This window comes from Cibotium barometz, chromosome 24 (assembly GCF_041138505.1).
Source record: "Cibotium barometz isolate CiBa-2024 chromosome 24, ASM4113850v1, whole genome shotgun sequence".
NCBI lineage: Eukaryota > Viridiplantae > Streptophyta > Polypodiopsida > Cyatheales > Cibotiaceae > Cibotium > Cibotium barometz.
The window spans coordinates 20,482,587-20,554,675 of NC_141069.1; the positions used below are offsets into that span (position 1 = coordinate 20,482,587).

A 72,089-nucleotide genomic window follows, 5' to 3' on the forward strand; every position below is an offset into this window, starting at 1 on the left:
ATGATACTCTCATCATAGGGAAACAAGTGGTGTTGAATATATGTTTTGTTTGTGCCTATTAATGTATCATATTCGGATTAATTGTACACTAGGCAATTAATTGGGATATGTTTACAAAAATAGGTGATGAGTAATGTGTGTGTGTCACACATAAGGGATCTTGTCTATATCATATTATTGTATATTATTATTTGTGATTTGATGATGGTGCGAGGATTACCAATTTAGGTGTCGCACAATATTTTGTTGTTGTAGCATTTTCTTTACACAACTGAGAGGACAGTTGCTTCCTCAAACGGGAGGAATGTTACAGGTATATATTTTATCATATTTTTGACGAATTAATAATCAAAGAAAAATATGCTTGATTTAATGTGTGCAGGAATTGGCTTAATGGAATGTGCAAATGTGCACAAGATTATGTGTGCAAATGTGCACAAAGTTATTTTATGTAACAAGGCCCATTAGTAATTATATTTGGGCAAATGTTTTTATTTTATATTTGGGCAAAGGTTTTTATTTATACAAACCTTAGGAGACTTCATATGGTTAAAAATATGTAAAGCAATACCCCAAAAGTGGGATAAGCAAGCCCAATTTGTATGCTCATCTATTCTTAGCTCCTTGGGCTATTTTTATGAATAAAATTCTCTAAATACTCAAGTCGTGAAAGTGGAGCTACACACTTGAGGAGGGAGATTGCACCCAATCTTGTCTTGATGGTGATGTTATTCTAGTTCCCTTGCCTTGTGTTATGCTATGTTATTTCATTTCAATTTAATTCAAGTCTTTGTTTTTATTTTTGATATATTTTATGAGATTTTAATTAATTCTTCAAGAGGTACAAGAGGGTCCCGTGATAAAACCAATCCTAGCACTAAGATAGATGCCTTCGGATTGACATTAGAAGGCTTCAAATGCTAGAAGAATCATAAAGAGGGACCATGGAGGACCCCTCAGTTGTCATTTACCATGGGTTTCTCTAAGACGAGTGGCAAGCATAGATCAATCACGCCATCATATCAATTCAAGCATAGCTCAATCACGCAGTCATATCAATTCAAGCATCTTGAACACAAGTCAATGAGAGATTACATCGACCATCTTAAGAACTGGAATAGCAAATGTCTTATTGAGGAAAAACTTAGCCAAACAAGGCTAATCTCCTTGTTGTCCTTAGAAGGATTAAGGAGAAAAGAATTGCATGATGCATTGTATGTAAGAAGACATAGGATATTAGTGGAGTGTTACCTACATGTGACTTTGACGATAACTTTATAGAAATCCCTTCAGTTCAAGCAGATTGAACACAAGTCAGTGAGAGACCGCAGCATCTTAAGAACTTGAACAACAAACGTTCTATTGAGGAAAAACCAAGCCAAACAAGGCTAATATCCTTGTTGTCCTTAGAATGATTAAGAAGCAAAGAATTACACAATGCATTTCATATAATAAGGCATAGGATATTAATGGAGTGTTACCTAGATGTGACTTTGACGAGAACTTTGTAGGAATCCCATCCACAGAAACCAGAGGACTCAATTCATTAGTTAAGATAGAACCAAGTGTGAAAAGCCAAAACACAAGGAAAACCAAAGAGACCAAAAGCACAGAAGACACTACCAAGGTAGTGATCAAAGGGCTAGAAGAAGTGTGGATAGCCTCTCCAAGGGAGGCCTGCACACATTAAATCAAGCATATTTTTCTCTGATTAGTATACATCAAAAATATGATAAAATATATACTTGTAACAGTCCTCTCGTTTGAGGAAACAACAGTTCTCAATTGTGTAGAAGAAAATGCTACAACAACAACATAAGGCTCGTTGTTTGTTATCAATGTCATAACTTGCAAGGTAAGCTCAGAGGTCCGAACATATGGCTCAGAGGCTAATTAGGCATAGCTCAGAGGTTCTTATGGACATGGAATACCACAAACAAGCTCAAAGGTTCATTGACCAAACATGGCTCAGAGGCTTGGGTGAACATGAACTGCAATAATAAAACTCGTGTGCGACACCTGAGTTGGTGACCCTCGCACTCATCATCAAATCACAATTAATAATATGAAATAATATGATATAGACACGATCCCTTATGTGCGACACACACACTGCTCATCACTTATTTCTGTAAACATATCCCAATTAATTACCCTTCTCTATAATTAATCCCAATATCAAACATTAATAAGCACAATCACAACATATATTCACCACTTGTTTTACTATGATGAGAGTATCATTATACACATCATCTAGCATGGTGTGATTTACAACTTGTTACACTCCAATGACCACTCCAATGACCATGGCACATCAGTTGCATAAACCACTTGTTACACTTCGATTGTGGGCAATTGTCTAGCATAGTCCACTTGTTTCACTTTGGCCACAATACAATTGTCAAGCATGGTACTACTTGTTACACCTCAACAACATACACCCGTCAAGCATGGTATCAGTATTTAATGTGGAGTCACCCACGATACTGATTCACTAGGATGGCACACTAGTGTTCGGGCGTCCCCGTACAACTAAAGGGTGGACATTATGTAACTTTTCTCCTACTTAGATAAGCAATTGACCTTAGATGCGTGTTTTCTTGTTGCAAGCAAGGGAGATCAATTATCATATACTATATAAATTCAAGTATCTTCTCTAATTTATAGCAAAAGACATTGTATCAAGGACTTCTATGTGTAATAAATTCTAATGTCCCATACCACCAGAAATTATCCCACATAAATCTAGAGGTAAGTATGTTTTAGAGTAAGTGGCTATATAAGTCACTTAGTAGACACCTATTGTACTTTTTGACCATTTTGACATATACATTGTTATCTTTCTCGAAGCTTGTGGCCCAAGTTTTCATGGATGTGTCATGGCATACTTCCCATGTTTAGGTGTGCTACTTCCTATGATGAGTGGATCTATATGGTGGTACTCCCTTCATAAGTGTATCCTACATAGCCTCATTGCATTGGTATCAAAGCTCTTGGCTTTGATCTTGGTATTTTGATGAGAGAGCGATTAACATTTAAATAGCTACTTTGCATAAGTGGGCCCTACAAAATAGAGCAGATCTGTCACCCACAAAAACAATAGGAGGGTGGTGGCCACACTACCACTATATAATGTCTAAACTGGGAATTGTGCTGGGTGTGGCCGGGTGCTGCTCACCATGATGGCTACTTCTCATAAAGGGGGCCTTACAAAATAAAGCACATCCGTCACCCATAGAAGCAATACGAGGGTGGAGCATTGAGCAAATGCTTTTCCAAGACCAATCTCAATGATTGAGGTTACATGTGATCTCTTGGAGGACCTTACCATGTATAAACGCCTAGTAGAGGTAGTTTAATTTATACCACTATCACCAGGCTAGATTTGAGCTATTTACCTGGATTCGTGAGCTAGTTTATGTAGGCTAGATTTGAGCTATTTAGTTGGATCGGTGGTGGTGGTGAGTTAGTTTATGCAAGTCCCGAGAAAGCCACATTTAGATGTGGCTAGGAAAATACATAGGCACATAAAGTCCACATTATGCTATAAACTTTTATATGAGACTCGCATACAAGTATAGGTGCATGGGTACATGAATATAGATTAGGTTGGTAGAGGTTGAGTACACGGGTGCTACATATAAGGTAGCTTGGTTACAGAAGGCACTTGTAGATATGGGTGAGCCCATGGATAGGGAAGTTGTCATTTATTATGATAACATGAACAGCATATAGTTAGCTAGTAACTCGATGTATCATGAGGTGCATTATCATTTTGTGAGAGAGAAGGTTCTAAGAGGTGATGTAGATTTGGTTTATGCAGCACTAAGGATTGGGTAGCTGACATCTTTATGAAGGCATTAGATAGTACAAAGAAGCTTCACACATTTAGAAGCTTACTTGGAGTGCACGATATGGAGTTGAGCTTAAGGGGGAGTGTTGAGATATCAAGTTTAACTACTAGTTTGGATATGGATGACATGCCAGAATGACACCATTGCACTTATGCCACTAGCATGGTTGGTGAGATTATGGTTGATATGCCAGGAGAGGTTTATAGGTTGTTTAAAAGCCACTTTGGTTTACTAGAGTTATGGCATAGTTATAGTGCTAGCTCATATAGTCAGGTCCGCACTATGGACCTTACATGTTTTAGTAGTAGTGTACTTTCCCTTATAGTATGTACTCTTACCTTTATGTTATGGCTATAGAGAAGTGAAGAAAAAAGAAGAAAATTTAGCCATCATTGTCTCTCTCTTGTGTGCTTGTCTACTCTTATGTGTGTGGATGAAGAAGTTTGCTTGTAAGGAGATCAAGCTCACCCTCATCCCAAGTGATAGTGAAGCCAATTGCACTTCAAGACACTTGTAAATGGAATAGAGAACTCATCCTTATGTTGTAGTAGAGAGGCAAGATAATAAATATAGAAACCGAGGAATTTTTCTCTAGTTTGCAGGCTCCTTCTATGCAAGAACACCTCTTGCATATGGCCTCCCGCACTGAAAAGACTCTTTTTAGGTTTTACACACATTAAAATGGCCCCTTTTAAAGTAGGCAAAAGATACAAAGCTTAATCCGTAAGCTGAATCCCTCTTTTGGTGATTAGAAAAAAGTAATCCCACTAAGAACAATGAAAACAGTGCATATTGCTTAGAGATGGGATGTGTGTTTTTCTCACTAAAACCTACTATTTGGCATATATGGATTGCCCAAGCCATTGGGTGAATGCACCTATGTAATATGTTCTAGAAGAGGTGAAGAAATCAAGTTTAAGTTTGCCGTTCCATATGTAGAAGGAGGGTGTTGTTTTCTTGAAGAGAAATCCCATTATGTTGTTAGATTTGCCTCCTTCCATAAGCTAAGGTTGCAGTTATGCTATTTGTTTTGAGGGTCCTCCCTTTTGCTTTTTCTTTGCCCAATGACGTAAGCCTAGCTGCCTAGATGTACTTTTCTCTTCACGATTTGTGTTGTATTTTCCTTTCCCTTTCTATTTAATTTTCTCTCCAAGCACCAAACATATGGCCTTCTCTTTGTTATTTCCAATTCCTTAAAGCTTATTTTTTATCTTCCCAAGCACCATACGTATGGCCTTCTCTTTGTTATTTCCAATTCCTTAAAGCTCGATTTTTATCTTCCCTATGTGAGCGTACAAAAGCTCAGATACCATTGGAACATTAGGATTGGAAGAGTGAAATCTCCCTCCCCTAATGTGAGTGACTCCATCTCCCTCGTGGGTATTTAAATATTGTATTTCTAAATTCGACCCTTGGAGCTAATAATAATAGTTTGAACTTCCGAAAGTAGACCCTTGGAGCTAATAATAATAGTTTGAACTTCCGAAATTAGATTTGTGCTTTTACAAAAATAACCTCCTTAATAAGCAAACTTACTTAAGTACTTGAAAATAAATACACATGGTCTATCGATGCAATACACATCACTTACATAAACACCTGACTAAAACCAAAATAAAGCGTCAAACTAATCACTAAGACTAACATACGACCAACTAAAAAATATAATGCTCAGCTAAAACCAAAATAGGACATCAAGCCAAACCACTCATTGACATTAGCATACGACCAACTTAAAAATAATGCTATGCTCGACACCATAGTGTATAAACCAGCATCAATGCCGCACGTAAGTTGACGCCATTGCACTACTCACTAACACCAACCATGTCAGTCAAAATAATTAATTGGAATCCACATAATCAATTTGGATATGATGAGGTAAAATAGACACAAACACATACAAGTAGCTTAGTATTTAACATGGTGATCACCCACAATACCAATAACACCAGCATGGTTCCAAATGTATATATCAACAACACTAGACCATCTCAATATTAATGTGGTATCACCCATGATACCAACTACCAACATAGTACAATGGGTATGGCAAGCGTCCCTGATCAACCATAGAGTGGGCTTCCTTGATGTTAACTATAGCAATGCAAGCTTGGAGGGTTGAGTTGATGAACTATATGGCATCAAAGGAGACATGCATTATCATTCTATGCTTCACTTTTGCCAACTGGTTGTGGCTGGTGAATTACTAGTGCTTTTGCAATAGAATCCTTGGGTGAACCTACCCACACCTTGTGCACAATAAATTGTGTGAGAAGGCCCACTTACAGATTTTTTCAATCTTGAGGCTCCTGAATGCGGAGATTAATTCTTGAACCCTAGTAGTCTGTTTTCGCGCTTCTCTTTGAGTTCTTTCCTGTTTGAAGCAAGCAGTGGAGGGCGATGGCGCTGGCCTTCGACGAGTTCGGGCGGCCCTTCATCATCATCAGAGAGCAGGAACAGAAGTCGCGGGTGCGCGGCCTGGACGCCCAGAAGGCCAACATCAGTGCTGCCAAGTCTGTAGCGAGAATATTGCGCACCTCTCTAGGTCCCAAGGGCATGGACAAAATGCTGCAGAGCCCCGACGGCGATGTGACCATCAGTAGGTTCCTCAACATCTGACCTGCAAAGCACTCGCTTTTCTGATGAAGTTATCCCAAGTTTGTTTAAGCTACCTTAATCGGGATTTGTAGGTGTTTTGAAGTTACCTAATTTTGATTAAGATACCCGAAGTTGCTCTTTTAGCCTATGTTGCATGTGAAGTTTCTTGTATGTTTACCTGCCCAAGATGGGCGCGTTTTTTCCCCTAAGGGAAGTTATGCTCACGCACCCAATTACCTCAAGGTTTTCCACCCTAGTGAGCCGCTTGGTTGCGGTTGGTGTAATAAGCACCCTGCCCAGAAGAACCACCTGTCGGACACTCTTCGATGTCTCCATGGCACGAGTCGAGTCTTTGAGGAGCCTGGCTGCAGGCTGTTGTTAGATGACGAAGGCACAGAGTGCCTGGCAGAGTGTTGGTGGTGGCCGGTGTGGCTACCGTACCTGCCTGCATGGTATACACATTAGCATGTAAATCTCCTCTTGCGAGTGGGTGTTTCAAACCCACCACCTCCCAGTGAGGGCTGTGGGCTCTCACCACTAGGCTATGCCTTGGGGATCAGCAGACTATTTTATATAGTCTTGATCTCAGAAGAGAAAAAAGATGTCATAGCCTCTCTCCAGCGTGTTTACCAAGGAAAACCGCAATTTTCAAGGATGTACCTCTTTCTAATATGTAAAGATCAGAGCACATTTTACATAGAGTGGTTAGCTTACAAACAAAATTGCCAGATCAAAAGCAGTTCAAGACTCCCATACTTGTCTGTTGTGACGGCGCATAGGTGGTTTTTAACTTTTAAGGCCTGCCTTGGTTTGAACTTTGGACCCTTCGATGACGCAGAGGTGTCGGAAAAACCTCTCTTTCCCCTCCTTCCACTGCCTGCGTCCTCCTTCCTTCTCCATGACAATAGATGCTGCTTGACTGGTGGCTGGAAGTTGAGAAGCCTTAGATGGGAGGAGGCAACATGTTTGTTGTGATCTAGTGACTTTGTCTAGTATGCCAACTACACAACCTAGAGTTGTCAAATGTAGTAATCATGAACAGGCTCTTATTCTGTGTTCACAACACAGTTGTGGAGATGTTGCTCAATTGCGGCATTTGAGTATTATCTATACTGTTCTCATACATCATGTATATTTGATTATGTGCAGTTCCTCAAATTGTCATCTCTTTCTTTTGGTTCCTTATTTTTCTTTTCCTGCTTCGCCGCATGCATGTCATTTTTGTTTCCCCAAACTGGTAACAAGGCAGAGCACAGGTAGATACTTTGGTATCCAGGCAAAGGATGACAATGACTGGTTGCAGGGCCAAAGGTTTAGATTAAAAAATAGATTCAATGAGCTGTAAATAGTCTAATGTCAGTTATTGACATGCACAAACATACTGATATATGGGCATGATCCGGAACAGTTAGGCACTCCTTGAGGAACTGGTCATGAGTCAAGCCTAAAAGGACTAGAGAGCTACGTGGAAGACTTTCCCCAAATTGGTAACAAGGCAGAGACAATTATATACTATGTCTCCCACTTTAAACCCCAAGGCGGCATGTGTCCGGGCAAGAGATGCAACCTTGAATTGGTTCTCAAGGGCCAAAAGTGTGCAATCAGTCCGATATATGGGCTTGACTCGGAACATTTAGGCACTCCTTGAGAAGTTGATCATGAGTCAAGTCGCCTGTTACATGGAAGTCTTTGAGTAATGAGAGACACATGAAGCTTGCCCTCACTGGTGTAGACTAGTCATGTATGTTGTGTGGATACTATGCTATATGGATTGGTGGATGGGCTTGCAGCCCATTAATAGGGTAATTTGTAGCTTCAGGTTATCATAGAGATCCTTAGTGTCTCACATTTAGGCCATGGTACAGCAGGATCCTTCAATGTGCAGAACTGTTTGCTTATGCATGTGTGCATATTGTTGTATACTTTCCTTTGCAGTCTATGTCTTGGTTTATAATCTTCAATTGTTCTTCTTCACAATGGTCACTTTCACAGCCAACGATGGAGCCACTATTTTGGAGCAAATGGATGTGGAGAATCAAATAGGCAAGTTAATGGTGGAACTGTCGAGGAGTCAGGATTATGAGATAGGTGATGGAACAACAGGAGTAGTGGTAACAGCTGGTGCATTGCTTGAGCAGGCAGAGCTGCTCTTAGACCGAGGCATCCACCCTATTCGAATTGCAGAGGGCTACGAGATGGCTTCAAAGATGGCTGTTGATCATCTTTCCAATATTGCCCAAAAGTTTGAGTTCAGTTCATCAAACATTGAACCTCTAGTGCAGACATGCATGGCTACACTATCCTCAAAAATGTAAGGTTCTTCTCCTTGTTCTCTTGGCTATGTGTATGGCATTAGTTTCAGGTTCTTAAGGTATGCTCTAGTGTATGGCTCTTTCATGCATGTATGTATACAAGTGTTGGGGCAGGCTTTATCTTTATCCTGATGCCATTGCATGCAGGGGAATGCTGACCATCTGTCTCTCATGTTGCAGTGTAAATCGGTGCAAGCGCAGGCTTGCTGAAATTGCCGTTAAAGCGGTGCTAGCCGTGGCTGATCTTGAAAGAAAGGATGTAAATCTTGACCTTATCAAGGTTGAAGGCAAGGTTGGAGGCAAGCTCGAGGATACAGAACTTGTGGATGGGATTACTGTGGACAAGGACATGAGCCATCCTCAAATGCCAAAGAGAATTGAAAATGCAAAGATTGCCATCTTGACCGGTCCCTTTGAACCCCCTAAGCCTAAAACCAAACATAAGGTGGACATTGATACTGTTGAAAAGTTTGAGTCTTTAAGAGAACAAGAGAAGAAGTATTTTGACGACATGGTGCAGCTGTGTAAGGTGTGGGCTCCCCTATCACCTAGTTATTCATGTGTTTTGATTAGCGTTAAGGGTTTGTTGCCTTTTTTTTGCACATAGATTTGTTTTTCTATCCAAATAAGAGGTCTGAGTCATGCAGAAGAGGACAACAATTTGGACATGGGCACAAAAGGTCCAGCTGGAAGGTCAAGTGGATTTTTGGTCACATGCACTAGCGACACACCAAGTGCTTCAGACAATGATATGTCTTGCATTGCATCTGACAGACAGGATGTATCATGGTATTTTGATAGTGGTGCTTCGAGCCACATCACTTCATGCAAAGATGTATTTTAGCACTTGGTTTATGCTTCAAATGGCCACACTGTATAATGTGCAGATCGTACCACATATCCAGTAAAGGGAATTGGCAATGTCGTACTTATTGCAGCCAATGGTGCCAATATAGGTATGAAAAATGTATTGTATGTTCCAGGGATAAAGAAAAATCTGCTCTCTGTCTCAACCATAAACGACCAAGGTTTAAAGGTTGAATTTGAAGATGGGAAGTGTTTGGTAAAAGACCCATCAAAGGGTTATGAAATAGTCACTTCTGGAACACGATACAAAGGCTTGTATAAGCTGGACAGCTATGACAAGCATACTTATGATGCAAATACAGTGGCTGTCCACACTCCTGCTATGCATGAAGCAGAGCTATGGCATGCTCGTTTTGGGCATGTAAATTTTCAGAGTTTGATGCTTTTGCAGAAGCATCATATGGTTGATAATATGCCGCCTCTTGAGTCTCCAACAAGACATGTATGTGGGGTGTATTTTGGGAAAGATGCAACGAAAACCATTTCCCAAAGATGGAGCTGTTAGAGCTGAAAGTAAATTACAGCTCATACATAGTGATGTATGTGGTCCAATGCGGACACCATCCATAGGGGGGCATCTTTACTTCGTCACATTCATCGATGACTACTCCAGGTTTGCTTGGGTTTACCCTTTGAAAGCGAAAGCAGAGGTGTTTACATGCTTTCGACACTTTGTAGCAATGGCTTAAAATATGTGTGGATGTAAAGTCCAAACACTGGTTAATTGTCAGGTGTCGTAGTCTCCAGCCCAGTCAGAGTCACTACAAACATATAACAGGCCCCCCTCCCCCGCACGGCGCCGCGTGCAAGATAAAACAAGCCAAGATCGTGGGTGCCTTAAAGATAGCGGATGATATGCTTAATTCCTTGCCAATGCATGATACTTGGGCTTTGCATAAATTTGTTGGTTTGGGAAACAGCTAATTGAATATCTAGTCTCATTCTTGATGTACATGATTCTAGAGTATCTTAAAAGCACTCAAAGCATAAAAAAGACAAGACTACAATATATGAAGGTGTTCTTTTACATATGATTGTGGATTTCTCAAGTTAACTAAAGCACTTAACATACTTCCCTTCTTGATAAATCACTTACGATTGAAGATGTTGATGATCACAGGGAGGTGATGAGGTTAGCACACTTGTAGTTAAGAGTACAATAGTTGGAAGATGTGGCATCATTGCTTTGTTGTCCCTCCAGAAGAGATGGGGCATTACTATGATGAAAAGAAATTTGTAGAAAGACCGTGACTTATTTGTATGCATTGTTGATTTTTATAGCTTTTTTCTTTTATTTTCTTTTTTGGATATTTGTTATGTTTTTGGTGGCATTTCCATCCTCTTTCAAGGCGTTACCAAAATCCATATGAAACAATGAATATAATGAAGAAGGTTAGCTAAGTGGGGGGTCAATAAAGAAATAGGGGAGGGGAGTCCAAGAAATGAGGACACAACCATCATATTAGAGTGCTTGCGACTTCTCTTGTGGTTTTTGTACTATTGCTTTCATTAAATGCCAAGGGTTGAGATGATAAGCATTTGCACTTGTTGAAGATACCATTATTTGTATCTTCGACCTACTCCTAGTTGGATGCTTTCACCAACAAAGTATTAGTCTTCTCTTTTTTCTCAAGGGCTTCATGTTTCACATAGTTGTAGTGCTCTTGTGCCACCCTGCATTTGTTTGATGTTCTAGATGCATGGACAAATAATGATGTAGGATTCTTTGATGGGCATTGTGTTATGAATCACCCTAGCCCTTTTTGAAACACATTTGAAAGGCCACAGTGCTTCCTCACCCTACCCCAGTTGGGCATATCCTGCGATCAGTGCATTCCAAGAGACTATAATCCAAACGAGAAGCTTTTCAAGCACCCGTCTTCCTTTTATGGGTGCACCACACTTTGCATACATATCCACCAAAGCATTGCCAAACACAATATCATTTCCCACTAGCCCCTGTCTGACAAGCTGCCACAGGCTTTCAAGATGCAGGAAAAGGTGACTAAGTCAAGAGGGACCACACTCGTTTTGCATCCGTTTGAAACACTTAAGTGCTTCCTCACCCTGCCCTGATGGGCATATCCTATGATCAATGCATTCCAAGAGACTCCGAACGAGAAGCTCGTCAAGCACCCGTTGTGCTCTCTAGTGCACCACATTTAGCAGTACGTACCATTGTCAAGCACAATATCATTTTCTAACAGCCCAACTCGATGATCTCATTATGAATTTGTTGGCCCTTCTCGACTGCTATTATGCTGCCATACAAGCTTTCCACGACCCCTATATCACAATCTCGTCATGATTTTGTTGGCCCTTCTCAGCTACTCCTATGCTGCCACAGGCTTTCAAGATGCAGGTAAAGGTGACTGATTTAGGAGGGACGCCCTCGTTTTGCATCTACTTGAAACACTAGAGTGCTCCCTCACCCTGCCCCAGTCTGGCATATCCTGCTATCAGTGCATTCCAAGAGACTACATTCCGACCGAGAAGCTCGTCAAGCACCCGTCGTGCTTTCTCTAGTGCACCACACTTTGCATACATATCCATCAAAGCATTGCTAAGCACAATATCACTTCCCAGCAGACCAAGTCTGACAATCTTGTCATGAATTTGTTGGCCCTTCTTGGCTGCTCCTATGCTGCCATAGGCTTTCAAGATGCAGGTAAAGGTGACTGCTTTAGGAGGGAGGCCCTGGTTTTAAATCCGCTCGAAACACTTTAGTGCTTTCGGACCTGTCCCAGTTGGGCATTTCTTGCAAACATTGCATGCCAAGAGAATACAATTCCAAGAGACTACATTCGTTAGGCTTTGTCGAGTGCACCGCAATTTGCATACATATCCAATGTCCAAAGCCCAGCAACCCATGTGTGACAATCTCGTCACGAATTTGTTGGCCCTTCTCGGCTGCTCCTATGCTACGCGACAGGCTTTCAAGTTGCAGGTAAAGGTGACTGCATCAGGAGGGATGCCCAGGTTTTGCATCCAGTCGAAACACTTTAGTGCTTCCGCAACCTGCCCCAGTTGGGCGAATCCTCCGAACAGTGCATTCCAAGAGAACAGGAAGCTCGTCAAGCGCTGGTCGTAGTACTTTCTCGAGTGCACCACACTTTGCATACATATCCACCAAACTTCAAAGCATTGCCAAGAATTTTTTTTCGACGAACTATCCTGTCATGAATTTGTTGGCCCTTTTTGGCTGCTCCTATGCTACCATAGGCTTTGAAGGTGCAGGAGAAGGTGATTGAGTCAGGAGGGACGCCCTCGTCTTGCATCCGTTCGAAACAATTCACTGCTTCCTCACCCTGCCACTGTTGGGCATATCCTGCAATGCATTCCAAGAGACTACATCCTGAACGAAAAGCTCGTCCAGCACTTGTCGTGCTTTCACGAGTGCACCACACTTTGCATACATATCCACCAGGGGCATTGCCAAGCACAATATCATTTCCCACCAACCCGTGTTTGGCAATCCCATCAAGAATTTGCTCCTATGCTGCCAGAGGGACGGCCTTGTTTTGCATCTGCTGTTCGAAACACGTCAGTGCTTTCTCACCCACCCCCCCAGTTGGGCATATCCTGCTATCAATGTATTCCAAGACACTACATTCCGAAGCAGAAGCTTGTCGAGCACCCGTTGTGCTTTCTCCAGTGCACCACACTTTGCATACAGCATTGCCAAGCACAATATCAGCCAATCTCGTCATCAATTTGTGGGCCCTTCTCGACTGCTCTTATGCTACCACAGGCTTTCAAGATGCAGGAAAAGGAAAAGGTGGTTGAGTCAAGGAGGGCTTCCTCACCTTGCCCGCATTGGGCATATCCTATGAATAGGGCATTTCAAGAGACTACATTCCGAACGGGGCACCACACGTTGCATATATGTCCAGCAAAGCATTGCCAAGCACAATATTTTTCCTTCAACGACACCTGTCTGACAATCTCGTCATGGATTTGTGGGCCCTTCTCGGCCGCTCCTATGCTGCCACAGGCTTTCAAGATGAAGGAGAAGGTGATTGAGTCTGGAAGGGCGCCCCCGTTTTACATCCACTCAAAACAGTTCAATGCTTCCTCACCCTACAGAAGGTCGTTTTGCATATGTTCGAAGCAGTTCAGAGCTTCCTCACCCCGCCCGTGGTGGGCAGATGCGCCTCCTTCATCCTCTGCTCTGCCCCTGCTTCGAAAATTCAAATTGCTCCCCCTTTTTGCATCGCGCCCTTGCCAGCTGGGTTTACCTCTTCGTCCTAGTTTAGCATTGGGCCACGTGGAAGGCTGGATCTCCTTCACGACGCCCCAGCCGCCGTCGATCCCCTCTCCCCCTTCATTGAATGCCCGTGGGAGATAGTCCTGAGGGAGTCCAGCCCAGCTCGCTCTTTGCAGGTCTCTCTCTGTTTCTCACTGGACTTTCCGGAAAGTTTCCAGCCTCAGAGACTCATACGTAGACACGCCTCTTGATTCCACACACATAATAATCATAACACGTGGCTTAACCACGAGCCAAAATCTCACATAGCTGCCTGCCTAAAAAGTCATCCCAATGTCCATCTCAGTAATCCCACAACAAAATAATTCTAGAATATTTCATTCAATATTAGCCATTACTTAATGAATCTCATAACACCACCCCAATCAATTTCTCTCCAAGCAATAAAGAGTCAAGACTTGTTTTTCAAAACCTTTCATTCAAATAACATATCAAATCCACCATACCATATACCATATTGATGGCATCAAGTATCTTTTGATAACACCAAATTTTATCCTGATACGCAACGTTGTCCAACCATCACAAAGCCAACATACAAACTATTAACCACTTTGCGAACAAATCATGAGATATCCTAAATGAACGTGAATTGATTCGCTCACACCAAGTAGAAAAGTAATCAAAACCTTAATATTTCCAAAACAGTCAACAACATCTCTATGCCCGCGAAATGTCTTAACAATTGACAAGCATTTTTTCCAGATGAATTTTTCCGAATAGCCATGTATTGAAGTAAAAATGAGATTGGGTTTCTAGCATGATCTGTAAAGAAACCAACTTGTGAGAAAGCTGAACTGGGCCAACAGATACGAAGCATGAGTATTTTCCAAATAATGTTGTGATTAGTTCTATTTTGTCGACTTTCAGCTACACAATATGGTTCAGCAAAAAACAGAAGTTATGCAGATTGATAAAGCGACTCAGGGATTTCACGATGGGCTCAACATATATTTGACATTCTCTCATGGCTTAAAGACACCCGTCCTAACCAGAACACCCCTCCAAAGATGCTGGATATCACATATATAACTACCAGAACGTAGGGAAGCTATCGTGGGATAGGTTGCTGCATGGGGGTGCTGAATACCTTCAACCACAGCAGAAACCGCGACTTTGGCATGTGGGATTTGAGCCGGGACTTGAGGAGCAAGTACAGGACGTGGGATAAGTGGCAAGCCGCCCACAAACGCATTAATATGCAAGCCTGCATAATGTTGAACGATGCTGTTGGCCTCCTGGATGAGGAGCCACACCACCCCCGGGCTTGGCATCAGCGCTGTGCCAATGACTGCAGCAGAGGGCAGGAATACTGCTTGCACGAGAGGATCCACTTCGCCACACTCGGCCGCCCAAGCTTCGTATAACCCCCACGCGCGGGAGGTCGTGCTCTCGATGAACACAGCACGTAGGTCCTCCCCTTCCACATCCGTTATTTCTGCACCAGCAAGGACCATCTGCCGGAGCAGACATGGTGGCAGATCTGTGCCGACAGTAGACATTCTCTTCAATCTGTGACGCACAGAAAGATCCAAGAAAAGGGTTCTCCTGTGCAGTGCTCACCTGACGTAATCTAAAATAAGAGACTTGGGTGGTCACATAACATAGTAGGCTCAGGATGCCCACGCATCGAGAAATAGGAGGTCTTTACACACGCCACGACAACCCACCGGTTAACGTTTGCACTTTGTAACTTTTTTATTTTTCAAAAAATAACGCCTTCGTCGTTTTGCAGGTGTCCGCGCATTCGCAGCTTGGACGGGGAGTGGCTCCCGGACGCACTCGTCCGCCATTAATGCGCTAGGACTTTTTAATGTAACGAGCTCTCTGTGTGTAACAAGCCTCATTAATGCACTAGGATTTTTTAATTTGGGGGACTTGGCTATTTATGGATAGATACATGTATGGTGGGGATTGTATAATTCAAAACTACAACATGTAAACATACAAAGAGGGGTTATCATTTTCATTTGTCAAGAGTTTTATGGCAAAAGGAGCACTACCATCTTTCATCACTAATCTTTGAACATCATTTTACATCGAGAATAAAGCCGCCCGTTTTGCATGCTTTGGGTGATTTACAACACCTCTAGGTATTTGTATAGCGGCCCGTTTTGCACGCTTTGACTATTCCATATCATTAAATGTTTAACATGGGCGTTTCATACCACCCTTAGGCTTTTCAAGAGCGCAAAAGCTCGCCACGAGTGGCATGCGCTTCATTCCGGCACGACGGCATCGGCGGGCTGCTCTTGTCTCGCCGTGCCAGCCCACATTGACCAGTGCCCCACGACGAGCGGCGAACTAGCTCGCACTAGTCCGCATCCGCGCACCCGCGACCTCCATTCGCTTCCCTCCCAGCAATTTCAAGCACTTTTTAACTCTCTTTTCAAAGTCCTTTTCATCTTTCCCTCGCGATACTTCGCTATCGGTCTCTTGCTCGTATTTAGCCTTGGATGGAATCTACCACCCACTTAGGGCTGCATTCCCAAACAACCCAGTTCATCGCGACGGTGCCTCGTGGAGCGACGGGGTCCGAGCTTGACGGGGCTCTCACCCTCTCTAACGCTCCTTTCCAGGGGACTTGGGCCTGGTCCGTCGCGTAGAGGACGTCTCTCTAGACTACAATTCGCACGGCGAGGCCGCATAATTTTCATACTAGGCTCTTTCCGGTTCGCTCGCTCTACTAGGGAAATCCTTGTTAGTTTCTTTTCCTCCGCTTAGTGATATGCTTAAACTCAGCGGAGAGCCTTGCCTGATCTGCGGTCTGTGCCTTATACAGTAGGCTCGCCGCTCGGCGGTGCGAGTATGTCAAGAACGGGCTTTGCGAGAGGGGAGTGCCCCTCCCCGATCGGCATTGAACGCACAGACCGCAGATCAGGCAAGGCTCTCCGCTGAGTTTAAGCATATCACTAAGCGGAGGAAAAGAAACTAACAAGGATTTCCCTAGTAGAGCGAGCGAACCGGAAAGAGCCCAGTATGAAAATTATGCGGCCTCGCCGTGCGAATTGTAGTCTAGAGAGACGTCCTCTACGCGACGGACCAGGCCCAAGTCCCCTGGAAAGGAGCGTTAGAGAGGGTGAGAGCCCCGTCAAGCTCGGACCCTGTCGCTCCACGAGGCACCGTCGCAACGAACTGGGTTGTTTGGGAATGCAGCCCTAAGTGGGTGGTAGATTCCATCCAAGGCTAAATACGAACAAGAGACCGATAGCGAACAAGTATCGCGAGGGAAAGATGAAAAGGACTTTGAAAAGAGAGTTAAAAAGTGCTTGAAATTGCTGGGAGGGAAGCGAATGGAGGTCGCGGGTGCGCGGATGTGGACTAGTGCGAGCTAGTTCGCCGCTCGTCGTGGGGCGCTGGTCAATGTGGGCTGGCACGGCGGGACAAGAGCAGCCCGCCGATGCCGTCGTGCCGACCAAGCAATGAAGCGCACGCCACTCGTGGCGAGCTTTTGCGCTCTTGAAAAGCCTAAGGGTGGTATGAAACGCCCATGTTAAACATTTAATGATATGGAATAGTCAAAGCGTGCAAAACGGGCCGCTATACAAATACCTAGAGGTGTTGTAAATCACCCAAAGCATGCAAAACGAGCGGCTTTATTCTCGATGTAAAATGATGTTCAAAGATTGGTGATGAAAGATGGTAGTGCTCCTTTTGCCATAAAACTCTTGACAAATGAAAATGATAATCCCTCTTTGTATGTTTACATGTTGTAGTTTTGAATTATACAATCCCCACCATACATGTATCTATCCATAAATAGCCAAGTCCCCCAAATTAAAAAATCCTAGTGCATTAATGAGGCTTGTTACACACAGAGAGCTCGTTACATTAAAAAGTCCTAGCGCATTAATGGCGGACGAGTACGTCCGGGAGCCACTCCCCGTCCAAGCTGCGAATGCGCGGACACCTGCAAAACGACGAAGGCGTTATTTTTCTAAAAATCAAAAAGTTGCAAAGTGCAAACGTTAACCGGTGGGTTGTCGTGGCGTGTGTAAAGACCTCCTATTTCTCGATGCGTGGGCACCCTGAGCCTACTATGTTATGTGACCGCCCAAGTCTCTTATTTTAGATTACGTCAGATGAGCACGCAGATGAGGACTGCACAGGAGAACCCTTTTCTTGGATCTTTCTGTGCGTCACAGATTGAAGAGAATGTCTACTGTCGGCACAGATCTGCCACCATGTCTGCTCCGGCAGATGGTCCTTGCTGGTGCAGAAATAACGGATGTGGAAGGGGAGGACCTACGTGCTGTGTTCATCGAGAGCACGACCTCCCGCACTTGGGGGTTCTACGAAGCTTGGGCGGCCGAGTGTGGCGAAGTGGATCCTCTCGTGCAAGCAGTATTCCTGCCCTCTGCTGCAGTCATTGGCACAGCGCTGATGCCAAGCCCGGGGGTGGTGTGGCCCCTCATCCAGGAGGCCAACAGCATCGTTCAACATTATGCAGGCTTGCATATTAATGCGTTTGTGGGCAGCTTGCCACTTATCCCACGTCCTGTACTTGCTCCTCAAGTCCCGGCTCAAATCCCACACGCCAAAGTCGCGGTTTCTGCTGTGGTTGAAGGTATTCAGCACCCCCCTGCAGCAGCCTATCCCACGATAGCTTCCCTACGTTCTGGTAGTTATATATGTGATATCCAGCATCTTTGGAGGGGTGTTCTGGTTAGAACGGGTGTCTTCAAGCCATGAGAGAATGTCAAATGTATGTTGAGCCCATCGTGAAATCCCTGAGTCGCTTTATCAATCTGCATAACTTCTGTTTTTTGCTGAACCATATTGTGTAGCTGAAAGTCGACAAAATAGAACTAATCACAACATTATTTGGAAAATACTCATGCTTCATATCTGTTGGCCCAGTTCAGCTTTCTCACAAGTTGGTTCCTTTACAGATCATGCTAGAAACCCAATCTCATTTTTACTTCAATACATGGCTATTGTTTCGAAAAAATTCATCTGGAAAAAATGCTTGTCAATTGTTAAGACATTTCGCGGGCATACAGATGTTGTTGACTGTTTTGGAAATATTAAGGTTTTGATTACTTTTCTACTTAGTGTGAGCGAATCAATTCACGTTCATTTAGGATATCTCATGATTTGTTCGCAAAGTGGTTAATAGTTTGTATCTTGGCTTTGTGATGTTTGGACAACGTTGCGTATCAGGATAAAATTTGGTGTTATCAAAAGATACTTGATGCCATCAATATGGTATATGGTATGGTGGATTTGATATGTTATTTGAATGAAAGGTTTTGAAAAACAAGTCTTGACTCTTTATTGCTTGGAGAGAAATTGGTTGGGGTGGTGATATGAGATTCATTAAGTAATGGCTAATATTGAATGAAATATTCTAGAATTATTCTGTTGTGGGATTGCTGAGATGGGCATTGGGATGACTTTTTAGGCAGGCAGCTATGTGAGATTTTGGCTCGTGGTTAAGCCACGTGTTATGATTATTATGTGTGTGGAATCAAGAGGCGTGTCTACGTATGAGTCTATGAGGCTGGAAACTTTCCGGAAAGTCCAGTGAGAAACAGAGAGAGACCTGCAAAGAGCGAGCTGGGCTGGACTCCCTCAGGACTATCTCCCACGGGCATTCAATGAAGGGGGAGAGGGGATCGACGGCGGCTGGGGCGTCGTGAAGGAGATCCAACCTTCCACGTGGCCCAATGCTAAACTAGGACGAAGAGGTAAACCCAGCTGGCAAGGGCGCGATGCAAAAAGGGGGAGCAATTTGAATTTTCGAAGCAGGGGCAGAGCAGAGGATGAAGGAGGCGCATCTGCCCACCACGGGTGGGGTGAGGAAGCTCTGAACTGCTTCGAACAGATGCAAAACGACCTTCTGCAGGGTGAGGAAGCATTGAACTGTTTTGAATGGATGTAAAACAGGGGCGCCCCTCCAGACTCAATCACCTTCTCCTTCATCTTGAAAGCCTGTGGCAGCATAGGAGCGGCCGAGAAGGGCCCACAAATCCATGACGAGATTGTCAGACAGGTGTCGTTGAAGGAAAAATATTGTGCTTGGCAATGCTTTGCTGGACATATATGCAACGTGTGGTGCCCCGTTCGGAATGTAGTCTCTTGAAATGCCCTATTCATAGGATATGCCCAACGCGGGCAAGGTGAGGAAGCCCTCCTTGACTCAACCACCTTTTCCTTTTCCTGCATCTTGAAAGCCTGTGGTAGCATAAGAGCAGCCGAGAAGGGCCCACAAATTGATGACGAGATTGGCTGATATTGTGCTTGGCAATGCTGTATGCAAAGTGTGGTGCACTGGAGAAAGCACAACGGGTGCTCGACAAGCTTCTCCTTCGGAATGTAGTCTCTTGGAATACATTGATAGCAGGATATGCCCAATTGGGGAGGACATGCACCTTCATAATAACCCTTGAGACATGACACAACCTTTGAATAGTAACTCTTCACTAATAATCAAGATTAGGCAGTAATTAGAAGAAATTAAGAGAGATTAGTCACAAAAGTGACATTTCCTCTCTTTTAAAATAAGATCCAAGTGAGAAAAATGATTGTTGATGTATCTTCTTGCACTAAATGTGAAGTCCCATGTAGTAGAATTATTTCTTCAGTCTCTGATCAAAATCCACTATTCCTTTGTTGAACTTTGTATTGTATAGAAAAAACTGATTATATCCATCTTTTGAAGTTACCTCTAGCATGGCAGATTGTTCGTGAACCATGGAAGTAATAGTTGTAGCTTGTGCATGTAGAGGTTGCACCATGGCACGCTTGCCTTTGAAAGGATCTTGAGATCTTTCTTTTGAAGTAGAAGTTTCTACGACAATTGCGACAGATTGTGGCTAGCGACTCACCACTCAACCGTAGGTTTGGTGCATCCAACCACCCTCGAGCCTCAAGTCTCATTGCCGTGAGCCTGCTTGGTACCAATGGCCCCAACGTCGTCACCCATCCACTAGGCCGAACCACCCACCTTGCAACTTTATGGCCATGAGGTTTTGCACGCCCCTGGTAGCCCTTCTATCTACCACGTGGATACCTCAATAACTCGTAAGTGCCCCCAAGGTCACTTACATAGCAATAACTTGACTATTATTGACCCTTGCTTTATTTATAAGCTTTCCTACTTTACTTATAAGCTTTTAGCCACTTTTAGCCCTAGGCTATTAATTATAAGCTCTTTGCCAATCTAGACCTCATCTTGCTAATGCCCTTAGCCCACATTTGTACCCTCCTAATCCCCATGCTCCAACTAAGCCTTAACCCTAATCTTGGGTTAACATACGTCCCTAGTCCATAGTCACAGGGGACGGACCCTTGGAACGGGGGACAGCGTCCCAGGAACACTTTGTGACAGGGACGGACGGACATCCCCAGCTGGTCGTCCCTCACAAGGGACGACGTTCCGGGGACGGATCCAAGAGGGGACGGTTGTGAGGGACGACTGCATGGGAACACCCCACGTTAATGTTTGGGCAATGGTCACATTTTGACCCTTTTTTCCTGGTCGTGGGGGGGGGGGGGGGGGGGGGGGCTTTTCGTGGGCCTTTAGCCTTGGCCCATAGGCCTTGAGCCTTTGAGGCTTTGGGCCTTGGCCTCTCTCTTGCCTCCCTCCCTATAAGAAGACACACACACACACACTCCCTCTCACCAAGCTTAAGCTTCACACACACACTCTCTCTCCCTCAAGCGGCAAGCCTCAAGGGCCAAGGTCTCAAGTTTCAAGCTCTCACACAAGCAAGCTCTAGCCTCTCAAGACTCACACACTCTCCCTCACGCACACACTCTCTCCAGCTTTTCACACACACACACACACACACACCCTCACACTCAAGTTCTCCCTCAACTTTCAAGGCTCAAGCCTCACTCACTCACTCTCTCTCTCTCTCTCTCTCTCTCTCTCTCTCTCTCAAGCTATAAAGTGAGAAGGAGGCAATGGGCATCCATCATCCATGGCATCCTCCTCACGTGGCGGCGGGCCGCGGCACTTCAAGTTCCAACTTCCCGTAGAAGGATGACGGGATGGACATGGTGGGATGAGATCAATCACATCCCATCCCCTCATGGAGGCGGTGCACAGCCATGGGCATGCAAGCTTTGCCTGTATCGGTGAGTGGGTGGTGCCGACAAAGTAATTTTTAAGTGCTGTTCCTATCCCCGTCCACGTTCCCCTACATACGGCCGTCCCCTGTCCCGTTCTTGTCCCCGTCCCCCATCCCTTGTGACTATGCCCTAGTCCCAAGTTAACCTAACCCTAGCCCGGTCGAGACACATAACACACTTCCCTCCTCAAGTTCAATTCACGTCCTTGTGAATGCATAACAAGACAAGCCTATGTAAGCAAGTCCCTAGATCCAAACATCCGTCCATAGCATCTACTCAAGTCTACTGACTCTTACCTAGTCAGTATAAGACTCCTCTTGTAGACCCAACAACAAAGATCTAATTGCTTACAGTCAATCCAACTCTCATCCAAGAGCTGAATCCCAACAAGACATCTAATCTTAAAGTGCAACAAGCTCTACCATAACAAACCTAGCAGAAGCACCACAACACAACTCAATTGTCATACCAAATGGCATCCTGCATTAGTTGTCAAAAAAAAGTCCTAGTGCCATGTACTTCCAGTACAATATTCCAACCACAAGATCTCCCATCTCCACCAATCCTCATCTAAGACTGAACTGAGATGTGTTTTTCACACATAACCAATAGATACTGGTATCAGAGCATTAGGTTCACTCTGAAACAGCTAGGCTCAAGGCGAGACCAATGTTAATATTGGTATCACAAGCTTTAGCTTTAAGAAGGCGAAAAATATATATTTTGAATGGTGTTTATTGAGCTCTGAGGGATACCGATAATAGCCGCCCACGCACTTAGTTGATGGTTAGTACACTCTCTAGAAGGATTATTGAGCTGCTTATTATAAGAAATACAAAAGAGACACCCACTATGGACGAGGAGTCACAAGAAATCCAAGTAACCTCACCAAAATCATCACAGCCAAATGCAACTAACATTCCTACCATCTAAGCGATGAGAGCCATGTTGTTGTTAGCAGTCATCTCCTGTCTGCATATTTACACCAGGGCCTCTGTTGTGCGTGTGCCCGACCGATTTAGGTGTTTTCTCATTTTTCCCCACTTTCCATATTTTTCCCATTTCATTCTGGGTGTGGGAGGGCTGTCGGCTACCTCTGTGTGGATTCTCTCCCGACTGCTGTCCAGCACTTGGCCGACTGCCCTTGTACTGGCCGACTGCACCCTATGCTGGTCGTGGGCATTTATTGCTCCGGTCGGCTGTTTATTGCTGGCCGACCAGCAGCATGGGGCCATATATAATGGCCCCTTGCCCCCCCCACTCTATATATTGTATTGCAGGATTTTCATGTGTATATAGCAGAGTTATACGCTTCTCTCTCTCTCTCAGTTCTGCGTTTTTCTGCTGTGCACTTGCTCTTGGTGTTTTCAGATCTTGTCTTCATTTCCGCTGCATATTCTGACATGGTATCAAAGCGCTAGGCTCTTGGAAGATCGTGGGAACTGTGTGAGCAAGAGGGGGGCTGTTTGTAGTGCTGATTGGAGGACTGTTTTGGGCCGTACATGAAGAGGAGACGCAAGCGAAAGGCGGGCCGTGTTGCTGGACAGCCACTTTCAGGTTTAGTTCTTCATTTTTTCCCACCCACCCTCCCTTTTCAGTTACACCCCCGCAATGGCAAATTTACTTGAGATGGCAGAGAAGCCAATGAAGATCCCGACACTCCCCACGTTCCCGGTGGACTGTCAGTTGGACGGAAACAACTACGGCATATATAAGGTAATGATGGAACCTGTTTTGGAGTCTTACGACTTGGCTGATTTCATTGTTGTTGGGGTTCCACGGCCGGAGTTAAGAGGAAGGGGAGTTACCCTCTATTCAGAAGGAACGGGAGGCACAGGCACAGTTATGGGATCGTGTCAATGCCAAACTCTGTTCTTTCATATTCCTCAATTGCACACCACAGGTAATCAATCATATAAAGCATATGACGCTGGCCAAAGGTATTTGGCAGCATTTGGCTTCTCTCTACAACAGGGTATCACCCATGAAGAGAATCTCCTTGGAAGTTCAGATGCGGGTGATGAATGCTGCAAAGTCCTCCACGATGCGGAAGCACATCAACAAGCTGCAAGCTCTTCAGCAGAAAGTTCTCCAAGCAGGGAAAGAGATATCGTCAAAGAATATGGCCATAACGTTGCTATCACATTTGCCCTCTCAATACTCAGCCTTTTACTCTTCATTGATTACCAGTGGCAGGCTCAGCACCATCACATGGGAGGAGCTTGTGCCCATGGTCTTGGACCACGAAGAGCGATTCACGAATCCTCCACAGGGCGGAGGTTCTGAGGCCTTAACTGGCCAACGGTCGAAAGGCCATAATAATAACAACAAGGGCAAAGGGAAGGCTTCATCGGAGAAGTCTTCTGAGAAGAAGCCCGACTCAGACGGAGAGAAACTGAAGGCTGAGAGGACCTGTAATGATTGTGGTGAGAAAGGCCACTATTGGAGGAAGTGTCCCAAGCGGACTGGGAAGAGTGCTGATTCGTTAGCTTCAGCTGCAAAGACTCCAACCTTTGTGCACTTAGAGATGATGGACACAGATGCTTCATCTTCTTTGAGCGAGGAGGCAGTTGGCTTCACCGCAAAGGATACTCAGGAATGGATTCTTGATAGTGGTGCTTCCAGGCACATGACTCCCTCCCGTGACTTCTTTTAGGATCTTAAACGACAGTCAGGTCGCATTTTCATTGGCGATAATTCCACCATACCGATACACAGTGAAGGCCAGATGGAGATCATTCCCGATGGCAAAGGGGATAAGCATTCCTCTTGTGTTCTTTACGTCCCCACACTTGGTTTTCATCTATTGTCAATGCATGAGGTGTGCAAGACTAACTTCCAGGTGGAGTTTGAGGAACATTCTGTTGCTCTACGGGACCGCGAGACTAGCCAGGTTGTTTGGGAAGGCGGCGTGGATAATGGTATAAACAAACTCTCCGCACTCTCCTCTTTGACAGGTTCTCAGGTTGGTGACTTGTGGCACTTTCGGTTTGGCCACTTGAATGTGGATGCGTTGAGGCGAGCTTTCCGGGACCAGATGGTGGTTGGCTTGCCAGATGTTGGCAGCAGGCAAGGACGCTGCAGTTCTTGCATTCGTGGTAAGCTGCACAGGAAATCTTTTCTGAAGCAGGCTTCCAGGCGGGCTTCGAAACCTTTGGAGTTGGTACACACTGACTTGTGTGGACCTATGTAGACACCATCCTCGGGAGGTTCTTTGTACTTCATGCTGCTAGTTGATGATTGTTCCAGATTCACATGGGTTTATTTCCTTTCATAGAAGGACCAAGCTTTTGCTCGGTTCAAGGAGTGGCATGTAATGGTGGAGAAAGAGTCTAGCTTGCAGGTGAAGACTCTTCGGGCTGACAAAGGAGGTGAATTTTCTTCCAATGCTTTCGTGAGATTTTGTGCGGAACATGGCATCAAGAGGGAGCTGGCCAATACAGGTTCGCCGTCAAAGAATGGAGTAGTTGAACGTAAGAACAGGACTGTGGTGGAGATGGCAAGGACAATGCTGGAGCATTGTGATCTTCCTCGTCCACTTAGGGGAGAGGCTATGGCTACGGCTGTCCATATCCTAAACCGGTCTCCGACGACTTCAGTACCGAACATGACTCCCTTTGAGGCATATTTTGGCAGGAAACTTGATGTCTCCCATTTCCGTGTGTTTGGGAGCGATGCATATGTTCACATTCCGAAGAAGCAGAGGGGGAAGCTCGACTCAAAGTCCCAAAAGCTTGTCTTTGTGGGATATATAACTCTCTTTCCAAAGGATACAAGTTATATGATCCAGAGAGGAACGAGGTTGTTGTCAACAGGGATGTGGTTTTTGATGAGCATGTTCTAATTTCCACTGTTGATGAGCCGCCACTTCTTGCAGACCCAGAGGATTCTAATGACGATTCCCAATCGATTGTTCCAGCTGGACAACCTCAATCAGTTCAGGAGGTTGAGCCCACAGCTGGAGATGGGCCTCCGCAGCAACAAAAGGCTCCGCGTTCTGTTTTGGTTGGTGGACACCCTTCGGGAGTCAGGTGTTACGGAGCTTCCCTCCGAATGGACCACAGAGGACAGATCTCAAAGATCACACAAAATCCATGATAAAAGTCATTCAACAGAGCTTTTACAGGTAAACTATGCTTTGATGTCTCGTATCATGTGGGACAAAGACCCCACTTCCGTCAAGGAGGCCCTTGCACAGGATACTTGGAGGAAAGCCATGCAGGTGGAACTGGATGCCATTGAGAAGAATAACACTTGGGAGTTGGTACCGAGGCCGTCGAAACGGTCTGTCATTGGTGTCAAGTGGGTCTTTAAGACCAAGTACACGTCAAATGGATCGGTGGACAAACACAAAGCCAAACTTGTGGCTAAGGGTTATCCTCAGCGGCCTGGCATCGACTATGAGGATACCTTTGCACTGACAGCGAGGATGACCACGATTCGAACAGTTCTAACGGTGGCCCGTATATCAAATGAATGTTAAATCTGCGTTCCTTAATGGTGACCTGCAGGAGGAGGTGTATGTTGAGCAGCCTCCAGGCTTTGAGGTTCCAGGATCACAGGGGATGCTTTACAGGTTACAGAAGGCCTTGTATGGTCTTAAATAGGCTCCCAGGGCTTGGAATCAAAAAATTGATTCCTTCTTTCTACGGGCTGGATTTCAGAGATTGGTTGCAAATCCCAACCTATATCTCTTTCAGGAACGCGGCATGGTCACACTGATCATCCTTTAAGTGGATGACCTCATTCTCACCGGCGGTCATATGGAGCACATTGCAGTGACGAAGGCTGCCTTGTCAAAGAAGTTTGAGATGACCGATTTAGGCTTTACTCCATTTCTTCTTGGGATTGGAGATCTGGCAGACCCAGAGGGGGTTCTTTGTCTCTCAGCAGCGGTATGTTCATGAGTTGCTTGAGGCCTTTGGGATGGAGAACTGCAAGCCTATCAGTCGCCGATGGACCCGAGCACGAAGCTTACAGTGAATGATCCTTGTGAGCCAGTTGATGCCTCTCTATACCAGAAGCTGGTTGGTTCATTGATTTGGTTGCTGAACACCAGATTGGACTTGAGCTTTTCTATGGGGCTGTTGAGCTCATTCATGCAGACGTCGTTAGAGTCTCATTGGGACGCAAGATTGCGGATCTTGCGGTATTTGCACGGTACAAAGGATCTTGGACTCTTTTACACAAGAGGGGGATTGAAGGATGGAGTCAGACTCCAAGGTTGGAGTGACTTAGATTAGGGAGGAGATCCAGACACGAGGAGATCCACATCACGCTACAGTTTTTCCCTCGGCTCAGGAGTGGTTTCATGGAGCAGTAAGAGGCAGCCAACTATTGCCTTGTCATCGACAAAGGCGGAGTACCGAGCTGCTTGTGGTGCTGCTTGCGAGGTTGTGTGGCTGCGGAGGTTACTTGGCAAGATTGGGTTTCCCCAAAGGGAGCCCACAGTCATCCAGTGCGATAACCAAAGCTGTATAGCTATTGCTCGGAACCCGGTCTTCCATGCCCAGACCAAGCACATAGAGATACAATATCACTTTGTTCGTGAGAAGATCTTGGCTAATGACTGCTTCTTTATTGTTCGACGGAGGACAATGCGGCAGACCTCTTCACGAAGTCTCTACCTCAGGCTATGCTCCGGCGGCACTCCAGCTCACTGGGGTTGGTTCCACATCCAAGAGCTAAGAGGGGGTGTTAGCAGTCATCTCCTGTCTGTATATTTACACCAGGGCCTCTGTTGTGGGTGTGCCCGCCCTATTTAGGTGTTTTCTCATTTTTCCCAAATTTCCATATTTTTCCCATTTCATTCTGGGTGTGGGAGGGCTGTCGACTACCTCTGTGTGCTGGGCGATTGGTGGATTCTCTCCCGACTGCTATCGGGCACCTAGCCGACTGCCCTTGTACTGGCCGACTGCACCCTGTGTTGGTCGTGGGCATTTATTGCTCCTGTCAGCTGTTTATTGCTGGCCGACCAACAACATGGGGTTGTATATAATGGCCCCTTGCCCCCCACACTCTATATATTGTATTGCGAGATTTTCATGTGTATATAGCAGAGTTATACGCTTCTCTCTCTCTCTCTCTCTCTCTCTCTCTCTCTCTCTCTCTCTCTCTCTCAATTCTGCGTTTTTCTACTGTGCACTTGCTCTTGGTGTTTTCAGATCTTGTCTTCATTTCCGCTGCATATTCTAACAGTTGCAAGCAATTTTACAACAAAACAATCAGCAACACGCCCTTGAAGATCCCCAAGGTGCAGCACATAGAAGAACAATGGCACTTGCGCATTGGTGGGCTGATCTTGCAGTTCACTGTCAGCACAAAGCTGAGCTGCTCACTGCTGTGCCAAGGACCACCAACAAGCTTGGGAAGCACGCCAATAGGCTTTGGAGGCACGAAGGAACCAAAAGTTTGCTGCACTTTTTATAAAGTATCCTTCCAGAAAAGATCCAGTTTAATAAGTATGACGATAAGATGGATGCTAATGTTTTACATTCCTGGTTGCATCATTTCACTGCAAATTTTACTGTTATACATGAGATGGATTTAAAAAAAATCATACTTGTCGGTTGACACCATAGTTGCAATGAACGCATTTCATTGCATCTGTATGAAACCAAACGTTTCATACGTTTGAAATGCGTTTCTTTCATGCCACCTGGGAAGATATACGAAATCAGTGCTTTTTTATCTAGAGCCCGTTTTTCAAAAAAAAATGCCTACATGCGCCTGTGAAACAGTTTGAAGGGAGCTCCTACCTTGCACAAATCAGCCCCTATCGTGCCTCCCCGCACTTCCCAGGTTCTGTGCCCGCCATCTCTCTGTTTAGTTGTGCTGATTTGTGCCTTTTTTCTTCAATTTTACAAAAAAAAAAACACTGATTTTGAAATTTGGGGGTTTTCATGCCAAGGTGCCAATCCAGCCTTGCCTTTGTCAAGATGCCTCGCACTAAGGATGCCATGTGGGCCCATGTCACTCTTGTATCAAAATATGGTGGTTCAGTCACACAAAAGTGGAAATGCAATTTTTTGCGGGGTGGGTTTGCTCAAGAGGGTCCATAATGCGTGTTAAGGTCCATTTCACAAGTTTAACTGGGAAGGCATTCGTGCATGCAAACAGGTGCCTGCACACATCAAAGCCAAGCTACAAGAATGGAAAAGACAACTAGTAGCAAGATGCGGTTGTGGGCCTCTGCCTGAGGATATTGAGGCTAGTGAGGCTACAGGTGATGCAACAAAAAGAACACAATTGGGTTCAAAGGAAGATGCACAGAGCCAAGCGGGATTCGGGGGTGCTAGTAGTTCCACTCCCCACACGAACCCCTTTATCCGCGGCACCCAGAGCCTCTCTAAAGAGAACAAGCATGCAAAAGAAGGCAATCAAAGGGAACTCATTAGGCTTTTCATCCAATGCGCTTTGTCTTTTTACATTGTGTGCACACCACAATGGAAAAAGGCCATGAGGACAATCAGCCGCATTGGATGTGGACCCTCCTACGAGACCTTCGCACTAAAGAGCTCAAAAGAGAGCAACAAGCAGTGGAGGTGGAGATGGAGTCATTAAAAGCCACTTGGGGCAAGTACGGTTGCACATTGTTATGTGATGGGTGGTTAGATATATGCAAAAGGAATGTGTACAATGTTTTGGTGTACTCTTGCAAGGTCACTATGGTTTTTGCGTGCCATTGATGCATCTGTGCCTAGGACAGTGGTGACAGAAGAGTTTATATGGTCACACCTCTGCGAGGCTATCATGGAGATAGGCCCACGAAACATAGTGCAGGTGGTCACTCACAATGGTAGCACTGTGTCTCTATGGGACAGATGCTAGAGGCTGACTTCCTGCAGATTGTATGGATTCCATGTGTATCCCATAGCCTAGACTTGCTCATTGCAAATCTTGCCCAGATTAGGTGGATTGCTGACATCTTTGACACTGCGCGTAGCTTGGTGAAGTTTGTTACCAAGAGGCCCAAGGTCTTGGCAATGTTTCGTGGCAATCGTAACCTTAAGCTTCTGAAGTCCTCACAAACCAGGTTTGCATATATGTTCACTGTGGTTGAGAGGGTAGTGAGAGTCCGACAAGGACTCATGCGCAGTGGTCTGCCGAGAGTGGATGAGCTGGGAGAACCATGAACACCCGAAGGCAGTTGCTTTTGCAGGCAAAGTGATGCAAGAAGGTTGGTGGAAGGAGGCAGAGGCTTTGTTGAGCACTCTTCAACCAATCTATAGTGTTCTTCGCATCACTGACATGGAGGACAGCACTCTTGGACTCTTGTACGAGTTCATGCACCAGATTGGAGAGGCTCTTTACCAATGCACTCTCTTGATATATGAGAGGTACTGAACATGCCAAGTACTCTCTTTTGGACTTCCGACTAGTTGCCTTCTTGTTGTAACTTGTATCATACGCTTTCGCTAAGAGCTTTGATCATTCATGGCTAATTTTCAGCGTTGAGGACATTCGATCGGTTGCCCACATATTGCACCCTCTCTGGCAAAGTGAGGCACAATATGTTAATGAAGAGTTGGAAGATGGATGGCAAGATTACATTCAGAAATGGACAGGAGGAGACGTGGACCTCATGAGACGCTTGGAGGATGAGTGGCTAGTGTATCAAAATGCTAGCCACGCATTTGGTAGACAGACTGCATGCATGTGAGAGACACAGCTTCAGTCAGTCTCATGGTGGAAGAAGTATGGGATCAGTAGCCCTCACTTGGTGAGCACAACTCTAAAAGACAAGTGTCATGGCCTTGTGAAAATGGAATAGTACAAGTGTGGGCACGGTGGTTGCAAAGTCAGAATATTGAATGATTCACATGGGGGGTGCCCGGACAGAGTTAATGATGTGTGGACATCCCTAGGTGTGAAGGGGGGGAACTAGAACATTAAACTTTAATGTTTATTAAAGTTTGCCCCTAGGCCTTAGTGGCCCCTAGGGACTTTTAAAGTTTGGGACCCTAGGGATTATTTTGGGGAGGAGGGCCACTCCACTTTTGGAGTGTGTGTTTCTCTCTCCTCTCTCTCTCTCTTCCCTTTTGGGAGTCGTGGAGCAAAAGTGGGCTCTCATGCGTGGAAAAGCTGAGGAAACTCTGGTCGACTGCGGATTAGGGCTGTTGCTGCTGTTTTCTGTGAGCTGTGTGCTGGAGCAGGCCGTACAACAGTCGTACAGTGCTGTACGAACAGCAGGTACTGCTGTGGACAGGCGGCGCAGATAACCAGAGAGGGTACAGAGCTGTGGGACACAGACAGGCGGCTGCAGCTGCTGAATTCAGGCAAGTACAGTTCTGTACTTTCTGCAGGTACACTGTACGGCCAGTTCTGGTGCAACTACAGGTGCTGGCCAACACTGTTGCAGACGGCGCAGGCGACCAGCAGTACATCAGCAGGCGGCTACTTCTGGTTTTCTGCAGAAACAGTCTGTACAGTCAAGTACAAGCAAGTACAGTCAAGTACATACAAGTACAGTGCTATTTTCAGATCTGTACATTCAAAAGCATAGAAGTGAACACAAGGAGGAGGGTACAAACAAGTACATGCACATATGTGACGCAGGGTTGTGGAAACAAGTGCCTGCAAGTAAAGATTGGTACCGTTGCTTTCTCCAGTGCTGTTTCACGAGCTGATTTTGGTAAGCTCCTCATCTGTTCATCTATCTCTCTTTCTACTGCTTGATGTCTGTTGCAGATATGAGCTATCTGGCCCCTTGTGAGAGGAGGGGTATGGCAGATTAACAAGGGTTGAGACAGAGTTTGGACAGTACATGTATGTATGAGCTGAGATGTTGTATCATGCACTTGAGTTATGCCAGATGTATGCTCATGGCTGCCCTGCTTAGTGGTCTTGGCTGATCGGAGGGAGGCACAGTGTGTTATTGTGGAACACAGATCTGTGTGCATAGATCCTCTGTGCTAAGAGGTATTGTGGGCCGTCAGATTGGACATACAGGTGTAATCTCTTGGCTGATTTTTGTTGTACTCAGCCATTCATATTTTTGGAATTGAATAAAGAAATACCGCAAGGGGCGCCAAGCTTTGGGGCCAACAGGTGTCGCTTTGTTTTCAGATTTGGGCACTCTAGCTCCAATCTGTTTTGTTTTCACATCTAGACTACAAGTGGACGGGTGACTGCTAGTCTACCGCACTCTGGTTTCTATCAGAGGCCGGTTTCACAAGACTGTTATTTACATAATACATTGATCAATGATCATTATACTTACAAAGTTTCTGTATTTTAATGACAGAAATGCCTCGCCATTCGAGTCCTCTCAGAGGATTGCAGTTCGGGTCCTGCTAAGAGGAACTGAAGCACCTGGGCCCTCTTCCATACAAAGAAGAGGAACAAGTTGACTACTGGTCAGTTGGAGCGGTTGGTGTAATGCCATTGCAATGTCCACCTAATTGAGCAAACGGGCAATCCAATAAAGCCTCGCCAGGTCAATGTCAATAAATTCGACATTGAGAAGATGAAAGATGTTCGAGAGATTCCTCAGGAGGAGCGTGACATATATGCCATGTTGTATGAGGAGTTGATGGCACCTACTCATGGCACACGAGCATCTTCAACAACATTATCAGGAGGTGCTAGTACCAGTGCAACAGTTGAGATGAGTACGGCAATTGAGGCAACATCATCCTCTTCTGAGAGTGACGTTGAGTCTACCGAAGAGGGTATTGATGAGGGGATGTTGAGGATTGAGTGCCCAAACTCGATTGAGGACTCTAGTCTTTGGTGTCACCAAGAATGATCAAGGAATGATGATGAAATGAGGAAGAGGGCAGCCCATATATGTACTCCTACATGAGCTGGCTGATTGCCTCCTAGTGGCCTATACAACCTGAAAATAGGTGAAATACTCCATAAAATGGGTGGGCAACCCACATCAAAGGCCCATAAAATAGGAAAAAAATATGGGAAAATATGGGGAATGCCTCTGCATTGAAATGCTCCCCATAAACGCCAGAAAAGCCACCAACAGGAGATGATAGATGCTAACACCCCCTCTCAGGTCCTAGGGGTGGCCCAAGACCAAAGGAGCTACCATGAACGATGATAGATGACTGAGATAATCCTTTGGTGAACAAGTCTACAGCAGTGTCCTAGGTAGGACAATATTCAAGGATAATGTCTCCCTCCATGATCCGCTCCCGCACAAACTGGTACTGGATCTCTATTATGCTTGGTCCGTGCATGAAATACCGGATTCTTAGCAATAGCCAAGCAACTCTGGTTGTCACATGAGATAAGGGTAGGCTGATGCTGTCGAAAACCGATCTCCTCATGTAGCCGCCACGAGTAGATCACCTCACACGAAGTCCAACAAGCCGCTCGATAGTCCGCCTTAGACGATGAAAGCACCACTGTGGTAGGCTCCTTTTTACTCGTCCATGAAATGACTCCCAATCCAAGAGTAAAGCAACACCCTGTAGTGGATCGTCGAGAATCCACATCTCTAACCTAGTCGGAGTCGTTCAAACCACGTAAAGTGGCCCCTCTCCATAGAAAATGCCAAAATCCTTGGTACCTTTCAAGTACCACACCACACGGAGTGCTACCTTCCAATGAGTGTCCAGTGGTGCTGCATGAAAGCACTGAGAGTTCCCACCACAAATGCACAATCAGGCCGTGTGTTGAGTAACCAAATCAAGGAACCAACCAGTTTCCTGTACAGAAGTGTGTCTGCCACTGGATCGGACCCAGAAGAGGAAAGTTTGATGCCAGGGTCCATGGGGGAAGTGATCGGCTTACAATCTATCATCCTGAAAGCCTCCAACAACTCTATAACATACCGCTATTGTGAGATGAACATGCCATCTGAGCACTGAAAAATCTCCAATCCAAGAAAGAAGTGAAGTAACCCAAGATCTATCATCTCAAATTCTTGACTGAGGGCAACCTTTATTTGAGCAATGTGTGCTGGCTGCCTGTGATGATCAAGTCACATAGAGAATGATGAGAGTATACAACCCTTTCTCGAGATAAATGTAGAGATTTGGATTAGCCGCCGACCGCTTGAAACCCTTATATTGAAAGAAAGCATCAATCTTCTCATACCAAGCCCTCGGAGCTTGTTTCAAACCATGTAAGGCCTTTTTCTACCTGTAGACCATACCTTTGGAGCCAGGAACCTGGAATCTCGAGGGTTGTTCCACAAAAACTTCCTCCTTTAGCTCCCCGTTGAGGAATACCGACTTGACATCCATCTAAAAGATGGGCCAATGAGAGTGTGTAGAAAGAACAAGAACAATCCGTATGGTCGCCATTGGAGCAGTCGGTGCAAAGGTATCGTCAAAATCCACGCCAGCTTTCTAAGAATAGCCTTTGGCCACAAGCCTCACCTCGTGCTTAGTACCAAAAGTATGTGCGTATCATGCGATAAAGCCTAGCCTTTTTTGGCCACAAGCTTGGCCTTGTGCTTATGTGTGTTTTAATTGGTACAAACAACTTAGCAACGAGAGATGATGATGATGCGGTGCCAGCCGCTGCGGTCACCGCCATTGTAGAGCTAGAGTGTGATAGCGAAGGAAACATGTTGACAAATGGAGATCTTGAATCTTCATCTTCTTCATCATATGATGGTGATGAAGTGGATTGATCATTGAGCGCTCTGCAATGTGCAGTGATAGTGACACCCGTGACTAGAACTATTATTTTTTGGCTTCTAGATAGTAGCATGTCTTTTAACTTTTAAATTTTGATTGATTGCTTATAGTATGTAACCCGTGGCATTTGAGTCATGGATACTGAACGTTTGAGTGATTCCATTTTGTGAAACCTATTTATGCTTTTGTTTACTGATAGCTCTCATTTTGGTAACTGTGGTGTTGTTCAGAAATGAATTGTTTTTCAAATTTAAAGTTTGTAGCTTTTCATTCATTTTTCTGTATCTGTATACACTATATATATATACCTAGATGAATCCACGAACATGTCCAAATTCACCTTTTAGGAACGTGCATGTTATATACTCATGGTAGTCAACCCACAAGACTATATAACTATCAACTCCATTATGCATAGTATGGACTAGATACTACCACATCCCCACTAACATCATCAGTGCTCAATAGTAGGTGTAGAACTCTGTATCAAGATATGCTCTCACACACGCACTCCACACACGCACACACACACACACATAAGAGCATATATTCACACAAAGGCCTTCGTACTGAGTTTCTGTCAAACCTCCGAAGATGCAGGGCAGACTCAGTCATAATGAAGCCTAGCACTAAGGGAAGTAGCAAATAGAAAGAATTAGAACAACAAATAAGTAGTTGATAGGGCAAATGCATTGCTAAAGATAGAAAGAATTAGCACAATATCAACTGGCTGCAACTCGGACGAAAACTTCTGTAAGCCCGACGGGACGTGCAGTGACAGACTTAATGTCAAAACCCCACGGATCCCCTCGTGATCAATCTTGGTTCGAAACTCGAATCCTGCAAACAAACGAACAACAACAAGTAAGGGGGTGCAGGCCTGACTCACCTCCCAACCATGACAGCCGTGGGCAAGCCCACAATCTTGGCTGTCCTCACCGAGCCACGAGCTGAGCTAACTAGGTTGACGTACCAACCAATCTCCTCCTCGCGACGTCCCATACCGCCACGAAGCTGCCCTCGCGGGCCTCGAGATTGCTGCCGGCCTCGGCTGCATAAAGCAAGTGCACGTCTGCACTAGATCCAGGCTCCAAGACCATAGAGCTCTCACAAACTCGCGAGACTCTCTATATACAATAACTAACCTTGGCCACCCTTTTATAGGCTCTTGGCCGGTCATCGGGCGTCCACACTTGGCCGGCCGGCCGCCCGTCCATACTTGGGTGCCCGCCCGTTAGTATTTCCCTAACTCAGCTCGTCAATCAGCCTGCCTAGTTCCAAGCTTCCCCAAGCCTCGAAACTAGTCTTGCATGCGTATAGCACACGGTAGATACACACTGTGCACATGACACTTAACCACGTGTCCAAGAGATAAAAATATAAAGAGAGAGAGAGGAGAGAGAGAAAAGGGAATGGGGATCTTGCACAGTACACCACATTGAGCGGGGAAGAGGCCCCGCCCCCTTTCAAGAATTTATTAAGGAACAATCCACACCGCACGGGCACGCTGGCCAAGATCAATACAATCAATGAATAGAAAAGGGAATGGGGATCTTGCACAGTACACCACATTGAGCGGGGAAGAGAGAGGAGAGAGAGAAAAGGGAATGGGGATCTTGCACAGTACACCACATTGAGCGGGGAAGAGGCCCCGTCCCCTTTCAAGAATTTATTAAGGAACAATCCACACCGCACGGGCACGCTGGCCAAGATCAATACAATCAATGAATAGAAAACAGACAGATATGCCAATGTAGGATATCCAAGTCGATGTCGATGTCGATGTTGATGTCAAGGCACAAGATCTCTGATGCCAAGCACACCACGAGGATGACCCACAAGTATCTCTCATCGCGCTAGTACCAAATCTAATATCCAAATCCGAATCCAAATCCAAGTCCAAGTCCAGATCCAAGTCCAAGTCCAAGTCCAAGTTCAGATACAAATCCGAGTCTGGATCCAAATCCAAGTCCAAGTTCCATAACCAAGTTCCATGTTCATGTCCAAGCTTCATGTTCCATGTCCAAGCTCTATGCGCAAGTTCTCCATGTCCAAGTCCAAGAAACACTCGCTCATCCCATGAGTAATCTCCACAACTCCTATAGCCTTGTCCATGAAGAAAACCATGGAAAAGTCTTTCTCGCAAGAAAATTTATATAAAACCTGTTTTAATGGTTTTTGGGCAATAAAAACATCCAAAAAGCAGTTTTTAGGGTTTTTGGAGCAATTTTAGGGTTTCTGAAATTGCTCTCCGTACGGTTCCGTACATGCGTCGGTATCGCCCATGCATATGCCCATACAAGTCTAGGGCTAACCAGATCTCCTTCAATCTTCAATGATCTTGTTCATGGTACTACAAGAGAAGTCCAATCCTTTTTATACTTGTAAGAGACCCTGCTTTTTGCCAAAAAGCCTTCATGCTTTTGCTTTGCCTTTTTATGGTTTGCTTTTCTCTTTTTGCCTTTGCTTTTGCTCTTTTAACTTTTATTAATAAAATATTACTCCATAAAATGGGTGAAATACGCCATAAAATGGGTGGGCAACCCACATCAAAGGCCCATAAAATAGGGGGAAAATGGCGGGTGACCTTCCCAATGTAGTCTTTAACGTTGTTGTAGAGCACCTCCACCCAAGCCACCTTCGTCCCTGCCTATGGGGAATGCCTGAGCATAGAAATGCCCCCCATAAACACGAGAAAAGCCACCAGCAGGAGATGATATATGCTAACATCAGGTTGGCAAATGCTCTTTCCAAGGTGTATCCGGTACCGCGCAATACTAGAGTGTCCATGGTTGCATCTTCATCAACTTATCTTCTTCAGACTTTTGCATGCTATGAGCTGCAGAGGGGGAGTTTTGTGCATCTTATTGTGTTGGGAACTGGCCCTTTTATTTGCGATTATGTATTTTATCATGTCTATGTTAGCAGTCATCTCCTGTCTATTTTTATACACCAGGGCCCTTGTTGTGGGTGTACCCGCCCTTATGAGGTGTTTTCTCATTTTTTCCCACTCTCCGTATTTTTCCCCATTTTTTCCCTATTTTTTTGTGGCATGGGAGGCAGTCTAGTAGTGGCAGGAGGACCCTGAACCTGGCTCTGCATCTGTGGAGATTTTGGAAGTGGCCGACTGCACTGCATGAGTCATGGGACTTTTCTGACGCTAGCCGACCCACTTTGCTGCTGGCCGACTGTGATTGTGTGTCCAGTCGGCTGCCCTACAGCAAGCCGACTGCTGATGGGGGGGCATATAAATAGGCCCCCAGCCCCCATACCATTTTGTATCATACTCCGGGATCTTCTTGTGTATATAGAGCAGTGTTACACGCCTCTATCTCTCTCTCTCTTGTGCTGTATTTTTCTGCATGCGTTTTGCTTGTGTTCCCAGATCTGGTCATCATCTCTGACATGGTATCAGAGCCTAGGCTCTAGAGTCTAGATAGTTCTTGGGATTTGTGTGAGCAAGAGGGGGACTGTTGTGTTGCTGATTGGTGGACTGTTTGGGACTGTTCGAGAAGAGGAGAAGCAAGAGGACGGCGGGCTGATTTGCTGGACAGCCACTTGCAGGTATTAGTTCTTCTTTGTTCCCACCCACCCACCCTTTTCAGAGTACATCCCCGCAATGGCAGATCTGTTTGAGATGGCCGAGAGGCATGTGAAGATCCCGACACTCCCCACGTTCCCGGTGGACCGTCAGTTGGACGGGAGCAACTACGGCATATGGAAGGTTATGATGGAATTTGTTCTGGAGTCTTACGACCTCGCTAATTTCGTCGTCGTTGGGGTTCCACGGCCGGAAGTAGAGGAAGGGGAGTTACCGTCGATCCGAAAGGACCGGAAGGCTCAAACACAGATGTGGGATCGTGTCAACGCCAGGGTCCGTTCGTTTATCTTTCTCAACTGCACACCGCAGGTAATCAATCATGTAAAGCATATGACGCTGGCCAGAGGTATATGGCAGCATTTGGCTTCTCTTTACAACAGGGTATCGCCCATGAAGAGGATTTCCTTGGAAGTACAGATGCGGGTTATGAACCCTGCAAAGTCGGCGACGATGCAGGAGCATATTAACAAGCTGCAGGCTCTTCAGCAAGAAGTTCTTCAGGCTGGGAAGGAGATATCGTCAGAGGACATGGCCATAACGTTGCCGTCACATTTGCCCTCTTCGTACTCAGCATTTTACTCGTCTTTGATTACCAGTGGCAGGCTCAGCACCATCACGTGGGAGGAGCTTGTGCCCATGGTCCTGGACCAGGAAGAACGATTCACGAACCCTCCTCAGGGTGGAGGTTCGGAGGTCTTAACTGGCCAACGGTCGAAAGGCCGTAACACGGGCAAAGGGAAGGCTTCGTCGGAGAAGTCTTCTGAGAAGAAGTCCGTTACTGACCGCGAGAAACTAAAGGCAGAGAGGATCTGTAATGATTGTGGCGAGAAAGGCCACTATTGGAGGCTGTGTCCCAAGCAGAAGACCGAGAAGGGTGAAGATTCCTCAGCAGCAATCGTGAAGACTCCGGCTTTCGTGCACCTGGAGGTGATGGACACCGATGTTTCATTTTCTTCAGGCAGGGAGGAGATTTGAGGACTCTCCGCAACGGATTATCGGGAGTGGATTCTAGATTGTGGTGCTTCCAAGCACATGACTCCTTCCCGCTCAGGTTTACAGGATCTCTGCAGGCTTTTTGGTCACAATCTTTCTGGGGATACGTCCACTATCCCAATTCACAGTGAGGGCAGGATGGAGATAGTTCTCGATGGCAGAGGAGGGAAGCATTCCTCGCAGGTGTTGTATGTTCCGTCACTTGGTTTTCATCTGTTGTCAGTGCATCAGGTTTGCAAGACTGACGTAGGGTGGAGTTTGATGAGCATTTTGTTGCTCTCCGAGACAAAGCAACAGGCCAAGTGGTTTGGGAAGGCGTCGTGGAGAATGGAGTTTACAAGCTTTCAGCACTCTCTCTCCAAGGTCCTCAGGTTTGTGATGAGTGGCAGTCTGGTAATGGCCGCTTAAGTGTGGGTACACGCTTTCCGGGACCAGATGGTGGATAGCTTGCCAGTAGATGGCAGCAGTTGACAGGAACTCTCCAGTACTGATGCTGGTAGTTCTTGTGTTCGTCAGTCAGAGGAAACTGGACAGGTAACTTATGCTCTGATGGCTCGTAGTATTCGGGACAAAGAACCTCCTGTAGATGAGGATGTTCTTTCCACGGGGACCTTTCGAAAAGCCAGGCAGGTGGCAATTGATTACTTGCAGAAGGAGGTGCATACTCCAGGCTTTGTGGTTCCGGATTCAGAGGGGGTGGTTGACAGGGTTCAGAAGGCCTTGCGTGGTCTTCATCAGGTTTCCAGGACTTGTTTTTGCACCGTAACAGGTGTTGATCCTTGTGAGCAGTGTGATGTCTCTTTGACTCAGAAGCAGAATGGTTCATTGATCTGGTTGATGGACACCAGATTGGATGGGAGCTTCCTGATGAGGCAGTTGAGCTCATGGTTGCGGATGACTCTTTGGGAGGCAAGATTGCGTTTCCTGTGGTTTTTGCGGCATGCGAAGGATCATGGACTCTTGTACACAGGAGGGGGATTGTTGGATGGAGTCCGACTCCACGGCAGGAGTGACTCAGTTTGGGGAGGAGATCCGGACACGAGGAGATCTACTTCAAGCCCAGGAGCAGTTTTACGGTGCAGTAAGAGGCAGTTTTACGGAGCAGTTTTACGGAGCAGTAAGAGGCAGTCATCTTTTGCCTTGTCGCGGACAGAGGCAGAGTACCGGGCTGCTTGTGATGCTGCTTGTGAGGTGGTGAGGATGCAGAGGTTGCATTGCAGATTTGGGCTTCCACTGAAGGAACCCAAGATCATCCAGAGGCACTTTGTTCGTGAACAGATCGTTGCTGATGACATCTTGCTAGAGTTCTGTTCTCGACGGAGGACAGTACGGTGGACCTCTTCACGAAGTCGCTATCTCAGGATTTGCTCAGGCGGCACCCCAGCTCCCTGTGGTTGGTTTCACAGCCAGGAGCTGAGAGGGGGTGTTAGAAGTCATCTCCTGTCTATTTTTATACACCACGGCCCTTGTTGTGGGTGTGCCCGCCCTTATGAGGTGTTTTCTCATTTTTCCCCACACTCCGTATTTTTCCCCATTTTTTCCCTATTTTTCTGTGGCATGGGAGGCAGTCTAGTAGTGGCAGGAGGACCCTGAACCTGGCCGACTGCATCTGTGGAGATTTTGGAAGTGGCCGACTGCACTGCATGAGTCCTGGGACTTTTCTGATGCTGGCCGACCCACTTTGCTGCTGGCCGACTGTGATTATTCAGTCGTGGAGGTTTCTTGTGTCCAGTCGGCTGCCCTACAGCAGGCCGACTGCTGATGGGGGGGCATATAAATAGGCCCCCAGCCCCCATACCGTTTTGTATCATACTCCGGGATCTTCTTGTGTATATAGAGCAGAGTTACACGCCTCTATCTCTCTCTCTCTTGTGCTGTATTTTTCTGCATGCGTTTTGCTCATGTTCCCAGATCTGGTCATCATCTCCGCTGCGTATTCTGACAGTCTATGGGTCGTGGGCTGCTATCGGCCAGCTTCATGGCAATCAGCCAGCTGCATGGCCTCCTTTCTAAAGACCAGCAGATGGGGTTACAATGTGTGCTTGAGGATTGGACGTGATGAGGGGAGGTGGCTGTTACCATTGTAAGCCTCTCGCTAATCAATAAAGGTGATCTTGTCTGCAATCTCTCTCTCTCTCTCTCATCATACCCAGACCACAAGCTAGTGCAGGAGCTCCGCCGAGAGGTGTGACACTCGACAGAGTCACTGAGTTATGCAGAGCTTGACGCCCCAGACCCCATGGCCCTCGCCCACCGCCACGCCACCATAGGAGGATCCCTGCCATCATCTCCCATCATCGTAGGATCTTCTCGCGCCAGCTCAATTTTACCACCTTGAGCACCATGTCACAGCGGCCCATGAGGGATGTATTAGGGTGATATGAGAGCTCTCTGCTCATGTACCTAGATCAGTTCTAGATTTTTGTTATATTTCTTTATTACTATTTTGTACCCAGGATGATGTACCTCATGGATATGATGTAACCTTTTGGTCTCATAGGTCATTTTGGCCTTTTGAAGACGTTAATACAACTCTCTCACTCTCTCTCTCTCTCTCTCTCTCACTCTCTCGCTCTCTCTCTCTCTCTCTATATATATATATATGCTTTGGTGATTGCATTGTAGATAAGCTTGATAGGTGAGAAGGTTCTAAAGGGTGGAGTAAATAAGGCTACGAAGCCTGTAAAGACTTGTATTTGACAATAAATTAATATGAGAAAGATTATGTGGCACATGTGCTGTGGTTGATTTTTATTTACACCATATCTCTTTTTCCATTCCTCTCTCTAAACTCTTGGCTATGGATCCTTTTCACCATCCTTGAAGCCTTCCATGCTTCCCCATTCGCACCATGTTTTGCAGCGCTCCCCCTCACAACACACCCTCTTCCTCCCATATCTCAACAAAACAGACCTCACAAAATAAGAACTTTATTAATTCCAGAGATGAAAGTTCAACACACCTCCTTCAAGCCAGCTGAGTTCTCATTGACAGTATCCAAGGCAATTTCTGCTGCTTCATCATATGGGTAGCTGCAAATTTCAAATCAGGAAGTCGTCAATCAACCACATAAAACCATGTTCTCAGTCATTGGTGTTAGTGATCTATCTGAAAGGCAACTGCAATCAGATGCATATAGGATATTCATTGCTTACCCATAGATACCACAAGAAATAGCTGGAAAAGCAAGGTACTTTATCCCATTTTTAACTGCAAGAAGAATGGCACTTCTGCAAGGACACCCAGGGGTAAATTCTACATAAACCAAACACTGAAAATGTTGACAAAGAGGATGAATAATCTAAGCCTGAGCACAGGAGCTTGCATTTGTAAATGCACTGATCCTCCATGACTTACTTGTAAGAACTCTCCAACAAGGGTCCGGAAGTTTCTTCATCGTCATAAACTGGCCCAACACTATGAATGATTTTTGAGACAGGCAGCCGAAATCCGCTGTAAAACCAAACAGACAAAAATTTATTATCTCCTGCAGACTGCAGACTGGAAATTACTTCAGATACACAAAGCAAGAAATTTAGTCTGTGATTAATCTGTATTACTCTGTGATGACTGCATCTCCTGTTCGACACCGGATGTTCTTGCCTACTAATGGCAATTCCAAACATGCTTCATACAAATCAGGTCCTGCTGCCCTGTGTATTGCTGCCAACAAAGGGTATATATCCAAGTACAATGTCAAAACTAGGCACACAATGCTGCATTAGCATAGTTTGCCATACATAAATATCTTCAGACTAGACGCAATGTAGGTTGAGTGTGCATTCAAATAATTACAATTCCATGAATGCATGCTTTTTTCCAGGAAAAGACACGAACTGCCAGATGCAGTTTAACTGCCACATTCCAGGATTAGAGTACCTTTTGTTTCTGATTCCGACTATCACTAACTTTAAAGAGTCCTGCCAAACCTTCTTATCTTTACATTCATCCTCGTAATGTCTTCAATCACCATTTACATGCCAAGTCTGCCTTTTCATTTGTTTTGTATAGCTCTCTTAAGTATTCCTAGTCCCTACAGTTTAATGTAATATATATACCTAGATGAATCCAAGAACATGTCCAAATTCACCTTTTAGGAACGTGCATGTTATATACTCATGGTAGTCAACCCACAAGACTATGTAACTATCAACTCCATTATGCATAGTATGGACTAGATACTACGACATCCCCACTAACATCATCAGTGCCCAATAGTGGGTGTAGAACTCTGTATCAAGATATGCTCTCACACACGCACTCCACACACACACACACACACATAAGAGCATATATTCACACAAAGGCCTTCGTACAGAGTTTCTGTCAAACCTCCGGAGATGCAGGGCAGACTCAGCCATAATGAAGCCTAGCACTAAGGGAAGTAGCAAATAGAAAGAATTAGTACATCAAATAAGTAATTGATAGGGCAAATGCACCGCTAAAGATAGAAAGAATAATGTAATCCCCATTCTTCGAAAACTTTCATTATTCCCATCAGAAAATTCGATTTCCACCTAATCCCATGGTTTATCTACCATTGCCACAGGATTACCCTAGTGGGCTAATAGACCATGCGATTAAGCATATACATAAAAGGAAACACACATAGATTACTAGCATCTAGCTCACCACCCAACCACAGAGCCATTCAGGCTCACCTCCAAGCACAGCAGGATATTAGCATCCGAGACATGGATGATTGGATCCACGTGCAAAGTCCCTGGCATCCCATACCACCAATACACACCCATTGGCTGTAAGCACGGAGTACTCTCAAGACCACGAGTCATAAAAATTGACTGATAAAGTCACCTGTATAGGCCTCCTATACACCAAGAGCAAAATATAGCACGTCTCATAAAAGCTACTAACCCCCAATTAAGATGCCTAACTCCTAGGCTATGGTTAACCTAACCTGAAGGTCTTAATCCTAATTAGCCTTGGGATGTAACATACTTCCTCCTTAAGAACCATTGATGTCCTAGGGAAGCGACTCTTCACACTACGCACACACTCCCATGTAGCCTCGACCTCAGACCATCCTTTCCATTTGATCAAGTACTCATAAAAGATGGTATGCCAAGTGTCACCAGCCTGGACATTTCCCAATATGAAAGGGGTCTGGTAGACTGCAGGATGTCTAAATATTTGGAAAGTACAAGCTTTGGAAATGGGAGATTATCCTGGAATACAAAGGACCACACTCCTAAAATTTAGGAGAGTTGCTATTTTTGGCCCGACTCCGATGGAAATTATGTTCGCGTCATTACATCTGGAATTGAGTAAATACCAAGAGTTGGCAAAGTGCCTAAGTGTTTTCGATGTTCACTAACCCTTGTATAGCCATGCAAGGAGAAAGGTGTTGGTGTTGTTGTTTGCCTTGAGATGGTTTCAGGGAAACATTGTTTATGGCTCCCTTTATTTGGGATGCATTGGACTTATGGAACTCATGGTTCACATACCCTGTGTAGTGTTCTCTTGTCCTACGTGCTCTCTTGAAGATTGTTTCTACCATGTGTGGGTGGAACAATAGAGGCCAGATGGAAGGGAACATGGGCACTTCAGAGGTTAGTGTCAAGCACAACATACCCTGTGTAGTGTTCTCTTGTCCTACGTGCTCTCTTCAAGATTGTTTCTATCATGTGTGGGTGGAACAATAGAGAGCAGATGGAAGGGAACATGGGCACCTGAGAGGGTTGTGTGAGTTGGTGGCTAAAATGCCTACAAACTATTGGTGGCCGAAATGCCTATAAACTATGTGTAGCAAAAATGCTTATGGAACACCAGGCTATCTATGCCTGCGAGTGATTATTTTATCTTATTACTTGAGCCCACCTCTCATCCAAGGTGTGTGGTCGGAGTACCAACACGTAGTGCAAGTGGTAGAGTGGACATGATACCTGGTTGGCATGGGACTTACATCTACGCCAAGGGTCATGTGGATTGGCACCTCTTTCTGTGCCTTGAGCGTGTGTTCCCTGGACTGGCACCTATTTGTGTGCCTTAAGTTATTGGATTATGGCTATGGCTTTAATATCCCATGTTTGGACATATATTTATTTGGAGATACGGTTGGCTCTTAATACTTATGCCCATATCTAGTATATTCGTTACGGTTGGCTCTTAATACTTATGCCCATATCTAGTATATTCGTTATGGAGACATAGTTGGCTCTTATCGACATGTCTAGGTTATACTCATTTGAGACACAGTTGGCTTTTGTGCCTGTGTCTAGCATGTCTATCCACGGAATTCTTGCCCATTTATTTTGGGATATGATTATGATATCTAGACTTATGGGACTGTTTTTGTCTCGTCCATTTATTTTGGGACATGATTTTGATATTGGTATCATAGCAGCCAGGTACGGGACGGGACGTATAATACGGCAAAGTATAATACGTCGTTTTTATCAAGCCAAAATAAAAAACGCCATTTTTTTAATAATAAAAAACGTGTATATATATATATATATATATATATAATGTATGTACATACATACATACATACATACACACACACACACACACACACACATATATACATACATACATACACACACACACACACACACACACACACACATATACATACATACATACATACATACATACATACATACATATATATACATATACATACATACATACATACATACATACATACATACATACATACATACATATATATATATATATATATATATATATATATATATATATATATATATATGTACGCGCGTGTGTGTGTACATACATATATGTACACACACATGTATATATACACGTGCATATACAAATATATGTATATATAGACATAGGTGTTAACATGCCTACATATATGAAAAACATCAAAAAAGGTTTTATATATATATATATATATACATATATATATATATATACATATATATATATATATATACACGTGTATATACTCATATATGTACATATACATATAGGTGTTAACATGCATACATACATGAAAAGCATTAAAACAGGTTTTTATTAATGTATGTATTAGAAAAAAAAACATTCAACAAGTTTTTTATTAATGATAAAAAAACTCGCGTTTTTTATTATAAAAAACGTTTTTTATTTTTAAAAAACGTTTTTTACGTTTTTTTTTCACGTTTTTTATCAATTGGACGTTTTTTATTATAAAAAACGTCCCGTCGCGTCCAATATATAAAAAACGTGTCTTATAGCTGCTATGATTGGTATTATGGTGACTTATTTAGTCTTGCCCATTTATTTGGGACATGGATTCTTCAGTTATATTGGGTTTTTGAGACTCTCATCTCGCCCACTTGATAGGACATGATTATATCTTGTATATATGGCTTGAAGATTAAAGTTACGGACAACTTTTAAGAAGCTGGGGAGGATGTCACCAGCCTGGACATTTCCCAGTATGAAAGAGGTCTGGTGGACTCCAGGATGTCTAAATATTTGGAAAGTACAAGCTTTGGGAATGGGGGATTATCCTGGAATACAAAGGACCACACTCCTAAAATTTAGGAGAGTTGCTATTTTTAGCCCGACTCCGATGGAAATTATGTTCGCGTCATTACATCTGGAATTAAGCAAATACCAAGAGTTGGCAAAGTGCCTATGACAAAATGTCTACCAGTTGGGATATTTTTAGAGATAAAGTTTATGGAAGGACCCATCTCTTAGATTAGGACATGTGGCAAGAAAGTGGACCAAAGCGAGACAAGTGGCCTGACACTTGTTAGAAAGTGGATCAAAGTGAGACAAGTGGCCTCAAAATTGTCACTTCAGCTTTTGTGTGGCTCTCCACTTGTCATCATAGCCTTCTCTTTCCTTTTTCACTCATGGAAGCCCCAAATCTATAAATTGGAGCCCTCTCTCTTCATTAAAGGAGGCTCACTTGCTGCACACTAGCCTCGCCTGTACCACTGTTACAAGTTGCCCTAATGATGGCTTCTCTCTCTCTCTCTCTCTCTCTCTCTCTCTCTCTCTCTCTCTCAGAGGCTGCCCATGAAGTATACGGCTGTTGGGGACTGTTTTGGAGGCTTCCATCGAGAAGAAATACTGAAGGCAAGGGTATTTAATCATTTTATTATGATTTCTAGCCACCATACTTGTTGTTCTAGTCACACTCGGTGATGCATCCATGAACAGAAAAAAGTACTTGATGTATCATACCAATATACATGCATCACACCACTCAATCCAGAGTATTACCCAATGTATTCTCAAGGGTACCAGGATCCAATGGCACCAGAATATAATAATACCTCAAAAAGTGTATGCATACATGCACAAATAGAGTTCGATCCATATATCCATGAACCAAACCAACTCTAGGACTGCTCGCAAGACTTATGCCCTTCATAGAGTCTCGAAGTGTTAGCTCATGTTGCCACAGACTTTGAGCTCAACCAAACCATGCCGTTCCAAAGGAGACCAACTCCACAAATACCATCATCTCAATATCCAATTGACCAACACCCTGGTCAAGAACAGCCAGAACCATATGACAAAGATCAATGTTCCAATCTTCCTCAATCATACTTTAGTTCCAAAGGCAAAAACCATCCATAGTTGCAATTATAGTTCAAGGTGCGGCCGACTGTGAACCATACCCAACTTTACCATCTCATGTGACTAGTACACAATATCATAGAAGTCCCATAAGCAGATGTACTGTCAGCCTCAGTACCTTCGAGTGAATACAAAGATGTCACCAAGCGACTCCTAGATGACAAACTGAGCGTGTCTGTAACAAGGGAGTGGAGGTGCTACCCGCCTCTTGAGCATCAGGCAATGCTCCAGATCCCAGTTCTTCAAAAATTTGACGGGCGGTGAAACAAACACTCGCACACAAAACACTTCAACACCTTTGAGGACCTGGAAAAGAAAACAAACAAGGGGAGCTAGAGTGCTCCTGCAAAAGTACACGGACACCGATTGGCCCCAAAACGCAGTGGCACTCCTTGCGGTATTTCTTTACTTGATCAAAATTTAGTACAAAGTACAACTTGCAGAATCCTCCACCAATAGGATCCCTTATAGTTTCACCCACGACTTCCAAAAGAGAACTCTCGTTATTACAGCACAGCAACCATGGAGAAGGCACACCTGTACAACACCTCCCTGCTTGAAAAGGTCTTCTCCATCTCTACCATGGATCCCTCGAACCCTTTCCCAGACAACAGTAGGGCTGTACCAAACCATATGTCCTTCCCTATAGTCACAGCTTGCATGTAACCTCGAGAAGACTACAACCTGGTCACACGAATCCAAAGACATGCTTTCCACATGAAACCAAAAACCTGTATCTGATAAACCAAAGACCTATATCCCATAAACCATAGGCCTGTTTCCTCCATACCAAAGTCATGTTTCCTCTCGAAAACCAATGTCCTGTTTCCATGAGAAACCCACAGATACACCATCCAATCATGGTGCCAAAAACCCACGGTTGTTTTCCGTAGCAATACCCTGTGCTTTTCCATAACCCAAAGAGAGAAAGATAGAGGCCGTTTCAAGCAATCCCTGAATACACATAAGTTCAAGACGAACAGGAACACATCTCTTCCATGAACATCATCCCCTGTATATGTAGCTTGATCTTCTATATCCAAGTCTCTGCAACAGGGCCTGTAATCCACGATGAGAGAGAGAAAGAGAAAAGCCTATCTCTAGTCTCCTGCACCAAAAAAGGTTTGGGGAATAAGGCCACCGCTACCTCCCCCCATGGTTTGAAATAGCAGCACTATCGTACAACATCAATAGGAACATCAACAGCAATCCTGCACGGCCGTACAACCCACACAAAGCTGCCACAATAGTAGCCGAGATCAACAATGCCTCCTCCAACAACCCACGTGCGCGCATGAGCGCCCACTGGTACTCACACACATGCAAGCATGCGCCCACACACATGGGAGAGAGAACCTGCAGCCGAAAACAGCACGGAGGCGCTCACAACAGTAGCCCAACAGAAGCGCCACACAGCAACACCAATGCCCACACACAAGCGACAGCGCAAGTAAGGGGGAGGAGGAGCAGTCCAAACATCCACAGCCTTGCGCCACCCTACGATCCAGCCCGATGCTCCCTGCAGCAGCCCATCCCGCCGGTTTCAATACCCTCCACTGCTGATCTGGTGTCGCCCGTGCTCTCTGGCAACCGGCCAAACCTGGTTTGCCTGTGTCGAGCTGCTTTTTGGCGACTGTCCGCTGCTGTATACCCATCTCCTATACCACCTTCCCTCAGCCCACGTATCTGCAATAGTAATCGCCAAGGTGATGCGCCACACCACACGACACCACCCCCCACGAATTCTGCCACCCTTCGCCTTATAACAAGGATGCGATTCGCTTTTCTCCAAAAAAAAAACTAAAAGCAAATAGCAAAAATGCTTCCAAATATAATATTTTTAAACCATCTAAGGTTTTAAAACCTTTAAATTAAAATCCCCTTTGTCCCTTTCACACTTGGGCTGGCCACATATGGGTTTCCTTTTCAAATCCAAACGGATGCCATTCACACTTGTCCATCCCGTGCCCGTGCCCGTGCCCACCTGCTTTCTGTCAAGAGAAAAACATAGGGTCGTAACATCTCCATTCACCTCTGACTCTGCTCCTTCTTCCACCCCAAGTGTCCCATACTACCAGGCCTTGGAAGACAAAAAGCAACCCACAGATTAGCACCCAAAAGACGCGATGGATTTTCTCCTCTCCTTTCCGAGTGTTTCCCAACTCAATTCCAGTAGGTCTAGCTCTGATACCAATGTAAAGCCCCCATGCTAATAGACCTTGGGATTAAACATAAACGTAAAAGCTCACTGCCCAACCACATAGCCATTCACACTCATCCCCAAGCACACCGGGATAGTAGCATCTAAGACGTGGCTCCACGTGCGTGCAAAGTCCCAAGTGTCCCATACCACCAGTACACACCCATTGGATGTGGGCACGAAGTAGTCTCAAGGCCTCGAATCCATGTCCGAGAAGCTCTCCCTCAAAGTGACTCATAAAGTCACTTAACAGGCCCTATAAATCAAGAGCCAAATATAGCACACATCTCATAAAAGCTACTAACCCCCACTTAAGATGCCTAACCCCTAGGCTATGTTAACCTAACCTAAAATTCTTAACCCTAATAGCCTCGGGACCTAACAATCCATGCATGCAAGTATCAACACCTCAAAGGCACTCTTCTATACCCACTCTCCTAAGTTTAACAGGGTCGGGATGTGCAGTTAGCTTTCATACTCCCATTTAGTAGCAAAAAATAATAATTGAGTAGTTAAATGTAAAGTTCACTTGTCACCAATGGCATGGTCACTAGCATGTGCTCGCACAAGGCCCTATATGCCCAAATGCTCCAACTCTTCTTGCTCTGGCTCCTTGATGTATTTGTACTTTGCTACTGGTGTTGCTAGCTTTGCATATTATCCTTGTTTTCTACACATTAGCCATATATGGAGTTCACCTCATCTTTCACAAGCAGTAGAGTCCACCATCTTGTCCTAGCCACCATTCTACTAAGGCATAAGGAGCTTCACATAAAGTTACCTTTATTTTGAATTTACACAAAAGCCTATGGTATAACTAGGAAAAGGAGCACAACATTAATTTATTTTCTCCATACTTTTAAAAATCATGTAAATTAAGTTGTTGGTATGTCTATGTGAAATAGTCCATACATCATACTTAAGTACTTGATAGGTATGCATCATGGTAGATACTGTGTAGCTCATCTTTCTAAAGCAAATCCAAATGCATACCTCCGTCGACCCCACCCCCTCCAAGCATGCGGGTGTTGGCAGCATTCACCTGCAGGTATATTGAACCCATGGTTAATTGGCTTGCTGCTTTCGACACTCGAGAAAGCAAAAATGGCTACCAGAACTAAAAAGCATTCCCCTCCCTCTCTCTCTCTCTCTCTCTCTCTCTCACACACACACACACACACTACATGGCACACACATCCATTCATCTAAAGGGTACATGGCATGGCATGGCACATGCATCCATTCTCGTCACTCCAGAAGTTAGGTACCAAAGGATTTGGATCTATTGCGCACTTGCACGTACACACACACACAAAAGCTGAAAAAAAGGCAGCAAGTGCTTACAATGGTATCTGTCTGCCCATCGATTCTCCACTTGGTGATATCTCCTCGCTGCAAAGCAAGCACACAAGAGTTCTTGAGCTGAAACTTCACTGTTCCTCCCCTGCCCTGCCTTCTGACCTTATCAGGCCTCTTCTCGCCATCGACTGGCCCGCTACTCGAGCTACCAAACTCTGTGCCTTCAATTGACGCGTGCCCGTTCCGCTCCGGCGCCGAAGGCTCACCCTCGCTCTTTCCTAGGGTTTCGCTTACTGCGTGCTCTGCAGGCTCGTGGTCGCTCTAGGTCCCGCCTTCAGCATGATGTGCGGACTCACGGTCGCTCTGTTTTAGTGTTTCTATTTCTGTCGAATCGGAAGCCTGGATATGCACGCTCTGTGCTAGGGTTTCGAGAGGAGGAGACACGCTTCCTCTGCCATAGTTACTCGACGTCAGATGATCCATCTCGCCGGCCATGCCTGAAAAACGTGCGCGAGGTGTGCAGGAAGAACAACTACGGCACGGGCGAGATGCAGACCAAGAAAAGGCAAGAAATGCAGAGAACGATGGTGCAGACAGGAAGATGGCCTGATGACAGAGCTCGCCAAATCGAAGCCCTCATGCCAATTACAAAAACAAGTATGAAGGGCAAGAGCTTTTAAAATAAACTAGTCCTCCCTGGTTTGCATACGCCTTTTGGATACCATAGAGCATTTTAGCTTTGACTAAAGGTATCATGTTTTCTATATATATCGAGATCGAAAGGGCCATTATGAATAATCTAGGTCTCTCTCTCTCTCACACGAACATGCAAAAATACATAGCTCTCCCTCCCTTTTTCTCTCTTTGATCTCTCTCTCTCTCTCTCTCTCTCTCTCTCTCTCTCTCTCCACATACATAGACAAAGACACATAGAAAACAGTCTCTTTCAAAAACAAACCAACAAACCGCAAGGAGAGAGTGAGAGAGAGAACCTATGTCTATATACAGGCGACTCTCTCTCTCTCTCTCTCTCTCTCTCTCTCTCTCTCTCATGTTTATACACGCACACAAAATCTCTTTGCTTATTGTGAAAGCTATCGACTAGCCAAAATACACACACATTAATAATATATATACACGCAATTCTGTATATACATACATGCGAAGACAAAATAATATAGAGATGTAGATACATACACACATACATGTATACTCTAGGAACTCGCACACACATAAATATATATAACATATATACATATACACGTACATCTACAAACACATAAACATATATACATATACATCTACAAACACATAAACGTATATACATATACACATATACACATATACATATATACATATACACATACATCTACAATGTCTATCCATATATATTTACTTACACACACATATATGCCTACATACATATACATATATTTACTTACACACACATATATGCCTACATATACATGTATTATATATGTTCACCTAAATATATACATTATATATACGCATTCATATATGTTTGTGTGTGTTTGTGTGTGTGTGTGTGTGTGTACGTACACACATAAGAATATACATATACATCCATATGTACCCCTACATAGAAGCAATCAAGTATACATACATGTATATACATATTTAACTTATCCTTATGTAAATGAGTATATAAGTGGTTAAAGAGTCTATATTTGCATGGTACTCACATAGACTACTTATACATATATATGTGTACATGGTACTCTATGAAAAGATGCAAGGGAGAAGAGAGCGTGAGCTCTTGTAAGCACACACACTCACACAAACCCTAGAAGAGAACACACAAGGTGAGAGCTTGAAAATTCTTTTTCTTCTTCACGCAACGAAAGAGGTCTACAAAAAAGATAAAGTGACTAACACACATAATAGAGTATATACAAGCGGTCCATAATGTGAACACGCTAAGTGGAGTGGGTAGGTGTGGACTAGTCGATGTAGTCCAGCTGTAGAATCTCTGGCGAGCGAAGATATGTTTGTGCCAGCTACCAAAACCGCCAGTGATATAAATGTCGAGCAGTCATGCAGGCGCCTCGTGAGTGTCAGCTCATGTTGAGCTTGACCTCTCAACACTCTCCCTCAAGCTCAACTCCAACTTATGAACTCCAAGCATATCTCAATATTTGCGGAGCTTCTCAGCTCCCAAGGCCTTCGTGAAGATGTCAACAACCTGATCCTGTGTGCTGAAGGCCAAGTCGATGTGGCTTGCCAAGACTCTCTCCCTGATGAAGTGGTAATGTACCTCAATGTGTTTCGTCCGCGCATGGAAAACGGGGTTCCTGGCCAACTGTATACTACTAGGATTGTCACAATATATGACAACCTTTCTCTCCATATGCAACCCCAAATCAACAAGTAGCTTGCGTAACCAAGCTACTTCACACTCTGCCACCGCAACTCCTCTATACTCAACAAGGCAACAGTGGGCTGCTTCTTGCTGCTCCATGTCACAGCAGCACTCCCCAATAAAAACATAAATCCACTAGTAGACCTCCTTTCTGAGATGTTACCTGCCCAATCTACATCTGTGTACCCATATAACTCCAATGGTACACATGCTGCATAAAACAATGCATAATCAACAGTGGCCCTCAAATACCAAAGTGTGCATCGCACACTGTCAAGATGTAGTTTGCACGGAACCTACATAAACGGGCTCTCTAAGCCAACAGTATAACTCAAATATGGCCTGCTGATTGTGACATGGATCAAACTCCTCACAATCTTCCTGTACATAGTGGGATCCTCCAACACATAACTTGCATCCACACTAAGCTTGCCATTTTGATCTAATGGCACCAAGATTGACTTACAATCAGTCATCCCATACTTGGACAACATGTCCAATACATATTGTCTCTGTGACAGCCAAATACCCTCAGGTGTGCGAGTGACCTTAATTCCCAAAAATAGCGTAGATCTCCCAAATCCTTCATCTCAAACTTCCTTTTAATAAGAAGACTTTTCACATTCTCAATCTCATCCAAGTTGTCACCCCCAACAATAAGATCATCTACATAGATTGTGATGATCACAATACCCTTATCACTCTTGCGCACATACAAAGAGTGATCTGCATCTGCCATATGAAATTCAATAGTGACAAGATACTTAGCAATCTTGTCATGCCATGCTCGTGGAGCTTGCTTTTAGCCCATACAAAGCCTTAGGAAGCTTACATACATACTCCGGGTGACCTGTATCCTCAAAACCAGGTGGCCGATCCATATACACTTCTTCTTGCAAGTCACCATGCATTTTTTACATCCATCTGATGTAAAAACCAGCCTTTAGCTGCTGCAGCCACCGCAATCACAACTCTCACAGTCACCATCTTTGCAACCGGGGAAAATGTCTCCTCGTAATCAATCCCATGTGTCTGCGCATATCCTTCGCTACCAATCTAGCCTTGTACCTGCTTGTGCTACCATCACTGTTATGTTTCACCTTATACACCCACTTACAACCAATAGCTTTCTTGCCTTCAGGCAATGGCACCAAATCCTAAGTCTCATTTCCATACAATGCATCCATCTCATCATCCATAGCTTTCTTCGAACACACATTTCCAATAGCCTCATGAAAACAACTTTTGCCATACAAGCATAGTGATGTGCAACATAACCATCATAATTCAACCTTTGCATAGGGTTTTTGACTCTTCTAGATCTTCGTAACTTTGCATTCATGGCTTTCATAGCCTTCTTCACACCAGGTGTCCTCATTGCTCGAATCCCAAGCTCCTCATTGAGGCTCATCTCCGAGCCACTAGACTCTCCATCAACAAGAGAATGCCCTGTAGAAATATCAGGCATACCAAAGGGCTCAACCACTTTCTCTTTGCCTTTATGTGATGTACCAACTACATTTCCAGGACTGGTATTATGAACAGCCTACCACTCCATGGTCTATCAATAGAACGAGTGGATGAGGACTCTCCTAGTCCACTCAATGACTGTGATTGTTGACTTGCATTCTGTGCAACCACGTTTCCACTTACATCAACCCCAACAAGATCTTTTTTCTGCAACATTCCAACTACTCATCTCATCAAATACAACATCCATGTTTACCCTCAATTCACTTGTAGCAGGATTATAGCATCTATATTCCTTTTGCTCAAGGGAATACCCAATAAACACACATTTTTCTACCTTTGTATCCAGCTTAGTACATAACTCATCTGGCACATGCACATATGCAATACATCCAAAAAACTTTCAAGTGAGAGAAATCGGGTTTCTTACCAGCAAACTTCTCCTCTGGTGTTACATCATGTATGGCTGCAATAGGAGTCATGTTCATTATATAAACTGTTGTAGACACAGCCTCATCCAACAACACTTATATTCTTCTCTGCCATCAATGCTCGTGCTATCTCTACAATGTGCCAGTTTTTCCGCTTAACAACTCCGTTTTGTTGCAGAGTGTATCTACATGTAAATTGTCTCTGAATGACATTCTTTTGCACAAGAATTCAGAGAACTCATTGGAGAAGTATTCTCCCCCTCCATCTGACCTTAGGCACTTCACATGCTTTCCTGTCTGTTTTTCAACCATCACTCTGAAATTATGAAATGAGTGAACACTTCACTCTTCTCCTTCATGAAATACACCCACACTTTCCTCGTGTGGTCATCAATGAATGTTACGTAGTACCTGCAACCACCCATAGACATAGTCTTTGCAGGACCCCATACATCTTAATGCACAACATCTAGTACATTTCTGCTCACATTTCTGTCATGTGGAAATACATGCTTTGTTTACTTTCCAAATTGACATGCTTCACATACTTTCTGCATACCTTCAACCTTAAACTTAGGCAGCCCTGTCACAATTTCTTTAGTCTGCATGGACTTCATTCTTTTCACATTTACATGCCCAATTCTCTTATGCCAAATGTTTGTATCTGCAATAACTCTTGAACCATTTGCAAACATTGCAACACTTACTTCAAGCATATTTATATTCAATGTAAACATTTTGTCCACTCTATTGCCTTTTGCAACCAACCTGCACTTATCTTTAAAGTCTTCTACATAATAGCCATCAAGGTTAAACTGAACCATAATAGTCTTCTACATAATAGCCATCAAGGTTAAACTGAACCTGCAAACCCTGCTCAATCACATCTGGCCAGCAGAATCCAGATTCTTTGTAATGTTCAGAACATGAAGTACATCTGCAAGGTACTTCACCTTACCATCCTGCATAGATAATGGCACATCTCCAACATGGGCAATCGGATGAGCAGTGTCATCTCTTGTTTTAACAAAACCTAGTCTTTCAAGACTCTTCATTTCCTTGAACCACTCACCGTAACTTGTCATGTGGTTTGAAGCACCTGAATCAACATACCATATATCATCCTTACATGCTGCTACATCATTTCCAGACACATCATTAACTACATGTTGCATAAAAAACAACCTCTCATTATCCTCATTATTTCTGCTAGAGAGGACGCATAGTTATTTTGCTGCACTTTTCCATTTCGCATGTCACTCTACTTCTTATAGCAATCTATCTGCACATGTCCATGCTTAGCATAATAAAAACAGCCTTGTGTATCATTATGCTACCTTTGCCAATCAACACGACCTCTTTGACTCCCCCTGTCTCTAAACTTGCCTCTTCCACATGTGTTGTTGTTGTGAATCCTGGGACTATTGCTGCTACTGACCATAATGCTGATTACCTGTTCAGCCACCACGACCTTGGCCACGTCCACGACCTCTACCTCGTCCTCTACCTACACTTGTGTAGAAGGCCTACTACTCTGAATTGTTTTTGTTTTGTGAAGACTGTTAATCTTCACCCAAATTCTTATCTTCAACGATCAGCATTGACACCAAATCTATGAAGTTGGGAATGTTCTCTCGAGTTTGAATAGACGTCTTAAATAGACACACTTCCACCTTATCATCATCAACAACGTAAATATAAATTGATGCAAGGGATTTCACAATGCCCTTGATCTTCAAGGCATAATTATTCACATACATATTTTTCTTCTCCACAGTATGAAGCTCATTATTCAACTGAATCTTTTGTGCCTTGGTGTTAGTTTCATACAGCTTCACCAAGGTGTCTCATGTCTCCTTAGGTGACTTGGCATCCTGCATATGCCCAATCATGGTGTCCAGTATACTAATAGAAAGCCAATACATGACTTTCCTTACTCCTTGATTCTAATCCTTGAATTCTTTTACATCTACGGCAGTTAGATTAATCTCCAGTATCTCTGGTGCCTCCTCATGTTCACCTTTAGTATCTCTAGTGCCTCCTCATGTAGTCCCAGTAACCTTTTCCCATCAAGAAATTTGTCAATCTAAACCCCCAGGCATGGAAGTTGTTCTTGTCAAGATTCTCTGCAACAATCTGGTTTATTCCATCATTCGACATCTTGTCTGCAACACAAATTTACCAAAAAACAGAACTCTTGTTTGACCTGCACAAACTATTGTATTCTCTGTAGGTACTATACTACACCCAAACTATCACAGCCAGTGACCTCAATTTGCATACATACACCTAATGGCAACTTTGAGACCTCTTTGCAGTACGCACAGTGTTTGCACAATCAATCACCCTTCCTACATTTCCAAAAACAGAGTTCTGCAGAGAATCAAAACTTATCCCGCAGTGCCCGTGAGAACGCCTGCAAACCAAAAAACATAGGTCTAGATGCGCCCGAAACACGATTTTGCCTTGAAAAATGGAAGTCCAACTCACAACAAAGTTACCCTGTAGCTCTTCTCCCGCGAAGAAAGCTCCTCAATCGGAGTTCGTTTACCGGTGCCTCCCGAAGAGCTCCCGACAAGGATCTAGTAGCCAACACAAAGGGGGAAGAGTAGATGAAGCTCTTACCCTTGTACCGCTCCTTGTGCTTCTCTTGCTTGTCGCTCAGCCCTTAGCATGAAGTAGACTCTGATACCATGAAAAGATGCAAGGGAGAAGAGAGCTTGAGCTCTTGTAAGCACACACACACTCACACAAACCCTATAAAAGAGCACACAAGGTGAGAGGCTGAAAATTCTTATTCTTCTTCACACAACAAAAGAGGTCTACAAAGAAGATAAAGTGACTAACACAGATAATAGAGTATATACAAGTGGTCCATAATGTGAACACGCTAAGTGGAGTGGGTAGGTGTGGACTAGTCGGTGAACATGCTAAGTGAAGTGGGTAGGTGTGGACTAGTTGATGTAGTCCAACAATTGCAGAATCTCTGGTGAAGATATGTCGGTGCAGCTACGAAACCCGCCAGTGATGTAAATGTCAAACGGTCATGCAGGCGCCTCGTGAGTGTTAGCTCATGTTAAGCTTGACATCTCAACACTCTATATTTGCACATATATGTGTACATGGTACTCACATAGACTACCTATACATATGAACAACATCTATCTATCTTTAGACATATGAAAGTATTAACATAACATACCTATACCTATGCACACACACTTGTTTATACACTCACACACAAAGATACACACATTGGCACACCATAGATATAAGTATATGAATGAATGCTGTAACCCTCTCTTATCTCTCTGTCTCTCTCACCCTCTCTTTATCACACACACACACACGTAAATACATCCAAGTCTTCTCTCTCTCTCTCTCTATATATATATGTGTGTGTGTGTGTGTGCGCACATGTGTGTGTGTATATGTATGTATGTTGGTATACATATATACATATGTATGTGTGTGTATATGTGTATTTCTGGTAAACGTGTGTTTTCGCTCACCTTGCCTGCATGCATGTGCGCACACACACACATATGCTCTTATAGAGATACATACATGCATACATATATATAGATATGTATACACACACATATATACATACATATAATCTTATAAATACATACAAAAAATACTCATATAGAATTAGTAAGAAATTCAAAGTTAAACCATATACATGTATATGTATATGTTTGTGTGTTTATGGATGTCTATGCTTATGTATGTGTATGTTTGTGTGTGTTTGTGTGGTCATGCATGTGTGTGTATATATGTATGTACACATGTGATCCCATGGCTTTTGACCATGTATACTTTACTGTTGAGGATGGGAGGGTGTAACAGTGGTAGAAAACGCTTAGAGAGAAAGAAACGTACCTTCACTTGAGCTTTCCTCTTCTGTCAAAGAGAAATACATGTCAAAAACCATCGTACTAAGAGAGAGGCGTACATCTCTCTCTCTCTCTCTCTCTCTCTCTCTCTAGCATACTTCTCGTCTTTTTTTGAGTTGTGTGCACTATTTAGATACTTGATGGTTGAACTCTTCTGAGAGATACATAGACAAAGACGCGTAGAAAACAATATCTTTCAAAAACAAACCAACAAACTGCAGGGGAGAGTGAGACAGAGAAGCTATGTTTATATATGTGGGTGAGTCTCTCTCTCTCTCTCTCTCTCTCTCTCTCTCTCTCTCTCTCTCTCTCTCTCTCTCTCTCTCTCTCTCTCTCTCTCTCTCTCTCTCTCTCTCTCTCTCTCTCTCTCTCTCTCTCATGCTCTCATGTTTATACACGCACACTGTGAGACCCCCGCCCTCTCCGCGATGCCCCCCTCCGGGGCGCTGGTGGGCGGCGGAAGCAGCCTTAGCCTCTTGCGCGCAGGGCAGGGCTTCCCACTCGGGACCTCGCCCATGAATATCCGGACAAGAGACTAGCCCGGCGGTTCCTCCGAAACCGAACCCGAAAAAACTTCCCTCGCCCGGAAGGCACGTGCGATTCCACCATGAAAATCATCTAACGGGTCAAGGCCTTAACTATCCAAACTGATCCGACTGAACCCTTAGGTCGCATGGCCAGATCAAGGAAGAGACTTGCACTTGGTTCATAGAAATCCTCGCTTTTTTTCCCCTTAAGCGAGGCACCATCTGTAGTTAAACTCCAACATCAACCTGGAGCGCCACCCACAAGCTGCATACCTTCTCAAGGGTTTTGTACTATGCCCCCATCTTTCTCAGAGCAAGTAACAAGTAAAACATACTGCATTTTGAAACGTGGTCTATTTTACTGGTAATGGAATTCTCATAAAGTAAACACATAAATGCAATCTTTCTCATTGTCTTGCACGTGTCCCCATTATGAAAGGTCAAATATGCATGGCTTCATCTATAGTTAACCTCCAATGTCAACCTGGAGAGTGCCACTTGCAAGCTGCATACCTTCTCAAGGGTCTTGCATCGCTAAGCTCCCATCTTTGTCTAAGCAAGTAACAAGTAAAACAGATCGCGTTTTGAAACACGATCTATTTTACTGGTAATGGAACTTCTCATAAACACATAAACATGGTCTATCTTATTGTTTTGCACCTGTTGCCCATTATGAAAGGTCACAGTCAAGGCCTTATCACCTTCACTTAATATTACCATGAATCACTAATGGCACGATTAAAATTTAATTTTATGCTTCCTAAAATATATCAATATTCACTTTTGGATATTATGTAGATGCAAATGCCATTTACCTGGCAACACCGCTCAGCAAATTATCTACGGATAGAGAACTAGAAAGCAAGACACTTTTATCACAAATCAAGTGCACATTATGAAAGGTAGGCTTAGTGAAGGTTAACTTGCAATACACTTCATAGCAAAGAACCACCATTGTTGGGTTTTTTTCCTGTTTACAGGTTCATAGCTCGTTCATAGCTAAAATAGGTTTTATTTTCTATGTACTAAGGTTAGAGCTTCAATTTGAGTGTGTGTATGGGAAGCTCTAACATCAATAAAACAAACCACTTTTCAAAACACGGTCTATTCTACCAAGATTGGAGCTTCACATATACCCACACACTTAGAGGTTCACATGCACACACACTGTGATAATAACAATGATATGAAAAGGCTATTTTTATAAAATAGTGCTTCTTGTACATACAAAATCACATACCAATTTGTATTTGCATAACCATGTTTGCCTTCTTATTTTAACCTGCACATTCTATTAGTTGTTGATGTTGACATTCAATCCACTAGTAGCAAATCTTGTATTTTCTAAGGTATTTGAACTGAAGTTGGCATTTCTTTGCCTATATGTACATTTTCTAAATAGCATCTCTTGTTTCTAAAGATTTTCAAACCCTCCATGAGCTCTAAGTGTGTGTGTACGTGAAGCTCCAACATAGGTAGAACGTACCACGTTTTAACACGATCTGTTCTATTGATGTTGGAGCTTTGCAAACACACACACATTAGAGCTTCACCTACCTCCCAAGCTAGTTAACCTTCATGGTTCTATTGATGTTGGAGCTTCGCAAACACACACACATCAGAGCTTCACCTACCTCCCAAGCTAGTTAACCTTCATGGTTCTCATGGGCTTGAACTGTGTATGTTTTTTTGACCCTTTGTTTTTATAGGAAGGCCAACAAAATGCATCTAGTAGAGGCGATTTTGTGTGTGTACAACAAGCCTTGGGTCAAATGCACCCATACCATTCTCAATGCACTAGAAAGTGGCAATAACAAATTGATCATTTGTGATGTGTCTTATAAGACTATAGAATGATCTGACCAGAAAGACATTAAAAAGTGATTCTCAGGATACATTTCTTGGTGTTGTAAGAATGAGTAGGTGTTATGGATTTTTGAGATACTATAATGTAGATTGTCCCTACATTGAAAGAACATGCCTTCTCAATGGGTGTTAGTGGAAAGGGAAAATGAGATCTCCCTTGGTTGGGACCAATATATAATGAGAATGGGACCTTGAAATGTAAACATTGTGGTCTACCACCAGAGTGTGCATCTGCTTGTCATGCACATAACTATTACTATATTTCCCATGCCACGAAACAAATAACTAGATGTGTCATTCATGCTAGTGTAATGATCATGCATATGAGTCAAGCATTTCTAGGTCCATGCAAAAACAAGTCCATGACATAATCAAATTGCACGCACAATTAAATCCTTATATATCATACTAGAATATTGAAGTTGCAGTTAGCCAAGACCTTGTCATGGATATGTTGATTTCAAAGGATGGATTGACTGTAAAGAGTTTGATAAGTCTAAGCTTTATGAAGTTCTTGATAACATTACACCGCTATCACATAGGAGAATATTATAAAGGTCAGTACAGTCTACTAGATGGGGCATGGAAAAACAAGATACAAGTTTAAATGCAATACTTTCACTGAAAAGGAAATGCATGTATGATTCCACTCTTCATTTTGTTTTGTTTCTAGAACAATTGAGAGATAATAGTTTGCCACACATTTTAAAGATGTTAACTCTAGGACCTGGTTTTGGTGTTGATCTTTCTAATAAGATGAGAGTGGGTGGGGAAGTTTGGGTGAATAATGGATCCATTCTAATCATGTGCGTAGAGTAAAGGGTTGGAATACTATGGGGGCACGTGTCTACAATCCCTATATTAGAGAACTACTAACATTTGCAACATGTGAATTTAAAGTTGAAGATCAACATGCACAAATTTGTTTTTGGAGAATGTTGAATGATGTTAGGTTGTTGAAACATGGCTATCACTTACCAAAATTCAGAGGGGATGCAACACAAGCCAAATTGATTGGCCGTCTCAGGACAATTTATAATGGAGGTTCAAGAAATATAATAGAAGGTAAAGACAGAACATGTACATTTCATTAGGAGATGAACATGGTGATGCATGCCAGGAGGTGTGTGAAGGCCCCATATTTGGAGGACCACAAGCTCCTATGTGGGAAGTGGAAGAATGAAATCTCTGATGTAGATGTAAAAAAATGTAAGGCAACTCTACTAAAATTTTGGTCTCTAAAACATGTGAAAGAGGGTGATTTACCACGTCTTCTTGCCTGGTTTAATTGGTGGGATGTGTCAGTACCTCAATGGGGGGCCATGTTCTTGGAACAACATGAGGATGCGGGCTTTGTTCCAATTGTTAATCTATCAGAGACAAAGATTTAAGCACGAGGGCTACACATGGTTAGTCAAAAAATCTATCCCTTTATGAAGCGTGTAGTGTAGATCTAGCCATGGCAGTATTACAAAGTGCCCATTACAAGGCATTTATGGCAAAAAAACATTTGGGAGTTCGACCAACTATGGAAAAGTTGAAAGACAGAATTATGACATGTGAGGGTGGTGTGACTTCTGATAAGAGATTAATTGATTTGACACATCTAGTTATTTCAAAGGCTAGGATTCAATCTATAGGGATGTTTAAGCCACCAATGGAGGAAAGAAGCATGAGGATTCAATCTATAGGGATGTTTAAGCCATCAATGGAGGAAAGAAGCATGAGGAGGAAGAGAGGCAATGTAGATCCTAGAACCATAGTACTCCACAGTGACTATGAAAAGAGTTGCTGCTAGGAGTATGAGACATACAAGTGCAATAATTACTGACCATGTGCCAATTTTCAAGGAGACTTTGGTTCGTGAATTGAAGTGGGCTATTAGAAGGATATACCCAAGAAGTGTTGTGACATGTTTTGGGTACTTGGCATCCTCCAAATCTTGATGTGGAGAATTAATAATCAAGTTGGGAAAGATAGTAACAAGGGGCATACCTGCACCATGTTTCAAAGGCAGGAGAGGCAACATCTGAATGTTACGATTGAGCCTTACATATGGTTTTGTGGGAACGTTATTGCACACACATGGTATGTGGATAGATAAATAGTGGGTGTTCCAGGAAATGCACCTGCTGGAATATGGAAGATTGTTGAGGGGACATTGCTTACTTTAGAAGAAAGAGATAGACTCTGGTCTGCGAGATTTGTCAATTTGATATTATTTTTTGTAAACATGTGTGTGTGTGAATATATATGTATGTTTATATAAGATATACATACATGTGTGTGTGTATATATATAGTATAGGTATAGGAGTGTGTAGGGTAATATGTCATTGTATTTTATATGCTTTTACTTTGAAAAATAAATTTTCTTCTATTTGTGAGACTATGTCATGTTGATGAATGTAAATACATTCTTAGCACTCAAAATAAGACACATCTTGAAAGGTAGAATTAGTTCTTGCCGATTCCATATTTTAGATTCTTGCTCAATTTCTTTCACTTGCTTTTCTAGCATCACTTGGTTTTTATCACTCACCTTTTGGCAATCCTCTTCTGAGGGGCCCTTGGAGTCACATGCAACAAAGCTAAGTGCGATGTCCACTCTATTAGCTGCTTTATCTTGTCATCATTGGGTTCCTCTGCTTAAGGTTTCACGTGTTGACATAACTATTACTCTGCAATCTATGCATCTTTTTCATAATTGTTACTTTCCTTGTTTCCCTTGCTTGTTGTTTGCAGGAGTTAGGCATATTTGGCATTTACCTCATGCTTCCTTTATCATGTCTCTTAGTTGTTTTAACACTGTTTGAAGCAATTCTTCTTTTGACTGGATCTCTATCTTTGATCATGGAGGTTATCAAACGTAATACAACTTACTGGTGGCTATTGATCACCAACTCCAACTTGTCCTTACCTAATTGGATATCTACATAAAGGGCTCAGATGGCTTGGGCATGTTGTTTGTTTAAATTTTCTCTTTCCTTCTCCATATATTATATTCTTTCCTTTTTAATTTCTTCAACTTTTGTGCAGCTTAGTTATCTACTCTTTTTCCAAATTTTTACTTACTTCAAAATCATACTCTGTCTATTGAAGCTTAATTTCATTGGAGAGCTTTGCCTCCTTTTGTAGTTTTTGCTCATACTCCTCTTGGGTCTCTTGCATTTGCATTAATTGTTGGCTTACTTGCTCTTGCAAAACCTCTTGAAGTCTGCCCTTTGTCCTAGTAAGGCATTCAAATTTGCATCAAAACATGACTTCATTACATCTATATGGACATTTATCTCTTTCATTATTGTAGCTTCATGTTTATGCTACTTCTCTTTGAGCTCTTATTCGGCCTTGGTCTATTTTTCCCTCTCTCTATAAGCTTTTAGTCTTTTTCTATGCAAGTGTTAATTCTATCTAGTATATACCTAGTTAACATGTGGGAGTCGAATACTAGCCCTTCACTATCATCATCCTCCTTTGTTGGGGTTTCCATGTAGGATTCCACGTCTCTATACTTCTTCCCATGTCTAGGTTAGCCTAGGATTAATCACACAAGGATGAGGCGAGCACATCCTATGATTACAAAGTAACAACCGTGATTTTGTGATGTGATTCCATGGCATGGTCGGGCAACATGATTATGTGATGTGATAGAGTAACATGACTCTATTACGAGATTGGGCAACATGATTCCACTGCCAATAATGGGCGTGATTTTGTGGCATAATGAAGTGATATGATTCCTAACAGATGTGATTTCGTCACATGATCAGGTGACGTGATTTTGTTGCCAATAATGGGTGTAATCATGTCATGTGATCGGGCGAGCAACATGATTTCATTGCCTAATAATAGCATGATTTTGCTGTGTGATCAGATGACTGATTCCATTGCCAATAACGAGTGTGATCTTGTGGCGTGATTATATGTCAAGATCATGGTGCAACTCCCAAAGTCCACTAACAGTTACAAGTGGCACTCGCCTTCCATTTATGAAATAGCTTTAAAAGTCCCAGGCCGTGATTTTTGCTTATGTTGTTCTATTTATATCTTGGAGTCTTCTTCAACTTGATTAGTTATTGTGTGTTACGTGCATGTTTCTTCACCTACATCACTATATGTACTATGCTCCACCGACAAGGTAGGACCTTCACCCAACTTGTGTAAGATTTAATATCTTTTATCTTCTTAGTACAATCTACTAGGAACATGTTCTTGGTCAACACTATAGTCTTCCTTACTATTTACACTGAAAGTGATGTTGTATTTATTACATAAATTGACCACACTACTATGATAGACACAATCTATATTCTTTTCCAATCGAGAAAAAGGGGGTGGGTTGTAGCTTGAAACCACCTATAATCAAGTCTATTAAGAGGCATTATGCAGCAGTCACCCCTTGTACTTACAAAATCACACCTCCTCAAGGTTGCCGAAAATGCACGTACCCTATTCAGTTATCAAATTGATCTTTCCAATTAACCAATTAAATTGGCAATACTTCAAAAGCACTGTCATGCCGTGATTGGTAGCCATGCTCCAACCCAAAACTTGCATAATCATGGCACCCAAAATTAAGGCTTAGTACAACCAATAGGTTCACACAAACTAAATCAAGTGTATACCCCAAGGAAAGCATAGCAAAATCTATCCATAATTGAGCAGATTAAGATCCCTTATGAGAAACCAGAGATTAAAAATCTAGGTATATTAACTGAAAAGAGTCACTCTAACCTTGTTGATTGGGTCTTCGCATTGCAAGGTTTGTGATCCACCATGATGACCAAGAGAAAACCCTCCCACACGTGGCCAGGCATGTGCGTGTCCTAATTCCCAACACCTAAACACGAGGAGGGAATCCCCTACCAGCCTTTAATTCAAGAGGTTGAACTATTGCTTAATGTTTGTAATAGGATGGCATCTGACTTTGAATATGCATCTATCAAGGATAGGCCAACAAAGCATAAGGTCAAACTCACTCCATAGAAGCCCATCAAGCATCTAGGGGATTACATTGACAAGGTGTAGGGGAGCATACTATTGTGGATGAGGAAAAAGTGTAGAACAACAAGGTGTACTACTTGCAATGTATAAAGATGCTTAAGGACAAGAATGTCCAGAGAAAATTGTAGCAAATAGGGCTGAAGAGATATAACTACCATGTTAATACAAGTCTTGTAGATGCCCTTGCTTCTATTGTTACTCGTAGATGACGATGATATGGTTTTGTGATAGAGTATGTGGTAACAGATGATCAGGGTACCAAAAGGGGTATAGTAACCTGCCTTAATGGTAAAGAAGTAGTCACATAATAGCTTATATACAAGATGCTTTGCTAATTACCAAAGGGGGAAAGACCCACGTATTTCAACAAAAAGAACATGGATTGCAAAGACACTTGCCAACCGGATAAGGTCAACAAAAATGGGGTGAAGTTTTCTTACATTAAAAACCCAAAGTAAGAAAATACATATACAGGGCAATGACCATACAAGTAAAGCCATTGGATAAGTATTAGACTTACATAAGTTGTACAAGCTACATAGGGCTGAGAAGAATGGCTGGGCATAAATGTTTGACAAAGATTTCAATGCATACAACATGACTAAGCATGGATGTAATGTGGTAAACCTTTACTTGATGTGACCAAGATCCTTAGCCATGCTGCAGACATCCCTCCTTTTGATGAACCACTAAGAGCTCCTTCACCTCAACCCATCGATAACAAAGAAATAAATCAAGATATGAATGTTTATGCAATAGTTCTCAAAAACACAAAAGATTTTATGAAGAAAATAAATGTGGTTAAAAGCGACAGGCAGAACTACATAAAAAAACTATAGGAGGAGCAAAGAAAACATGAGGGACAAGGGGCCAAACAAAGGATGAAGAAGATGCCTATTAAGCCCAACATGACCTTAGACATAATAACAATGCAAGTATCACGTCCCATGAAAGCTCTACTTACCACAACAGCACAGGAAGCCTTACCATCTCTGGCATATCCTTGGTAGAGTTATAATAGTTAGAAAGTGTAGGGATAGGAACTTACTCATTATTAGGAAGCAATACAAAAATGCCTCAAATGCCTAATGAGCAACCTGAAGAAATTGATGTATTAAGGGAAATTCCTAGCCCTCCAAGAAGGGAGAGTAAACTATTGGTGATGCCTAGCCCTCCAAGAAGGGAGAGTGAACTAATTGATGCAAGTGGTTCCAAGTCTCCCTATAGCCACAACAAAGGTATGTAATGCGACAATGGAGTTAGCGGAGGTAATGCAAAAGAATGTACAATAGCAATTGGCCACCCCTTACACATGCAACGAAGCATAGAAAAAGTAAGGCCACCACCTCTTGAAAGCACGAGAGTGTAGAGCTAACCTTGGGGGGGTGAGGTAAAGTGGCCATGCTTGGAGAACATCGAAGAGTTTGACATAGAACCGTGCATGCTACTAATCCACCAAGAAATAGTATGTAATCAAAAAGTTAACATAGGGATTGGAACACTAGCTTTCAAACAAAGACATTAATTTGCAAAGCTACCTAGCCAATGAAAGCATAGAGGATGTAACTCACGAGGTGATGATCGTCGACCTCAACACATAAGCCACAAATATAATAGAGCAAAATGAAAGCATAGAGGATGTAGCTCAAGATGATAGGCCTCAACATGTGCCCGCAATAAGAGTAGAGTAAAATAAATAGTGGTGGACTACCAAAATAAAGAAGCTACAAGAAAACATTAAATAATAGGATGAACAATCGAGTGCTTAAAAGAGAGCTCGTGAGGAGGAACAAGTTGAACTTTAAAGTAGACTACAAAACTTCCAATAAAATTATGTCGCATCTAGATGAACAATCTAATAAAAGAGCTAGAAGATAAAAACAATAGCTTAGATGATGAGAGATAAGTTCATAGAGAGCTAAAAATACATAAACATAATATGCAAAATAAACACACTCTGTAGCTGGCAAGGTAATAGACAATGCCAATGGGAATAATGCTAAATGCCTAGCCATGGTTCACGCACCATTTCTTTTGTTTTTCACAATGGCAATACTAAGGAGTTGTCTAATGTTTATTAGGTTCCACACATCAAGATGAATCTACTGTCTCTTATTATGATCATGACTTGAAGGTTCTCTTCAATAAGGTTGGTGCAATCATCACACAGATGCTAATGGCAATGTCTTGGGAAAGAAATTTGGTGCAACTTGTATGAGCTATCAGCTCTATAGCATGAGCTGAGCAAGCTATCCTGAGCTTTGTAGTCTTAAAAGAGATGCAAAGGTATGTGATTATGGCACATCTACCAACATTTTTAGAGATGTTAGATGTGTGCAAAGCTTGTATGATGATCAACATATGCATTTTCACAGAAAAGTAAGAATCATGCAAAGGCTTCCCTAGAGCTTGTACATGCATATGGTAAAATGCCAACCACTACATTGGGTGGTTCTTCCTACTTCTTGTTTACTGATCAATGAATTTAGTAGGAAGGTGTGGGGATAAGTCTGAAACTTTTAAAAAGTTCAAAATATAGCATAACTTGGTAGAAAATGAGTCGGGGAAAGAGGCTAAAGAAGCTTTTACCAGATCAAGGAGGACAATTCACATCAAGTGAGTTTAATTCCTACCATTGTAAGGAGCACAAGATCAAGAGACATGTGATAATTTCTCATACTTTGCCTAGAGAATGGTGTTGCAGAGTGCAAGAAATCGCACAATGGGGGAGATGGTGTGGAGTATGATCAAAGGTAAAGAATTAAATAATTCTTTTTAGGCCGAGACAATTAACACTACAGTGCATATCCTTAATAGGAGTTACACAAAGGCAGTGAAGGGCATGACACCTCAACAAGCTTATTAAGGTAAGAAACCCTCATTTACTTATTTCAGGAAATTTAGTTATGGTTGTTTTGTGCATGTTCTGGACTTATGGAGAACCAGGTGGGATTCCAAAAGTAAAAAGTGCATCTTCTTGGGATATAATATAGAGTCAAAGGGTTATTGAGTTATGACCCAAAGTCAAAGAAGATAACTGTTAGTTGGTGGTGTTTGAGGAACAGTCTCATTAGGTGGAGGAGAGGTCTCCATCCACAATATCCTTTAACGAAGAAGTAGCCTATCACAGACAACCACTAGTGACAGTACTAATTCCACAAGAGGTAGATTCATAAGAGAGAAGCTTACAACAACTCATAAATAATAATGGACCATATCCTAAATGGGTGAAGCATCTCTTGGATGGGAAAGCTTTTTCGTAATCACAGAAAGAGCTGGCAAACAATTGTTCACAAATCCAAGAGAATGGAGGAGCAGAAGAGGGCCTCTCAATATGGCCTTGATGGTTGAGATAATGAAAGTACAAGTACAAGAGCTAGCCATCGTGGAGGAAGCATTAGTAGGGGGGCATGGAGTCAAAGTTTGACTCATTTTTTAGAAACCATCTTGTGGATCATCCTACAAAGCAAAAGGTTATTAGCACCGCTGAGTGGGTTTAGAGGGCCAAGTATAAGCCTGATGGTAAATTAGATAAGTTTGATGAGTGGGTTTGGAGGGCCAAGTATAAGTTTGATGGTGCATTGGATAAGTATGAAAAATAAGGCTCGCGGAAAAGGGTTTTGAATAGGTCAAAGGGTTTGACATGATTCTCCTGCATATCTAGATTAACCACTATTTGTGCATAATACTTGCCTTGTCCGCTCATGGTGGTGGGCAGTGGTCAATATTGCAAATAGATGTGAAGTCAACATTTTTAAACGACCATCTCAAGGAAGGGTTTTATGTGGCATAGCCACACGAAGTCAGCATTTTTAAATAGCCATCTCAAGGAAGATGTTTATGTGACACAGCCACTCAAGTTTGAGATACCCGATTCAAAAAATAGAGTATGTTAACTCCAAAAGGCATTGTATGTATGGGTTGAAACAAGCCCCTCGTGCATGGTACCGATGGATAGATACTTTCTTTGTAAGTATTGGTCTCTCTAAACTTATATATTGGTATCTCTAAATTTATATATTTTCTATAATAAAGGTAGGTACATGATCATTGTCCTATATGTGGATGACTTCATTATGATGGGGAACCATGAAAAGAAGATCCAAAAGACTCTCTAAATTTATATATTTTCTCTAAGCGAGGTAGGTACGTGATCATTGTCCTATATGTGGATGACCTCATTATGATGGGGAACCATGAAAGGAAGATCCGACAGACACAAGAGTTGATTAGTTAAGAGTTTGACATGATAGACCTTGCGCTTATGCATTTTTATTGGGGATTGAGGTTTAGCAAGAGTTAGATGAAATCTTCATTTCTTAGCAAAAGTATGTAGGATAAATTCTATTTGGGGATAGAGTTCTAGCAAGATTTAGATGAAATCTTCATTGCTTATTAGTAAAAGTATGTATGTAGGAGAAATTTTAAAGGCATTTGGCATGGCTAAGTGCATGTCAGTTTGTTACACCCATAGAGGTTGATGCAAAGCTTTCTATTGAAGATGCTTCTCCACTTATAGATATGAAGGAGTACATGAAGTTGGTGGGGGAGTTTAATATTCCTATGCAATACATGGCTTGGCATTATAGTTAGTGTCCTTAGCAAGTTTTCAAATCAACCCCAAGAGAGAACCATCAAAAGGCAAAGATGCAAGTGGTGAAATACCTCAAAGGTAACATTGGGTATGGCAATTATAAATCAAGTAATTCCTTGACTAGATTTTATAACTCAGATTGGGTGGGAGATCATATGATAGCAAGAAATCTATAATCATTGCATGATAAGAAACATAAAAGAGATATGTAGAGAGATGCTTAGGATACTTATCAATTATGAAATCGTAAGAAAAGGGAAAAATCTCCGTAGGGAGGATTCCCACAAGAAGCTTAGCATCACGATGAGATTGATTAAGGTATATATTTTCATACAAACTTGTTTCTCATAAATACCCTAATCATTATGCATAGTTATAATCTAATTAATTTGATTTAATTTATTTATTTTATGTAAAACAAGTCTCCCTAATTCAAATTTAAGGGCTAGATAGAGAGAAGAATGAGAAAACTCCAATAACTAGCTTCCTTGGGCACTCTACAACCTATTCAGCCCCCATGGTCTTTCCTAACAAGCCAATATCATAGGAGCAGGATGCGCATTCTTCCTTTGAGACTATTCATACTGTCAATTCGTGACTATCCTTATTAGTGGTATAACTAGACCCCAAGGAAAGTATGCTTAATGAATAATTACTAAAAAGTAGC

At 43.3% G+C, this 72,089-nt stretch overlaps 2 protein-coding genes across 5 annotated transcripts; one reads left to right on the forward strand and one right to left on the reverse strand.

The window, feature by feature from the left end:
• Window positions 1-5,754: 5,754 nt before the first annotated feature.
• On the reverse strand, window positions 5,755-51,993 carry LOC147625003 (uncharacterized). 4 transcript variants are annotated; one of them, XR_015268899.1, is made up of 8 exons: window positions 51,298-51,993; window positions 50,947-50,995; window positions 42,743-42,845; window positions 42,540-42,635; window positions 42,338-42,412; window positions 42,145-42,214; window positions 6,566-7,384; window positions 5,755-6,480 (listed from the first exon to the last, which is right to left on the reverse strand). XR_015268899.1 is itself a non-coding variant. In XM_086818224.1 (7 exons), the coding sequence occupies exons 2-7, from the start codon at window positions 50,972-50,974 to the stop codon at window positions 7,169-7,171; spliced, it is 588 nt and encodes a 195-aa protein (XP_086674350.1). In that variant the 5' UTR covers window positions 50,975-50,995; window positions 51,298-51,993; the 3' UTR covers window positions 5,755-7,168. The 4 variants fall into 4 exon arrangements, 3 of the variants coding, with proteins under 3 accessions (XP_086674350.1, XP_086674351.1, XP_086674352.1); XM_086818224.1 differs by having other exon boundaries at window positions 5,755-7,384; XM_086818225.1 differs by lacking the exons at window positions 5,755-6,480; window positions 6,566-7,384 and adding an exon at window positions 12,511-13,164.
• Window positions 6,261-6,660, forward strand: LOC147625004 (TCP-1/cpn60 chaperonin family protein). Its single transcript, XM_086818227.1, has one exon. The coding sequence runs from the start codon at window positions 6,261-6,263 to the stop codon at window positions 6,477-6,479; it is 219 nt and encodes a 72-aa protein (XP_086674353.1). The 3' UTR covers window positions 6,480-6,660.
• Window positions 51,994-72,089: the final 20,096 nt, after the last annotated feature.

Bases quoted from the DNA above. Each gene is read 5' to 3' on its own strand.
- LOC147625004 (XM_086818227.1), top strand. From the start codon at position 6,261: ATGGCGCTGGCCTTCGACGAGTTCGGGCGGCCCTTCATCATCATCAGA.
- LOC147625003 (XM_086818224.1), bottom strand. From the start codon at position 50,974: ATGCTTGGAGGGGGTGGGGTCGACGGAG. The intron at 42,413-42,539 runs GTAAGTCATGGA...GTGTCCTTGCAG, and splicing joins TTGTTGGAGAGTTCTTACAA to AAGTGCCATTCTTCTTGCAG. The intron at 7,385-42,144 runs GTGTGTTGAACT...CTCAACTTCCAG, and splicing joins ACTCAGCTGGCTTGAAGGAG to CCACCAGTCAAGCAGCATCT.